At 40.4% G+C, this 72,089-nt stretch overlaps 2 pseudogenes; both read right to left on the bottom strand.

The window, feature by feature from the left end:
• The window catches only part of LOC101611805, a 6,497-nt pseudogene extending 1,146 nt beyond the window's left edge, over positions 1-5,351 (bottom strand).
• Positions 5,352-24,530: 19,179 nt separating this feature from the next.
• Positions 24,531-57,812, bottom strand: LOC123453234 (annotated as a pseudogene).
• Between the last annotated feature and the right edge of the window lie 14,277 nt (positions 57,813-72,089).

Below are 72,089 nucleotides of genomic sequence, written 5' to 3'. Positions count from 1 at the left end.
TACCAGAGCTATTTTCAAATGTGCTGTTTATAGCCCCGCTCCATTCTGCAGACTAATCTTCAATCACCAGTAAGTAGGTAGAGTCTGCTATAATTGTCATCTCCAGAACCCACAAGTTTGCTTCTCAATCTTCTCATGATGAAAACTATACCAAATCTTTGTGTTACCCATAAAACGACACCTGTGATCATATGCACTCTGACTACTATAACTTTAGCATTTCTCGGAAACTATATAGTGGAGACAGTGAGGTCACACACTTTAGGCAGCCTTACTGAAAAGAAATACATGAAAGGAAATTAAATATGATAATCCAGTAAAGTGTATAGAACCCTTACAGAAATACTGACAAGATTCCTTCATCAAATATATTTGTGGTGTTTGTGAAAAAGCATTTATATATGATTGCATATATATATTAATACAAGTTTATCAAAATGCTTTGCACAAAGAATATTAATTGTAGGTTATATCAACCGTAAGTGTTTCAAAATGTACATTCATGCAAATTTGGATTCTGCAGAAGTAAATTAAATATCATACTCTTATGAAGAGACAGACCTAATCATTAGTGCATTAATAATGGATACAGTGACTATTGCAGTCCGGTTCGCATTGCTGGTAGAAATCACCTAACCAAGAGCAGCTTCTGGGAAAAAGAGTTTTATTTTGGCTTACAGGCTCGAGGGGAAGCTTCACGATGGCAGGGAAAAATGATGGCATGAGCAGAGGGTGGACATCACCCCCTGGCCAACATAAGATGGAACACAGCAACAGGAGGGTGTGCCAAACACTGGCATGGGGAAACTGGCTATAAAGCCCTTAAGCCCGCCCCCAACAATACACTCCCTCCAGGTGGCATTAATTCCCAAATATACATCAGCTGGGAACCTAGCATTCAGAACACCTAAGTTTATGGGGGACACCTGAATCGAACCACCACAGTGACTGATATTTAAGAACAATTTTAAATGTACATACCTCTTCCCATATTCAAATGTGATTCTGCATTTAAAATTTATAAATTGGGAAACATCTATGAAACATAAGCATGTGCAGCATTTTGTCATTAGAAGAAAACTCCCTGTATTTCTGAATCTCTGCCCTTGGGTTCAGAAGGAATTGGTATTACATTCCTGCTCCCTCAGCCTTGTTGATTATAAACAGATTCCTTCTTTTATCAGCCATGTAACTGATTGATGCCACCATGCTTTGCTGAAAGTAAAAAAGGGAAAGAATAACCCTTGTTTGTGCTTTTACATCTCTGGATGTATATTGAGATATAGGCTGAAATGTAAATATAGTTTTGCTGAAAGAAAAGAAGCACTAGTTGTATTCTTTCATGTTTCTTTCTCTTGTATTTGAGAGTCATGTCTACAGAGTAAACTGCTTTTGTGGCTTCCTTATAGGAGCTCCCATTAAGTCAGGACCTCATGACTTTCCATCTGTTCTGTATTGGGTTTGAAGAATGGAGAACCATGCTCTTCCCATTTGGATTTCCACATTAATCTAGCATTTTCCTGAGCACAATGGACACACAATATATACTTGATCTCCATTGAAGGCTATTCCAGGCCTAAAATATTGTTTTATTCCCCATGGTGGCAATTGTCATTGTTATAATTTCTTTGTAATGTGGCCTTCAGGTCTCTCTATTCTGGGTGGCCATCAGCCAAGATAGTGACTTTCTAGGTGAGCACAGACTGGGACAAGTTAAGTCAGATGTGCAATGCAGACATGAAACTACAATGTTTGAAACAAAATCACACCTGTAAGGTCACAGAAAAGTTAGGGGTGCAAGATACGTCCTGGGAAGTTTGGAGGCAACAGAGATCTAAACCAGAAGAGTGAGGGAGCTGGGAGAAGAGAAAAAAAGAACTATGGGATCATAGCTTTATTATGGTCCTCAGGCACTATCCCTTGAGATTTACATAGGTGGTTGAGGGTTGACTAGTTTAAAGAAAGCATAGGTGAAGGGGAATAAATTTACAAAGATGTGTTATTGACCATTATGTCTTACCATGGTAAGCAGCTATAAATGTGTTGGGCTTGGAGTCAAGGGTGAAGAACAAATAAGCTATATCACAATCAACTCCACAAATAGGGAGAGTTTTTATTGGGCCAAAGTTGACTAATGCAATTGTTTTTCAAAACAACTCAAATCAGGCCTAAAAATTTATGTTGGGCCACAACCATATTAAACAGTCAGTGATATGCAGTATCCTCTGATTTAAACTCTGCTTTGGTGTTATTTTTCAGAAGAACTTGTTCCTATGGACACCAGGAGGGTAGTTAACATGGATGCATACAGGCTAAAAGGATTCAGGAAATTTAAAACAGGTAGCTGGTGAACAAATTTATCTAAGCTGGAAGAGATAAAGACAGTGCTGACCTGGCTTCTGTTCCTTGTACTTAATATTTTATTTTTATCTCACATCACCAGTGTATAAGCACAAAGTATCTCTTATAAAAATTACCTTTCTTTGTCTTTTATTTAGTGGTGCTATGGTCTAATTTTTGTTTTCCTCCAATTCATATAGTTAATCTTTGATCTACAACACTGCCGAGAATAACTATATTTGAACATAGACCCTTTCCTGTGCAATTTATTGAAAGTGAAGCTGTCAATGGTGAGTCTAATCTAATCTGACAGAAGTCCTTATAGAAGAGAAGAAGGGACACAAAAAGACATCCCTGTACATGCACAGAGGAAGACTATGTGAGGCTGCAGGGAGAAGATTCCATCTGTGAGTCAAAGAGAGATCTCAGGAAAAAGACACACTGTTCATGCCTGGATCTTGAACTTCAGCATCCATAAAATAATTTCCTATTGTAACATTTAGTCTGTTGTACTTCGTTATGATAACTCTATCCAATACATACATTATTCTTGTGCTAAGTTTTCCTTTTCTGTAGCTATGCCTTTTGTTTTGTGACTTTGGATCTCAGAAAGTAAACCTATTGATTAATAACAAGTTAACTTTGTGCATTGCTCCAACCACTTATCTGTGACTGAAATGACTTGTAAGACAATTCCAGGGATGACTTTACGAAGCTTTGTACACTACTCTGGAGCCCATTCTTGTGGACAGGGTAGGATAACTCACTCACTGCCAGCCTGGGTCAGCTGGTGGTCTCAAGTGTGTAAGTGAACGAGACTAGAAGGGCCTAGCTTCATCCAGCCCAAACTGGAGCCACTGCGTGTTGGAAACTGCAAATCTCTGATAACTTTTTTTTTTTTTTTAATTTTTAAAAAAATTTTTTTTATTTATTTGAGAGCGACAGACACAGAGAGAAAGACATAGAGGGAGAGAGAGAGAATGGGCGCGCCAGGGCTTCCAGCCACTGCAAACGAACTCCAGACGCGTGTGCCCCCTTGTGCATCTGGCTAACGTGGGACCTGGGGAACTGAGCCTCGAACTGGGGTCCTTAGGCTTCACAGGCAAGCGCTTAACCGCTAAGCCATCTCTCCAGCCCCTCTGATAACTTTTAATGCAGCAAAAGCAGCTGGCACCCTGTGGGTCTGATTTCATTCAGAGGAGCAGGCAGGAACAGTATGGTGGCTGGTTGGCTTGTACAGCTTGATTTTGCATTAACTAATCATCTCAAGCCCAGCCTTCCTGCTGAGTCAAGAAGGCACAGATGTAGAAAGTGAGCTACTTTAAGTTCTGCCTACTGAGGTTTGAATTTTTTTTTCTCATAATTTGATCAATATGCATAAAAGGAAAGTTGGCTTCATCTTTACACCTCTTGAAGCAAGAGTGTCCTGTAGCATCAATCAGGCAATATTCTGTGCTGGTGTTCCTTGCTCTGTCCACCCTGGTCTTTTATGAATGTAGTGAAGATCAGTTGTAGGAAAATGCTTGTCTTTCTTCTCCTTGTCTGATTTAATTCATCAGCTGCCCTCTGACCTCCCGCTTTTAAAAGGTTCCTACAACTTTGATCCACTGAAAAACAGAAAGCTCAATGTCTTGTGTATTGGGCTAGTAGAGGACCCTACCTTGGCTATCACCAGATGAAAATGTGTGCCTTTTGTTTTTGAGGAAAAACTACATCCATGTCTTAGAAGAAGAATTTAGGAAACAGGGCTAGTAGAAGTTCTCATTCATCAAAATACATCTGATAATTCTACTCCTGAGTTGGCTTCTGTATTGCTTTCAAGTCATTGCCCTTAGGATGCCAAGAGCCTCAAGCTATGCTCCTCTCCAATGCTTTGGGGAGATTTTCTCAAAAGATATTCTGCAAAAGAAAGCCAAGCTGTAAGGAGGTCCTTTGTGACAAAGACAGTTCACGGGCTCCTTGCCAGGCACAAGTATTGCTTTTCACTGCTGTAGAGCTATCATCTGTAAAGAATCTTGTACATTTTTTGAGACAGAACAGTAATGGAATCTGCCCCAGATCATTAAATTTCTGTGTGTAGGCGGTCTTTGTGGGGGAGAGAGTGTCTTTGTGGGGGAGGATGTGTTTGACAAGACTACGCCAGACCCAGATCTCTCTGAAAAGCCCAGTATATTGGATTGCAGAGATTTCTAAGTCCCCATGCACTATACATCTATCATCCGTCTATCTATTTATATTTATCTATTATCTTTGTCATATATTGAACTAAAACTAAACTACATGCAAAAGCACTCAGCATGCATGTGCACATGCACATGCACACATACACATACGCATGCATGCACACACACACAAACTCCATCCAGCTTCCCCTCCCCCACATTTGCTGTCTCAAAAAAAAAAAACACATCAAATATTTTGGATCCAGTTTCTTATTTCTGTGAGCAGTTGCTGGCATTTTTTTAAAGGAGATATTTGGCTCTAAGATGAACAAAAGCCACTAGGTCTGCTCCTGGTAGGAAGTGAGGCCATCAGGCAGCCATACTTTTTAGACGGACACCAGCTTTCTTCTTAGAGCACAGTCTAACACAGAACAGAAAGTTTTGCTCTTTTGAATTCAAACCTTATTATTTTTCTTGATTGCTATTAGAAAAAAAATTCTTGAGTAAGGATAATCTCAAAATGCCAACTAACCTCAAATGTTCCTACTCAGTTATGAAGTATGAATCATTAAAATTATCCAGGAGAAAAATGGGTAAGATTGTGTCTTCTGGATAAGCAAATGCCTCCTTCACTATGGTGGAAATGCTGAGAACAAAGGATGATACACAAATATCTTTCAGCTATTCTCACATCCAAAAGTAAGATTGTCTTCACATTTTACATACATAGCTATCTTTATGTGACATTATCTCTCACTTATCCTTTGTAACCTGGAAGTAAATACACCAATAACCTTCAGCAAGTATGCCATGATTCTGTGATGGTCTCACTTTGTCCTGCTCTATCATCTTGCTTATATTAGTTCCACTTCCATAAGATTTACTTTCACTCTACTTCTTTTGCTACAGTGTCACCTATAGCACAAGGTATTCTTGCTTAGTCATTATGAAACATTATATTGTTCTTTCTGGGTCATTGCCTATCCACCCAAAGAATGGAATGAAGTGAAGGTAAACAAGTGAGGATTTATTTACATGGGACTATAACAACTTGAACTAAAACTAGAATCTTGGTTGTCCATGGGTTAACTAACCAGAAAGGCAAAGGTGGTTATAGATGACCTTTGGATACAGTGGGTATGCTGCCTGAGAAGGCTCTAGTGTTATAGCTCTAACTCTTAGTGATAGTGGGTTTCAGACAAACGGAACAAAAAAGTGTTAAAGCTCTTACTCATTGACAGGTTTTGGGATACCAGTCATGAGGCATTAGAACAAGAACTGGGACCACGAGCCAATAGCAAGACCTAGGATCAGGAGCCAGAGGCTGCTCGAGCAGCAAGGGTTCTCTTCTAAGGAAAGAGCTGGAGATTGCCAAAACAGCAGTTTCTGTACCATGCATAAGAGAGCCCAGACATCTACAGTGTAGGTTTCCAGTAAAGGCAGATATTGGCTGAGAGCAGCTCTGGACCTGCAGAGGCAGGAATAAGTTAGGAATCCCAAAGGAGCAGCTGGGGACTCTGGAGCCCAGACCTCCCATTGAGGCTGCTTTTTGGGCTTTCACAGGCAGAAGAATATTCAGGGGTCCCAGTAAAGCAGTTCCAGTGCACCCACCAAAACTCAATGGCTGTAGAGATGGCTTAGTGGTTAAGTGCTTGCCTGTGAAGCCTAAGGACCCAGGTTAGGGGCTTGATTCCCCAGGACCCATGTTAGCCAGATGCACAAGGGGGTGCATATGTCTGGAGTTCCTTTAGTGGCTGGAAACCCTGTTGTGGCAGCCACAATTGGGAAGAAACACTCAGGTGTCAAAATGAGTTCAGGCTGACAGCCATTTGGTTTTCTGTTTGCTCTGGAGATTTTTTTTTTTTTTTTTTGTGGAGCTGCCTGCTTTGATCAGAGTGTAGGGTGGGAAGATCCCTCCTTTACCATCTTATTAGGGAGTCTATACCAGGAATCAAAAGAAAGTTCTATAATTCCAGAGATTTTATGTGAACTTACTTCTCTTTGGCCTTGACATTTGCTGCTTAAATGCCTACTCTCCCTTTGGCCTTGTCTCTTGAAAGCCTGTAGTTCCCTTGCCTCTGTGTCATGAGTAGCTCATGAGTCCTCACTCAGAGCCTTAGGTTGGAAGTGATGATTCTACATTGTCACTTTGAAGCTTGCCAACCTCTAGGGTTCAGGGATGATGGGAGTGGAGATTTCCCTGCCTCATCTTCTTAGCCAGTTAGCTCTTTCCTGTTGCTCTCTCTCTCTCCTTTTTACTATCATCTTCTCTAGAAGATGTTAGTTCTCAGAGACAGAAGGTCCAAGATACAGATCACCTTTTAGAATCATGAGCTTTACAAATACCTCAGGGGCTGAAAAGCATGGGATTGAAAACTGGAAGCTTGCTAATCTTCTGGAAAGGAAATTCAATTGAAGTTTCTGTCTCTCATTTCAACAAAATCAAAACAACATGATTGTATATCCCCACAGGTAACAAGGCTGATAAGAGCAGTATGGAAAAAACAAATGGCAACAAAATATAAAAATCCTGTCTAGTGTACTCTGGTTTTCTTAGATAAACACCTTAAGATCATGGTTGGATGGTTAGGCTTATTGCACCATTGTTGTATTTTTTTCCTCAGGTTGCTTTCCTCAGGTGAGGGAAAGTAAAGTACACTATTTGTGCTAGCAAGGAGCACTGTCAGAATTCAATATAGACATGATGCAGACTGAAATGTGCATGTGACAGTAGCTGCTCAATAGAATGTCCAGCTCAATCACTGACTGTCATCCACCTACTCATTCACTCATGCATTATATTTTTATAGCCATCAGTCCACTCATCTGTCATTTATCGATCCTTATATCAATCCCATCCTTCCATCAACCTACATATAATACATATAATAATCCTTTTATATATTCATTCACTCACTTACATTCACTTACATGCCTACACATACATGGGCCTGGAAATACAACCACCCTCTCATTTCAAACATTAATCCAATCAGAAGTTCAAGTTATTAAGACCAAAGTGCCCCCAACCATTGACAAGGCCCCAGAATGTGGAAAACTGTCAGAGGCTATTTCTAAATATTATTCCTATGGAAATAATTTACCTAGTCACAAATTCCCATGGGAAGAGCACTGCATATGTTTGGAGGAAATATTTCACTGAGGTGAGGGTAACCCACAAGTGCATATTCAAAGACAATGAATGGTTTCCAAATAGTCTGCTAAGGTATAGAGTGGTTGATGATTTGTCAAGCACTTAGCTATGCTTTAGTATCACAACTGGGGACAGAGTCAGTGGCAGAGAACAGCCGAGCTGAATAAAGTAGAAAAGGAGTGCTAGAGCATGTAGCTTTGCAGGAGGAGAAGAGAAGTGACTTCCATATCAGGAAGATGTTCCTGGTTACTAAGTATATTGTGTGCACTCTGTCTGGCTCCTCTGTGAAGGCTCAGGCTGATTGTGCATCACTCACTGATGTGCATCTTCCTGGGGAGACGAGAACAAATGTCTATTCATCATAGATAGGACACCAATGACAGACCAAAGAAATGGTTCCAACCAAGTGTAGCTTAGTGAACTAGTGACTCTATAAACTTATTTACAGGAGTGTGGATGACAGGTTACTTACAGAAGTATAGGTGACTCAAAGGCTTCACCAAAATGCCCACTCCAAGACAGGTGATAGCTCATGAAACTACATCCCTCCTTCTCCCTGCATAACTTTCAGGCAGCTCATGTTGTCAATCTCCTCCCCCTAGCAACTGCTTCTTGCTTTTATAGCCCTGTGGAAGGGTCTTACAGTTTTTAGGAGCTTTCCATGCCCTGAATACTCAGGCAGTCTTATGAACCCCCTTCCTCCAGTCTGGAGGGAATGCTCAACTCAAAGAAAATAGCTATGCAACACTAAATACCACTTCTTCCCAATGAGCTCTTTTGAAAGCTTTGGAGATCCTTCACCTGGGTCTACATTAATTGTGTAATGACAGTTGAACAGACTCTTAGACATGCAGGAAGTAGAGGTTGATTTGGGTGGATGGATCACATATGTGCTTCTGAGCTCTTTACATGGCAGGAATAGCAATATCAAGGCTCTCTGGTGTTCTGGAGGCACTACTGGCATACCTGCCTGCTACCGTGACAATAGTTTATGACTTTGACAGTAGATGAGTGATACTATGGTCTCTTGGTGGTTTTAAGAACTGTTCTCCATTATAAAAATAGTAAAAAATAAATAATTCAATCGGGTGGATTCTGTGGAATAACTAATTCTAAGGACATGGGTTGAATACAAGTTCTTTGCTCTGTGATTGTTATTTGCTTGTTTGATGCTTGAAGTGCTGGGGGATTGAAATCAGGCCTTATACTTAGGTAAGTGCTCTACCACTGAGCCACATCTCTTGTTATAGAATTCATTGAATCTTTTAGTAGGTTTTTATGACAATGTGTCCTGCGACTCTCAAAGTATGCATCATTTTCCAAGCATTTTTAACCAAGAAGGTATATATGTGTATGTAGGAAGAACAGAGGAGGGGAGAGGAGACATTCACATTTCTGGCTGGTACACTATGGAACAACTTGTATATACTGCCAAGAAATAAGGAAGAAGAAGAAAAGGGAAGGGCCCAGGAAAGACCTAGCAAATTTTGTCACCCAGAGTGAAGTACATTCTACTGCAGCCTCTGGGTTTTGACTCCACAAAGATTTGAGAGGTACAGTTCAAGTGTGAAAAACAGTGAAAGTAACAGAGCCTTAGGCTGTGAGTGGTCCTTGCATAAGTCCTCCAAGCAGAGTCAGAGGACATGTATACCTCTGTCCTATACACTGGCTTTCTAAGGGTGGTAGTGGGTCTTGTTTTTCAAGAGTTCAGAAGATGGGAAGGAAGTGCACAGGATCAACATGACATTCCCATGGCAGAAATTCTTGTGGGTCTCTGGTTTCAGGGGGCTTATGGGCCCAAACACTATGGCCAGGGTCCTCTGAAGAGAAGGAATGATGGACCTTAATGTCTTGGGTACTGTGATTTCTATGCCTGGAAACAGCTTCTGAAAGTTCTGCTTGGTGCTGGAGAGAATAAGACTAACAAATCTGTGAAAGTCATTCAGCTCTGCTTTGTTAGAACTCACACCCTCTGGGTGTTGCTATAAGAAGCCAAGCCTCCCCTCTTCCTGTTCCCCCCCCCCCCCAGCCCTGCTCCTTGGGAACAGGCATAAACAGAAAAGGCTACAAGCGGGATAAGAACACACTTAGCTAATGTGTCCCAGTCCCAGAGACAGACTCTAACACTGAGTTGTATCTCTAAACCTTATTTTATGCTTGAAATAGGGACCTAAAGTTTTTCAGGATGTCCTTAAGCTTGTTATGTAGCTCAATCTGGCTTGAATTTAAATTTTTTTGATGTAGCCTCCACAGTAGGTGGGATTATAGGCCTGTGCCCCTCAGACCCAGCTAATTTAATTTCTGTTCTGGGGCTGTAGGTGAGCCCTGGGATGTGACTTACATCCTTGCTTGGCTCTGGTTTGAAAGCACCTTACAGGTTTGCTATCTGTGAAGCCCCTTCTCAGGCTCTGATTGGCCTGTCAAATTCGGGTGGCCTCCACTTGTTGCAGTTGTGCTTGATAATTGTTTGCTGTGAAAAGGGATGCTGGCTTCTTGCCTGGCTGTTTAAAGATTCTTGTTCTAACTAACTTAGTTTTATACATAGAAGTGAGGAAGAATATCTGCCTTTGTTCATTCAAAGTTTGCTGGGTGATATGCTGGGTACCTGGGATACTGGGTTACAGAAGTATCTGGAAAGGCCTAGGAGGTTCAAGAGCTGACAGTTCTGGGGTCTGTTAGAGGTCACAAGCCAGCAATTAGTACAGAGTTACAGGGGCCCCATGGCCAGCTCTATGGGTGTCTCACCACCAGAAAGGCTTTGCAGCTCTTGAAAGGCCTGCAAGGTAAGTGGTCTCGACTTTGAGATCCCTTTTAGTGAACCAACCCCTAAGGCTTACATGGGGGCCTCCCCACAACCCATATACTGCCTAAGCTGGAAAACTGAACTGTGGTGGGCCCGCACTGACCCCTGGTGAGCCCTTTTGCCCTTTGATGTCATCATGCGAAGAACTGGGTCAGAAGCAGACCAGGGTGCAGTTAATTCTTCAGAAGTACCTCCCCTACTCTCCAGTAGCAAGCTTCTGAAGGTGTTTCCAGGCGATATTTTCATATTCAGACTAGGTGCAGTTAATTCTTCAGAAGCACCTCCCTACCCTCCCATAGCAAGCTTCTGAAGGTGTTTCCAGATGATATTTTCATATTCAATTTACAGTGTCCAAGGGATTATATCAACTGGGACTTTTCATGTTGACTATAAGTAGAGTACACCCATATTTTCAAATTTCTTTATCTTACTTCAATAAGACCATAGATACCAGCCCTCGCTTGCAAGCTCACACCTTTATCCAGTGAAAATAGTAGTGGCACTGAAGGGACCCATTCTATCAGCTCCTGTTTCAACACTGGCATTTGGAAGGATAAACATTGATATAAACAGTTGACTTAAGATAAAGGTTAAGCTGGTCAAAATAGACACTGGTGGCTGAATGAAGGTTGACCAAACCCACTATTAGGTAAATTTACCCTATAAAGAAAAAAAAAAAAAAAAGGCCTCTGAAAGAAACAAATGAAACCAAAGAGTAAAGAAAGGTGTGGGTTATTTTTCAGTGTCAAGTGGAACTAGTCTTTCTCGGTTTATTCAGATGACCATGACTTCAGCCACCCTTCTGGGCATCTAGAGTCAAAGAGTGAATGAAGCAGCTGAGATTAGAGAATTCCCAGTTCTTGTCTGTCTGCACAGTTATCTGCAGTATCCATAGCCACTGGGGAATAGTTACAGAACTGTGGATGCCAAACTTTGCAACTTATGTATGACTATGCACAACCACCTGTAGATTTTAAAATATTTTATTTATTTATTTGACAGAGAAAGAGGCAGATAGAGAGGCAGAATGGGCTCACCAGGGCCTCTAACCACTGCAAACGAATTCCAGATGCATGTTCCCCCTTGTGCATCTGGCCAACGTGGGTTCTAGGGAATCGAACCTGGGTCCTTTGGCTTTGCAGGCAAATGCCTTAACTGCTAAGCCATCCTTCCAGCCCTAGATTTTAAATCTTACTTAAAATACCTAATTCAATTTAAATATAAGGAAAATTGTTACTACACTGTATTCTTAGGGAATAATGACAAGAAAATGTCTGTACATGTTTAGTGCAGATGCAACTTTTTTCAAATATTTTAGATTCCTGGATTTTGAATCCTTACGTAAACATGACAGTCTAGGGCTAGGGAGATGACTTAGTGGTTAAGCGCTGGCCTGCAAAGCCTAAGGACCCAGGTTCGAGGCTCGATTCCCCAGGACCCACGTTAGCCAGATGCACAAGGGAGCACATGTGGCTGGAGTTCGTTTGCAGTGGCTGGAGGCCCTGGTGTGCCCATTCTCTATCTATCTCCCTCTTTCTCTCTGTCACTCTTAAATAAATAAATAAAAATCAACAACAACCAATTTTTTTTGAAAATGACAGTCCATGGCAAGATGCTTCCTAAAATGCTTTTATCTTACTCCAAATTTTTGAAGACAAGCAACAAAACAATCCTCCCATACACTGATCCCATATAGAAATAAAGGATAGTTTTACTTTTTGGATGTGATTTATTTCTCTCCTGTGGTGACTGAAATAAAGCAAATTGAGATAAGTGTATTAAGAAGGGACGGAGTGAGGGAATAAAGTGATTGACAGGAAAAGGTAAAAGTCTAAACTCAGATTTTAGGTTTGTTTGCAATTACTTATATCAAGAAAATAGGTAAATAGGCTACTTTCTAGCAGCAAATGAGCCATGAACTATGACTTCATATTTTAATTTAAGAAAAGCATACAAATATGTCAATAATTTTTAAAAAGTGCCATGTGGAACCACAGTACTTTCAAACTGAAGGTCCTCTTGAAGATATTTTGTATGCTCAGAATACTCCAATTTGGTAGATTCAAAAACTGACCTAGTGTGAATAGTTGACCTAGTATGGTAAAAGTTTCCCATCATATCCATCATTCGCAGCAAATGTTTACTGATGTCTGGGATCACTCTGGCCAGCGAAAAGGCCAGTCTGGTCACAGAGAACTGAAACCAGCCACCTTTTGTCAGCCAGACTGAAGGACTTAGTGATTGTCAATGCTGGCGATGAGTTTTTAAATTCAGAGGTTTGGCTGGGTTTGATATCACTGTTTACTGTTTTATGGACTTTGAACTAAGCTTAGATTTTTAAGATCCAATTTTATGAGCAATTAAATGAAAATTATTTTTTTAACAATGAGAGAGTTTTAAAAACTGCCCATTTAAATATAAACTATACCTTTTATTATTTAAAAGAGAAGCTGAGTAAAAAAAAAACCAAAACTGCCCATCTACTCTTATGGCTGGATTATTTGGCTCACTGGTTTCACATTTGCTTCTGTATTTAATGACATCAGCCAAACTTGACCTGGACCTTGAAATCAAAGTCTCTTACTAGTTGGCGGTTGCTTGGGAGACTAGCTGGAGCCACGTCAACTTAATCAGAACTCTGTTATGCACGCCACCATTCCCTCTGGCACTGATTGGGCCTGGTCTGGCCCTCCAGAACTCCCTGTTGGTTGTACAGCTCTTTCTTATTTGAATGAACCCCACCTCTCTGTAATTCCCTCCCACAGGCTTGGGATCTCCGAAAGCCTGCGGATTGAATGAAAAGTTTAATGTCTGGACTCAGTTTGCCACCACCTCTTCTTTCTTGTGTAGACTAGAAACACACTGTGTTTAATTGTTGCCAAGATGACCTGGTTGTGAGACCCTTTATTCCCTATGCTCCCCACCTGGAAGATCTTCAAATGTAACTCATGAAAAGCAAGGCAGAGTCCTCCCTGTACTTTTGGAACTTTAGTCTGCTGTGTGGTACTGCTCAGATATCCTCACAAAGGACCAGGGAGAAAGAATAAAAGCAGACATTTGAGATCATTCTATTGTCTAGCATTAGCTATTTCCCCACCTTCTCCATTTCATTTCATCTTTGGCACAATTCAGGTTGTACCCAGGAGCTGGTGGGGTCTGTGACCTGTTGACCTGGAATAAACTTAACCTACTTAAATATAAAGAAAATTAAGGCTGAAGAGATGGCTGAGTGGGCAAGAATGCTTGCTGTGTAGTCATGAAGGTCTGAGCTCTATCCTGGGCACCCACAGGCCTGCACATGCCTGTCACCCTAGCACTAAAGGGAATGCGGCAGCAGGATTTCTGAGGCTTGCTGGTCAGATAGCCTAATTAAAAACAATGAGATCTGGGCTGAGTGAGAGTCTCTCTCAAGGAAGTAAGGCAGAAGAGTAATAGAGGAGGGCACCCAGCGTCCTACGTATGCACTCATGTACACACGTACACACCTACACACCATAGACGACAGACGCCTCCTCAGAAGACAACAAAAATCAGAAATAAAGAGGGAAAATTGGGGCTGAGAGTGTGGCTCAGTGAGTACGGAGGCTTTCTAGTAAGAAATAAAGAGGGAAAATTGGGACTGAGAACGTGGCTCAGTGAGTACGAAGGCTTTCTAGTAAGAAATAATGAAGGAAAATTGGGACTGAGAACATGGCTCAGTGAGTACGAAGGCTTTCTAGTAAGCATGAGGACTTGAGTTTAGTTCTCAGAACCTGTGTAAAACAACAAGTCAGGCTGGAGAGATGGCTTAGCGGTTAAGCACTTGCCTGTGAAGCCTAAGGACCCCGGTTTGAGGCTCAGGTCCCAGGTCCCACGTTAGCCAGATGCACAAGGTGGTACATGCATCTGGAGTTTGTTTGCAGAGGCTGGAAGCCCTGGCGCACCCATTCTCTCTCTCTCCCTCTATCTGTCTTTCTCTCTGTGTCTGTCGCTCTCAAAATAAATAAATTTAAAAAAAAATTAAAAAAACAACAAGTCAGGAGTAACGGTTTACACTGTCATCCCACGGTTGGCTGTCTAGGATGTCTAGCCTACTTGACAATCTCTAGGCCAACAAGAAAACCTTTCTCAAAACAAAACAAAACAAAATGATGGACAGTGCCTAAGAGGTAGGGCACTTGAGGTTTTTCTCTGACTTCCATACGCATGTGCACACGCCCCCACAAACATGCATACACACTAACAAAATAAGCAAAATTACAGTTATTTGGGGCAAATTTGGATTCCAGGAAAATGCAGATTAAAGTGAATTTGAAAATATGCTTTAGAGTTCATAAATGGCAGCTCAAGAGTGTTAGAATGCATAACTTGCTGCGAATCCTGATTGGTGCTGACAATAGTTAAGCTGACTCCTAAGAAAATGTTTGGGTGTGCTCTTAGGCTCGGGATGGTTTGGGGAAGGAATTTTTTATGTAGGTCAATAGAGGTTAACAAGGTTTAAAGGTCACTGTGACCAGTCTGGAACCTAGATCAAAGGCTCATCTGCTGATAGATCTACTGCCTGACCAACACTGGCCTCCCACCTCCATTTTCCTGTTGGGATCCAATGCTATTCCCTTTCAGATTTTTCCGTGACAGACTAAAGACCACTTTAAACAGGACCCTCCTACTTTTCCCTGATTTCCTGGCACCAAAGCTCTACATTTCAGCTTTTTAACATTTTATCCTAGAATCCATAGAGCTGTAGCCCTTGAAAGCTTTACTGAAGTAAAAGTTTTCTGAAACTTCTACTAGGTTCCTTGCCCACTCTGCCTGCTTTTTCTAAGGGAAGAAGAAAGAACAGAGCACAAATAATAAATTAGTTGCAATGCTAGTTTTTGCATGTCAAAGTTTAGACTCTGGGCTGGAGAACTGGCTTAACAGCTAAGATGCTTGCCTGCAAAGCCTAATCACCCAGGTTAAATTCCCCAGAACCTAAGTAAGCCAGATGTGCGTGGTGGCACAATGCTCCTGGAATTTGTTTGCAGTGGCTAGAGGCTCTGGCACACACATCCTCTCTCTCTCTCTCCCTCTCTTTCTTTCATTTCTATCTCTCTTATAAATAAGTAAATAAATAATAAAATATTTTAAAAAGCTTAGGACTCATAAGAGATACCATAGGAGCGTCTAAAAATGATAGATCATAGGTTAGAAATTTGACCCCAAAAGAGATAGTCCTTTATCAGGGATCTGTGTTTTGCTCCTTATTCTCTGGGTTGCTACTTGTGGTGGAATGAACCCCAGTACTCCTCCATGCCTGGAAGCTTACTGATTAGAGAGCTAGTCTTGTAGTGATAAAAATGTAGGTATCTTGGGTGTAGCCAGGGCCACAGGCCAAATGTGAGGATTTTCAGAATCACTGTGAAATGCAGAAGCAACAGTCACCTGCTAGGGACAATGACTGAAGCCCAAGGTATCTAACCAGCATCAACATGGAAGGGCTAGTACTCACTCATCATGTTATGAAGTCTTCTGCCTCACCCCACATCTGATAATATCACTTCTCTCCCCTAGAATTTTGTGGATATCTTGAGGTAGTACGGTCTGTCACTCTCAAATGGAGGCTTCTGAAAGTCATTTCATTTATGGAACCATAAAGCCTATCTTCTTGCACACTCAAGTTTCATCATTAAAAATGTATTATGTAATATCTGCTATTTCAGGAAATGCAACGCTAAATAAACTAGACAAGATTGCTTGCCATAACTTGCATTGAAATCTCAACTTTTCAGTACATATCCACATCCTCAGGGAAAAGTGCACCCAAGGAGCTTGTCCATCACGCTGAAGAGAAAGTTCTGCACATTTCTTTGTATATTTGCAAATGACCTTCTCCTATGGGTGTGCCAGTCAAGTCATCTCCTTGTTTGTTTGTTTGTTTTTTCGAGGTAGGGTCTCACTTTAGCTCAGGCTGACCTGGGATTTTCTATATAGTCTCAGGGTGGCCTGGAACTCACAGCGGTCCTCCTACCTCTGCCTCTGCACCTCCACACCCAGCCTGAAGTCATCATTTTTAAGGAATGGGGTGTATCCTGAATCATACTTGATATTCTAAATATTTTTCTCTTCTGATTCCTTGGCACAGATTTCCTGGAGGGGTGTAATATTTCTAGATGATTTTGCAAAAGCATTAATGATAATTTTCTTTCCTGGGTGGGACTAAAGCAGATATTGTTACTCTTTTAAAAACTGTGGGAGTAGTAGAGTGGCATTTAAGTGAAGAATTGATATAGTAGTAGATGTGGTAGAGCACATCTTTCCTTTTCTTTAATAATAGCTTTATTGAGATTTAATCCATACATCAAATATTAACCTATGTAAAGTGCCCTATCCATTAAGTTGTATAATTAGTAAATATTGATCAGTCCTCTAAAAATCTTGCATCCTTTAGGTATTACTCTTCCTTTTCCCACCCACTTACAGTCTGACAATCACTAATCTACTCTCTATATTACTCTCTGTCAACAGAAATGCTTATAATTAATATCTCACATGAATGTAACCATGAAAAATGGATCTTTTGTATCTTTTTATATATTCAGTATATTTTCAAGATTTGAAGATATATGTTATAGTTTGTAACATTATGTCATTTTTTCATTGTCATATATGATTTTATTATATAGAAATTTATTCAGTTCATAATATTTACATTATTTCCACTTTTGAACTATTTGAAAAATTCACCTACAAGTGTTTGTGTGGACATATACTTACATTTCTTATTAGTATGTATACATACGAATTGTTTTCTGGGTTATGTAGTAACTGTATTTCAACTAAAAATTTCAACCATTTTTTAAGTGAATGGAATGGCTGGGCTATATGGTTACTCTGTCAAGGGTGTCCTGTCTGTAGTCTGTGAACCCATGTGGCCAAGATAGCAATGAATGTGAGTGAACAAAAAATCATATACTTGCTTAAAACATTAATGAGATTCTTTGTGGTTTCTCTGTATTATCTGTGAGGAGAGAAAGAGAGAGACTATGAGAGAGAGAGAGAGAGAGAGTGCATTAGCTGCACCTGGGCCTCTTGCTCTGAAAATGAATGCTAGATGCATGTGCCACTTTGTACATCTGTCTTTACATAGGTACTGAGGAAGTGAACCCAGTTCAACAAGCTTTTCAAGCAAGTGCCTTTAACTGCTAAGCCATCTCCACAGCCCCTCCTTTGTGATTTCTTTTGTAGCTTTATCATATGGTTCTCTAGCATGAACTTTGTAGAAAACTATTTTCTGTACCATAAATGTATACATGCTCTTGCTATTTGTGTACATGTACAACTTCAGTTTATGGTGGTGTGCAGCTTCCATTGTGTTGTCTTCCAAGTGCTGACAGTCCACTTGGCACCATCTGATGTTACACATCCTCATGGAGACTTGGCAAGGGAAATGCAGCAATTGTCAAGAATATTTTAACCTACAATTGCAAAGAATAACCATTTATGTTACTTAAAAGTTAATTAAGTATTCTTATTTGATTAAATACCCTTCTATATCTTGGCCATGTTTCATACACCACTCACTGTGCTTTATAGTTGGCTCTCTGCTTTGCCCTGTATCAGTAGCTAAGATGTGGAAGGGCTCAACTTTTGCTTACTATTTTCTGTTACTATTTTTTAATCTCACCATGATATCTTCAATGTCTCAAAAGAAAATAGAGCTGCACAAAAAGAAAAATTATAGATAAAAAGGAAGCTTGTTCAGCAAAAAGTAGACAGAAGAGTCCCTTTGGGTAGAGGCAAATAATAGGCAACTTGCTTAATTTGTAACAAATTTGTGCAAGTTTTCAAAGACTATAATTTGAAACAGCATTATATGTACAAACATGCAGCCAAATTCAGTGCATATAAAGACAAAACAGCAAAAAGTCTGTGCTCTTAGCAATGTTTTTAGTTTTACACAATAAAATTTATTATATCTTATAACTTTTATATTTGAGTAAAGGAATTAACTTTTTTATTTTATTTTTTATTATTATTAAGAACATATTTTGTATGGATACATCCTCCCTGCCTCCATTCTGCTGGGGGCCCTCCTCAATGGGGTTGCTGGTATTTCCCATGCAGGTGTGGGTTATTCATCATGGAAGCAGCTGTCAGTTATTGTGGGGAAGACAGTGCCTCTGGGCATGACACCCCAACCTGTGACTTTTGCAATCTTTTGGCACTCTCTTCCGCAAAATACCCTGAGTCATGTTGAGTGAGTTTTAAGTCTACTTCAGTGATGAGTTCTTAGGAGCCTCTGGATCTCTGCTTTGGTGTAAGTTGAGTATCCTCAGTGTCTGCCTCCATCACCCTGGCACTGCTTGTCAGGCTCACCATGGAAGCTGCACTATTGCTCATCTTCCCATTCCTCTGTAGTTTTGCCTGGGCCTTGGCTGAGATGTGACTGATGGTTTATCTTCTAAGGTCTTGCTACCTTCTGAAAAAGAAAAAAAAAAAAAACAAAAACAAAACAGATTCTCCCATGGAGAGTAAGGTCTGGGTTTAATCTGTTGAGACATATGGGGCATTTGAGGTAAATGCCCAATAAGGGAACAACAAGGTCTACACTAGTAGTTCTAGATTCATCTATTTTAGGAATTTCCATATTGCTTTCCATAGTGATTGTACAACTTGCATTCCCACCAACAGTGACAATATTTGTTGTTATTTAATATTTTAATGATTGATTACTAGAGTAAGGTGGAATCTCATAGTTGTTTTAATTTTCATTTCCCCAATGGTTAGGGATAGTAAACATTTTCTTAAGTGTGTGTTAGTCATTTGTATTTCTTCCTCTGAGAAACCCCTATTCAGTTATTTACCCCACATTTTTCCAATGGATTATTTGAATTTTTATTGTTCAGTTTTTTTGAGTTCTTTGTAGATCCTAGATATTAGGCTTCTATCAGTGGTATAGCTGGTGAAAATTTTCTCCCATTCTGTGGGTAATATATTGGCTCTGATTATGGTATTTTTGTCTGTGCAAAAGTTTTTCAGCTTCATGGGAGCCCAGTGGCTGAGAAATTGTTTAATTTCCTGGGCTACTAGGGTATTGTTCAGGAAGTCCTTCTCCAATCCTAAATTGTGGAGAGTTCCTCCTATTTTTTCTTCCAGTAGTTGAAGAGTTTTAGGTCTTATACTGAGGTCTTTAAAGTTTTTTTTTTTTTTTTTTTTTTTTAATTTGAGAGCGACAGACATAGAGAGAAAGACAGATAGAGGGAGAGAGAATGGGCGCGCCAGGGCTTCCAGCCTCTGCAAACGAACTCCAGACACATGCGCCCCCTTGTGCATCTGGCTAACATGGGACCTGGGGAACCGAGCCTCGAACCGGGGTCCTTAGGCTTCATAGGCAAGCGCTTAACCGCTAAGCCATCTCTCCAGCCCAGGTCTTTAATCAATTTGGAGTTGACTTTTGTGTATGGTGAAATGAGAAGGTATAGTTTCATTTTTCTACATGTAGTTATTCAATTTGTCCAGAACCATTTATTGAACATGCTATCTTTTCTCCAGTCTACATTATTGGCACCATTGTCGAAGATCAAGTAGCCATAGCTACTTGACCTAAGGTTTGTGTCTTTAATTCTGACCCATTGACCTATGTTTCCATTATTTTATTCCTTTTTTTGCCAGCACCAAGCTTTTGTTGTTGTTGTTGTTATTAGTATGGCTTTGTAATATAGCTTTAGGTCGAGTATGGTGATATCTCAAGAAATGTTTTTTGGGCTGGAGAAAATGGCTTAGCGGTTAAGCGCTTGCCTGTGAAGCCTAAGGACACCGGTTTGAGGCTTGATTCCCCAGGACCCATGTTAGCCAGATGCACATGGGGCGCATGTGTCTGGAGTTCATTTTCAGTGGCTGGAGGCCCTGGCGTGCCCATTCTCCCCCCTCCCCCGCCTTTCTCTCTGTGTCTGTTGCTCTCAAATAAATAAATAAATAATGAAAAAAAATAAAAAAAAAGAAATGTTTCTTTTGCTGAGGACATGTTTGATGTCCAAGGCCTTCTGCCATTCCATATGAATTTTGAGATCACTTTTTTGCTGGAATTTTCATTAGTATTGCATTAAATCTGTATATTGTTTTTGGTAAAATTGTCATTTTCACAATATTAATTTTACCTATCCAGGAGTCTTTCCATTTTCTTAAGTGTCCCTCAATTACTTTCTTGAGTGTTCTCATTATATAGGGCTTTCACATCCTTGGTTAGTGTTATACCAAGGTACTTTTTTGTAGCTATTGAAAATGGTACAACCTTACTGATTTTTTTTTCTCTGTATATTTGTCCTTTGTACATAAAAAAACTACTGATTTTTGTGTGTTGATTTTGTATCCTGTCAATTTTCAGAAAAAAATTAATCACATTTAGAATTTTGACATGGAGACATTTGGGTCAAGTATGTATAGGATCATGTCATCTGAAAATAGGGACAATTTTGCTTCTTCCTTTCCAATTTGTATCTGTTTTATTTCTTTCTCCTATTCTGTTGTTTGGGCTAGGACTTCTAGTACTATGGTGAAGAAGCAATGGTAAGAGTGGTCACTCCTGTCTTGTTGCCTATCTCAATGGTAACTCCTTGAGTTGTTCCCTCTTAAGTATTATTTGGGGCTTAAGTGCTTTATATATAGCTTTTATTGTATTGTGATATAAGCCATCCATACCACTTTCTCTTTCTCACTTACTCAAATAAATAAAAATAAAATATTTAAAAATAAATTACTTTTGTAGTGCTATCAAGAGACATAAATGAAGATATTTATAGAGAGTAGTAAAACCATGTTGAGGTTTTCTTTGTCCATAGTCAACATATCTGGTATTGTTACTGATGATGTCCCAGTGATAGCAGATCAAAAAGAGAAAGTTGTGAAATTAGTAAAGACCAGGCCATTGTTGCCCAAAATTCAAGTTAAATGAAGTATGCGTGTATAGGACATCAAGAAAGTTCATGCAGAACAGCATTAAAAATAGAAAACATGGGCTGGAGACATGGCGTAGCGGTTAAGCGCTTGCCTGTGAAGCCTAAGGACCCCGGTTTGAAGCTCGGTTCCCCAGGTCCCACGTTAGCCAGATACACAAGGGGGCTCACGCGTCTGGAGTTCGTTTGCAGAGGCTGGAAGCCCTGGCGTGCCCATCCTTTCTCTCTCCCTCTATCTGTCTTTCTCTCTATGTCTGTTGCTCTCAAATAAATAAATTAAAAATTAAAAAAAATAGAAAACATGCAAATTTTTACCAAGGCTGAGTTTCATAAGGACCAATGTATTATCGCCAATGCCAGGAATTCCTTGAAAGTGTTGATGTTAATTATGGTGATATCATTCACTTCTTGGAAATAAAATGGTTAAATAAAGGCCAGATGTTGAAAAGATTTTATGATTGCAACATGAATCAAGTCATTTTATCGTATCAGAAACAAACTCTTATGCCAGAAATTGATGATGAAAACTGGCCTACAAATTTAGCACATTTAGTAGATTTAACCATTCATTTAAATGTGTCTTTAAGGCTCAAACCAACTTTATCAATACAATATTTCATAACATTCATCCAAATGAATTAAAATTATAGTAAATTCAAACAAGGCAAACAACTTTGTGCATTTGACACATTGGTTAAACAGTACCATGAATAGTAAAAAATATGATATTTGATCTGATACAAAAAGTTGAAAACTAATTTCAAGATTTCTGAGAAAATAATATTTTGGTATATTTGAGACTCCATTTTCTGTAAGCATAATTATGTTACCTGCCAGTTTCCAAGTGGAATGCATACAGCTGCAATCTGACATTCAACTTAAAGAAAAATTTGACCATTTCTCTTAAGTAGACTTTTCTAAGTCCTTTCTTCACAGAAACAAATATCCCTCACTTCACAATTACATTTTATTTATGTCACCCCTTTTTGGCAGCACTTATGTTTACATTTGGGAGCAAATGTTTTCAAGAATGAAGCACACTAAGAGTACAGTTAGAACAACAGTGTCCAATGAGTATCTTGAGAACTCACTGAGAATTGCAACTACTTCCATCAAACCAGACATTGATGCATTAGTTTCTCAAATGTAATGTCAATTACCCACTACTTTTGTGGCGTCCTCTTTACCTTTATAATAAAATCATCAAAAATACATTGGTGGGTTTTTAAATTTTAATGTGCTCATTCTTTTTATTAGTGTTTGCACTAATCACTACTCAGTGATTTTAAGACTCTATGAGGGTTGGAGAGATGGTGCTTGCCTGCAAAGCTAAAGGACACAGGTTCATGTCCCCACTTTGTAGGCAAGTGCCTTAACTACTGCTGCTGAGCTATCTTTCTAGCCAGATTCTTCTTCTTCCTTCTCTCTCTCTCTCTCTTTTTTTTTTTTTTTAACGGAGTTGGATACGAGATTGTCTGACAGAAAAATGAACATTTTGCTGAATGAAAGTCCTGAGTTAGCATATATATAGCAGACATGGGGCCTTCGACTTTCTGAACATTTGTACAATGAAAGAAGAAATCTTTTTAAAGTCTCTAACAGCAGATATAAGTAAAAGTTTCAGCAACAACACCAATCGTCATGGTGGAAAAGGAAGCAGAGCCTTTTTGTGAGCCTCCTTAGCCTTGGGACAGGCTCTGCAGTTGAAGAACCCATCTGTTTCTGTGAACTTCAGCATTTAGATGGGCTATAAGTCTCATGTCAAATCCCATCCTAATCTCTCTGATAAGGGTCACAACAGAATCAGTAGTCCTTTCTCCCAGGGACCTACACAGAAAACTCCAGTTCTTCTATAATTGGCAATCTAAGCCAAGACCCCTAATTTTCATCTGGCATCATAAGTAACCTGCTCTCATCCCTCCATCTGGAAAGAGAGCAGGCCTGAGCAAACAAATCACCACCTTCCAGACAAAAGCCTATAGTAGTTGTCAGCCTTGATAACTGCTTTGCCTTTAAGATTTGGAAAACCCACACTCAAGCTACTAGCTCCATTTCAACTTCTGGGGACAATGCTTATGTTCCATGGGAAACAAAGACTGTTCAATAACCCTGGAGAGGACAACAACTCTTGCCCCTGAGCCCCTTTGGACAGCTCAGCATGCTTAGGAAAGATAAGAGACTGTGTGGTCTATTTGTGCCTCTGTCCTAGGGGCAGCACTACATTGGATGGGAGAATGCAGTGTGAGAGGGAAGTGGGGATATGCTTCTCTGCCATGCAGAAGAACCTAGAACATGACCCACTCTCACCATTTGGGGAGACAGCTGGCAGAGGTGACTTGCCTCATTCCTCAAGCCAGAAAACCCACAAAGCTGAGCAATAAAGTAGTAAGGGCTTTAGGAGGGAGAACTGCTGGCCCATACTGACTCATTAGTTGTCAAAATACACAACCGAAGTAGGACACCACAGGAAGAAGCTTAGCAACAGGACCTCCCTGACTACTAATAGCATTTTTCTGACTTTGCAGCTGCCATGATGGGCCTAGAAAACCCATACATCCTGCTCCACATAAAAAAAAGCTTAGACTCTAGGAGGATTACTGCCATTAAAAGCTACTAGGAAGAGAGAAATAAATATAAGAAAACATGGACATAACTGGCATCATACCTCAAAACAAAAACAAGAACTTTAGGATTTCTACTATCTTCCCCAAAAGAAAAATGTTCATGCAAGTAAGAAAGGCAGAGAATTTCCCTGCTCAGGGTTCCTGATTTAAAAAAGATAAGAAAAGTCCCCTGGACTTGCAGCATCAGTATGTAACCAAGTGCCTTCTGGTATGAGTAAATGCCCAAGAAATTGACTACTAATCCAAACCCTTCCCCCTACTCCAACACCCAAGCAAAGGAAATCTGTCCTTGGTTTCCTACCTTTCTCCAAATAAGAGGATCCTAGTACAGTATCCACATGGTATGGTCTGGTATCCTAGCAGAGTACCATGTGGTATGGTCTGATATTAAGATCTGGTATTATCACAGTGTCAAACAGTCTATCAGGTCAGAAGATGAGTAGCTGATCTGAGAGAGAGAGAAAGAGAGGCCCAGTGTAAGATATAAATGTCATTTCAGCAGGAAAGCTAGAGGTCCAGTAGTGAGAGGGTCTCCTACTGGTTCACCTTACTGGAGAAGTAGTTCCTGTCAGTTGCCCCCTCTTGCAGGAACATGTGTAGGCAGTGTTCATTCTGAGACAGTTGGTGTCCTGCAATTTCATTAATAAACTGCTTAAGGCCCCTCCTTCCTTCAATGAAAGACTCCTTAACAGAGAGACCTTAAATGTCCCTTCACTTCCTCAAAAGGGGAGTTTTCCCAGGCAGTGGTGGTTTGCAATCTACTATCTCTCTCCAGCTCATTTTCAGCCAAAGTCACTATATCACCCTGTATACAGTATTCTTTCAGCTTGTAGACCGGTTTGTCCACATTTGAACTTAGGTGGTACACTGTGCACATCTTGTGGCTAATGTAAAGATGTTTACCTCCAAGAAGGCACTTGGAAGCCCATAAACATCGGCTAGATCCTGAGGCTTCGAGTTAAGTGTCAGCTACCATGGTGTCTGGATGGCATCTTTCAAAGGGAGAGACCAGGGCCAGGCAAAGGTGAACAGAGACCAGAAGCAAGAGGGAGCTTCTAGGTTCTTTTGAGTAACTTTCAGACAAAATTTAAAGACAGATTAATAATTTTATGTTTTTACCAGTATTTATGGGTGTCCCGATTTTTCCCAACATGGTATTACCTCTTTCTGATCATAGCTATTCTAAATAGTTAGACAGTGATATGATAACTTATTGTGGTTTTATTTCATATTTTCCTGATGGCTAATGACATTAAGCATGTTTTCATGCATTTATCACATAACCATATATCTTCTTTAAAAAAAGCCACCCTACTTGTATCCTTTATTTATTTATTTATTTATTTGATTTTCAAGGTAGGGTCTCACTCTAGTTCCAGCTGACCTGGCATTAATCCCAAGCTGGCCTCAAACTCACAGCCATCCTCATATCTCTGCCTCCCAAGTGCTGGAATTAAAGGCATGTGCCACCACATTTGGCACCTTTAATATTTTTTAAATTGTTATTTATTTATTTGAGAGAGAGGTGCAAATGGGGGGGGGGGAGGGAATGGGTGACAAGGGCCTCCAGCTGCTGCAAATGAACTCCAGACACATGTGCCACATTGTGCATCTGGCTTACATGGGGCTTGGGGAATCAAACTGTGGTCCTTTGGTTTTGCAAGCAAGAACCTTAACTGCTAAGCCCACCTTTACTATTTTTATACTGGGTTAATCTTGTTTTTGTTATTGAGTCTGTGTGTTTAAATGCATGCCTTGCCAGTATTTGCTTTTTTTTTTTTTTTTAAACAAAATTTTACAGTTTGGAGACTATTTGTAGAGTTAGCTTTCATTTTATGAATTGACCAAACTCTGGAAATCTCAGGAGGAAACAAAGTCAGTGAGTCTGTCAGCTGGCTTGACAAGAGCTCTGCAGAGTGGAGAAGCAGCTTGGCAAGGGCAGAGCTCAGCACTCCTGGAACTGTGTAGGGCTGAGGTGCTTCTGTCCTGTGAAACCAAAGGTGCCAACATTGGTAAGTGTAGCCATAGATCAGGCTATAGAAGAAATCATGCCAGGTCCATGTTTCAGACTTTCTAGCACCAGAGACTGCTCTTTGGCTGGAGTTGACTACTGAAATTAAAGACTACAAAAAGCAAATGAAAGGGAGTGTAGATGCTGTTCTACCAAGGGGTGAATTGTGTCCACTGCCCAAGTTCCTTAGAATGTGACTGATTTTGTAAATAGAGTTTTTAAAAGAGTAAAGGTAAAATGAAGTCAGTAGACTGGGCTCTAACATAATGTGACTGATGTCCTTACAAGAAGAAATTGAAATGATCATGCACAGAGGATGGAGAACCCCATGCTATGGTTTGGATAGTGAATGTCCCCCATAGGCCCATGTGTCCAAGCTTGGCTTCCAGAATGGTGCTATTGGGAGGTGGTGGAGCTTTTAGGATGTGGGGCCTAGTGGCAGGTACTTAGGTCATTAGAGGTATTCCCCCAGGGGGGTTCATGAAACTCTAACCAGTCTTCTTTCTGTCTTTTTCCACTGGTTGTTGGTATATCTTGGGTTTGCTATATACTCCTGATGTAAAGGACTGGAACCTCCAAAACTGAAACAAAATAAACATTTCTATTTATAAGTTAATCATCTCCAATATTTTATTTTATTAAAATACCATGTGAGGACATAAAAGGGGACATAAACTAGCTAAGAATTGAGGTCTTAAGAATAATAAGCCCTTCACACCTGGATCTTGGACGTCAGCCTCTAGAACTGTAAGAAAATCAATCACCATTGCCTAAGCTGCCCAGGCTGTGGTATTTTGTATGGCACCCCTGCCTCAAAAACAAATAGATCATGTATTCTTACCCTTTTTTATATAGAAATGGAAAGGTAAATGGGAAATAGAATGTTGACTACTCCAAGAAACAATGCTTATCTTCTATTTGACACTTGTGAAGCATTTATAAATTGCTTTCATATGTATTTCAATAGTTCATTATTAAAAACAAGCCAATAAAGTCAGTATTATTAGCTGAAATTTACACAATATGAAGCTGAGCAACTTCCCTGAGAAATCCACTGGTAAGTAACAAAGAAGGGGCTTGAATCCAGGTCTTCAACTTTGAGCTTCCTCCTCCCTTAGGTCAAAGCTGTTTTCCTGGAAGCTGTAGCTGGTATGCTTCTGGGAAAGGCACTAAGTTGAAATGATGTAAGTTTAATCTATTTTACTAATAGAAAAAGTTTATGATGGAGGTTATAATGTAGACCAGGTACTTGATTTCCATATGTGATCAAGTTGAAGTTATGCATCTATATAGCACACAGTGAAAATTGGCAATATAATACCTGCTGTTGTAAAATTTAATTTCATTTTTAATATAATTCTCAGGAGAGGGTCTGGTAGAATAGGATGAAGGGATAGAAGTTTTGTAAAAACAGCTGGAAGGTTTCTGGTTTTCACAGGTTTTACCTAAGGTGAAGGCTGAAGTGATACAGGAGAGGGATACTATGAGGGGAGAGGAAGGCCATTGGAGTCCACAAAATGAGGCACTGTATTTTCACCAGGGCTCATGGGGTGGGTGTAACTGGGCTGTACAATGGCTCTGTTAGCACTGTGATAACATAGAGCAGGGCCATATCCCAGCTTCCCAGCTTGGGATTGTAGAAGTTACTTCCCCCACAGAAAGCCAATGGCAGATCACTTACCCACCAATGGGGGAACTTAGTAATAGGAGTAGGATTGGGTGTGCTAGGAGCAAGAAAAACATATCCAGCTCTGCTTGAAGCTTCTTCAGAGACCTTGATCCTGCTCGTGGTCTAAGCAGGCCAGTAGGCTAGTAAGCTGCTTTCCTGCCGTTGATGGTTGCAGCCCTGATGTACCACCATTTCCTGATTATCTTAACCAGGGTGACAGCAGCTTTTTTTCCTTTTCATGATCATCTTGGTCACGCTAGATCTGAAACACAACATCTGTGTGGGGAGTCCTTGGCCAGCTGTGTCTAGTTCTAGTAAAACAGGAAGACATGCTTTTTCTTTCATTTTTTCCTCCTCTTTCTTTCTTTCTTTCTTTCTTTCTTTCTTTCTTTCTTTCTTTCTTTCTTTCTTTCTTTCTTTCTTTCTTTCTTTCTTTCTTTCTTCTTATTTATTTATTTATTTTTAAAGTTTCTGTCCCAAGCCTGCAGCTGGAAGCAAGACAGGCATGGTTGGGGTTATTTCTGGATTGCCGATGAGTGTGTGGGTGGATGGTTGACCTAGCCCAGCTGGGAGCTGCTTTCACCACCAGGAGTGAGTTTTCTACTTTGCCTCTTGTTTCTGCTGAGGAATATCACATTGAAGCCCATTAAGGAATTTGATCTGGTGGAGAGGTGACTTGTTTGCTGCCTCCAATGTCCTGGTGGGAAATTATCTTAACAGTGGAGCTAGAAGAAGGCTTTGTGACAAGAGTTTACTAAGACACAATAGTATTAAGGCTTTGCATTTTCGTTACTTTATTTATATTTTCTATATTATATTTCATTTAAATATAAGTAATGCCAAAATACAAGCCCACAAATATGAAGCTTCAAAACTAGAATAGAGTACTTAGTTGTTTTTCTCATTTCCTCTTCCTTTCTCTTTTATATTTATCATTGCCTATCTATTTCTTTGACTTGCTTTCAATCTACAGCCAGCTATCTATCTATCTATCTATCTATCTATCTATCTATCTATCTATCTATCTATCTATCTATCTATCATATGTATGTCTATATAAATTTGCAGGAGAAAAACGGGGATCACATATGCTTCAAACCCCCACATATTCAGTGGGAACACCAGTCTTTTCCTAGCTGTGAAAATATTGCTCCAGTGACCTTTTGACTTATCTTTGGACCTCAGACAGATTACACAGTTGTGTTCTATTTTCTATAACCCTGATGGAAAAGGGAGATGGATTCTAGAGAGGAAGAAAGAGCATCAAGCTGGATTTTTCAGTTCAACTAACTTCCTTGTAAAAATGTAGAAAAACTACTCCATTAATGAGAATTTTCTTACCAATTTTTTCCAGAAACAGCGATCTTCTGTAGTGGTGGCTCATTACTGTATTTTTTGGTGTTGAAATTTAGCGGATCTATGTTTACTCAGGTGCCAGACTGACTTAACTCCGAGTACAATGCAGGTTTAAGACCCCATCTGAAATGTGTGAGACCAGACCTTCAGATTTTGGGGTTTTCTGACATGGGACTTTTGGATTGGGATGATCAGCATATGCTAGATGACCAGACTGCCTTCTTGCTTTAAGGTTTCTCCCTGGTCCAGATAAGATGCTTTAGGGAACATTCAGCCTGGCCAGGAGAGTAGGGAAAGGCCCGTGTTAGGTTTCTTCACCTTCCTGATGTGATGCAGGTAAAGTTATCTTTCCCTGCCCCTTATTCCCAGCTGACAGCCTGGTGGCCCTAACTAACAAACCCAACAGGCAGGCTGTCTAAGTTTACATTCTCATGAGAAAAGACAGGAGGAAAGGCAGGAAATTGAACCCCAGGAGTCTGTTCTCATGACATGCTCTCAGTGGAAACAATGGGACAGGCCCATTCTTTCAATTTTCAGCTGATTCTCTTCTTTGATGAACTTCTTTTCCTGACCCTTCCACCCACTCTGTCCTCTCCCAGTGGTGGGAAGCAGGATATTTTTCATGCAGCCCCTTTTCTTGGGTAAAGCCAGACTTCTTTAGCCAGTCTCTTCGCATTCTTGTGACTCAGGGGTCTGTGACTTTGTGGAGGGCCATCTCTGAGTACCAGAGGCTTTCCTGCTCATATTTTTTAAAGTTTTATTTTTTTAAGTTTTATTTATTTGAGAGAGAAAGAGAGAGAGAGAGAAGAGACAGACAGAGAGAATGGGCATTCCAGGGCCTATAGCCATTGCAAACGAACTCCAGACACATGCAACACTTTGTGCATCTGGCTTACGTGGGTCCTGGGGAATCAAACCTGGGTCCTTTGGCTTTGCAGGCAAATGCCTTAGCCATTAAGCCATCTTACCAGCCCTCCTGCTCATTTGCAAAGATGGAGAAGGCACTTCTCAGATTTATATAAAGCACCTAATTTCTTTTTATTGTATTAAATTTATGTATTTGTTATGTATGACATGTGTGTTCATGTGTGTAAGTGCAGGTGTGCACATGTGGAGCTTAGAAGACTGCTTTTTTCCCTAGTATTTATTTATTTATTTTTTGGTTTTTTGAGGTAGGGTCTCACTGTAGCTCAGGCTGACCTGGAATTCACTATGTAGTCTCAGGGTGGCCCTGAACTCATGATAATCCTCCTACCTCTGCCTCCCGAGTGCTGGTATTAAAGGTATGCGCCACCATGCCCAGCTACTTTTTTTTTTTAAGAGAGAGAATGGGTGCACCAGGATCTTCAGCTTCTACAAATGACCTCCAGATGTATGTGCCCCTTGTGCACATGTGCGACATTGCACACTTGCATCCCCATGCATCTGGCAATGTGGAACCTGGAGATTTGAACATAAGCTCTTAGGCTTTGCAGGCAAGTGCCTTAACCTCTATGCAATCTCTCCCTCCCCCAAAGACTGCTTTCCATCAGTTCTTGTTAGATTCATGTCTCAGTCTCCCTTCTCATCTTAGGTACACTGAGATTACAGAAACTTGCCACAACAACTTTCTATTATTTACATGAGGTCTTGGGGCTTGAACTCAGGTACTTAGAGCCATCTTCCCAGCCTTTTAAAGCACTATAAATTTCTCTAAGACATTATGACACCAAATAAAATAATTTTCTCTAAAATGTGAGGATGACTTAAATCTACACTGCTCAGGGAAAGCACCATGTTGATCCTGAGAGTATTAGACAGGAGTTGTAATATGAGCTAGTGGGGACTCCCAGATGAATCTGAGAATTCAAGGTGAGGTAAGAACTGCTCCCACTCCCAATTTGCAAAGCATCTGGCTCAAGGAAGTGATTATTGCTAACACTGTTGAAGGGTTTCTGCTGCTGAAAGAGGTTTCCATGCATTCTCATATTGCTTTTCCAAGCTCCAAATGGTGGCTGAAGACACACAGAGACCACAGGGTAATCTATTCCACAATTCTTGAATAGGCAAAGGAGCTTCCAAGGATCCTTTCTTCACTCAGCTTCTAATTGTTGGTGTAATTGTCCTAAGCTAAAAGTATTCTGCAGTAGAAGAATTCCACTTTCCTCCTATCCCATTCCTTGCTTTTCCCTATTCCTTTTTTTTTTAAATTTTTATTTATTTATTTATTTGAGAGCGACAGACACAGAGAGAAAGACAGATAGAGGGAGAGAGAGAATGGGCGTGCCAGGGCTTCCAGCTTCTGCAGTCGAACTCCAGATGCATGCGCCCCCTTGTGCATCTGGCTAACGTGGGACCTGGGGAACCGAGCCTCGAACCGGGGTCCTTAGGCTTCACAGGCAAGCGCCTAACTGCTAAGCCATCTCTCCAGCCTTCCCTATTCCTTTTAAAACCCTTCTTATAGCACTCAATACCTTGAAGAAGCCAACAGATCCTCAGAATGAATCCTCTTTTCGGGGATGGCTCTGCAGCATGCAGCAAGTTATAGCAGTATAATAAAGTCACACTGCAGTGTTACTATCATGCTTTTCTGAGCTGACATTACCATACCATTACCATGCTTGGTATAAACAACTTCTAACTTAATTTTACTGATTTAGACACAGGGAAGTACATCACCCTTATTCCTCAACTTAGAATGGAATTATGAAGGCTTAAAGTGGAAACTGCTTTTCCCTAACCTGGGAGTGAACCTTCTCTTTCAAATCAGCTGTTTGCAATAAGCTCCTACAAAGTAGAACAGAATTAGGAGTGTTGAGAATTGGCAAATCTATGAAGGAAGATTTACAAAACATGATTAACCTTGGATTTATCAGATCCCAAGAACTATGCACATGGCTTATCCTGTCCTGGTGATACAAGAATTTTAGGTTGCTCGCATGCCAATGCACAGATACTTTGTCACTCCAAGATCCTTGTCCTATGAAATACATGGACCAGAGGATAAGGGTCATAAATAATTTTAAGTATTTATTTTACGAGAGAGAATGGACATGCCAGGGCCGTCAGTGCAAATGATCTCCAGACACATGTGCCACCTTGTGCATCTGGCTTATGTAGGTCCTGAGGAACTGAACTTGGATCCTTTGGCTTTGGAGGCAAGTGCTTTAACTGCTAAGCCATTTCTCCAGACCCAGAAATATTTTATTACAGCTTAAAGCTTTATGAAGATAAAGACAAGGGGATTTAAACCTAGAACATGAGAAGGAAGCAAGGCAGAGCTCTTGCCCAGAGAGGTAAGGGGTGCCGGGTTGAGAAGCCCACCTCAAGACTCAGATCTGGGTTTTTAATGGAAAGTGGCTATGTGAAGAAGACCAGGCCAGCAGGTTATTATGGACAAAGAACAGATTTTACAGCTTTTTCAGTAATCTTAGATAAGGATCAAAGTTTCTGGGGTGCAAGCTTAATCTAGAAATCTTTCCTGGATTGTATAACATCCAGGTTTCTGCAAGATTAGTGACATTTCCTGCTTTTAGTCAAGGAATTCACTTTGGGGTCCTCTTACCCTGACTGCCTAGCCATTTCTGTCTCCTATCACTGGCTACACCAGTCTTCCCTTTAATTTTTTCTCCCAGCTTTATGTGGGGAGGCATTTCTCAGTTATAGGTGATTCTACATGTCACAATTAGGTTCCACAAGCTTTATATTTTTTGGCTTAAGCCTGACCACAAGAACATCCATATTCTAGTACAATGTCAAAATTCAATATAAAGCTTTAAAAACACATTCATTTTCATCATCATCAAATCTTGATGGAAAAACTAAGTAAATGGAGGTACATTTCTTCTGCCCAAATGCTCCATGTCCCACTGGGAAAGAGGTAAAACAGGCATTTTTGGGTTCCTTGCCAATATACCAATGCATTAACAAATTTAAGGTACCCTGGATTCTTGTCTTATGAATTTAAAGAATTAATATCCATAGACCAGAGAGTAAGGTTCAGAGAGGCTTTATTATATTAAGAGAAGGAAAGAGAAGAAAGTGCCATGTGCATGAAATGGGGTGTTAGGTGTTCAGGAATAGAGCCCTTGTACCCCAAACCCTAGGTTCATATCTACTTTAAACCAAAGAATTGGATAAAATAAGACTGAGAAAGATAATTATTAAATTATTATATTTATTTAGGAAAGTACAAAACCAAGGGAAGAAAAATGAATACATTCAGGTGGTCTGAGAGCCCATGTGGGCCTAAAAGAAACATGGAAAGAGATTTAGAGAGAAAAGAAGAGAAAGTATAGGGTTCCTGCCATGTGGAAGCCAGGAGTGGGTAGAAAGCCCCATGTGGAAGTAAGAGGGAGGGTCTCTCCTCATCTCAGCCATGCTGGGCTAAGACAAGGGACACTTACCAGAATTCAGAGTTCAGGAGCCAGCCAAGAGAGCTTGTCCCCTGGTACTCATCTGTTTATAATTTTACTGTGGTGGGTTTCACCCTTAGGTTCAGCTGATTGGTCTGGGCTAGAGGCTGGCTCAAGAAGGGACCAGCTATGATGATAAGTTCTGGGGGCTAAACTTGACCAACCACAATGTAAGGATTAGATTTAAATTCTAGGAAAGGGGACCTGCTTGGGTGGGAGGGGTTGTCTGTGGAAAAATAGATCTAAGGAACTCCTGTAGGCAAGAGATAAGAAATCAGATCACAGTTTTATACTAGTAGTGGAAGAAGAATGTACCATTTGCAAAAAAACAAAATAAGGATTATGTAATCCAAGTTGACAAAAAGTCTATCTTTCTGAAACCATCCCAGTGTATAAGTTCTTTTGGTGGCTAATGAAGCTAATTCCTTTAGTACTTTGATGTTAGACATTTATTCAAAAATGTGGAATTCAGGTATATGTTATAGAAGACATTTTTTTCCTATTTGAGTTGTTTTAAAATAAAAATGTAAAGTCAAAAAAATAAAATAAAAAAAGACGTCAGATCATCCTTTGATCTCCAGAAAAGTAGAAATTTCAGACAGACTTATGGACATTCCTCCCTTTACTTTCAGGGGTTCAGTCACCCTAAATGCCACAATTTGGAATCCCATGTACTTAGTACTGCCTGCTAATCCCAACTTGGATCTATTGAATCATGTGGGAAGAAGGTGCTGACTTGATTTCATGAGCATTGTTGAAGTATATATTCAACAAAGTGCTCAACTATATAAACTGGTTGATTGCAGAATAGGATACCTGCTCATTTGTTTTAGGTTCATAACTGTGTTTATAACTTTCATTACTGCTCTAGGAATTTCACTAATGGTTATGAGTGGCTTTCTTACCAGTGGCACATTATCAATGGAACTGAAGGACATATGTAAACTGGACTGGCAGGGCCCTAGGCAAAAGATGAGTTGTGAAGATATGATCAATTGAAATAAGAATCTCTAAAACAAGTTTCTTCTTTGCATCCTCAGAAATATGTCAGAAATACTTCACACCTTTTTAAAAAATATACTTTATTTATTTATTTATTTATGAGAGAGAGAGAGAGAGAGAGAACAAGGGAGAGAGAGAGAATGGGCGTGCCAGGGCCTACAGCCACTGCAAATGAACTCCAGATGCGTGCTCCCCCTTGTGCACCTGGCTAACATGGGTCCTGGGAAATTGAACCTGGGTCCTTTGGCTTCGCAGGCAAACACATTAACCAGTAAGCCATCTCTCCAGCCCATATTTCTTCACACCTTTCCCATACCCATAAAATAGAAGGAGAAGAAAGATGGTATCCCAAACCATGCTCAGTGTGAAATTTTGCAAAAGCAGAAGTGCTTCACTTTCCAGCAAGGAAAGTGTACAAGATTACAAAGCTCAATAAAAAGTTCAATAGGAACTTAACACAGACATTGCTTTGAATACTTTCTTCCAAACCAAGGAGGGATTTAAAGAAAGATTTTTTTTTCATTTTTCCTCATGACCCAAACCTGCATTTCCAGAAGAATAGATACTATGTATGAGGTGACTGGTAGGATTTGTGACAAGAATGAGTCACATCATAGACAGGCTTGGGAGGATGATGAACTATCCCTCAGATGCATTTGTTAAACAAGCTGTTGAAATAGTCTTTTGTGGTAACATGGTGGGGTGGGGATGGAAATGAGAGTAAATAGCAAATTCAGGCTTAGAAGTGAGTTCTGATTATTCATTTTTAGGGGGTACTGAAAGATGGGGGTCCAAGGTCCTAATCCTGAATATAAGGGTTGTATAGTAGAGTCTACATGAAACAAAAGTTTTATGTGGCAAAGATTTAGGATATTGGGTGGAGTGTATTTGAAGATTTTAGACGCTGAGTCTAAGTGTTTTATATTGTATCCAGAGATTCTATGGGAAATTTATTTGGTACCTTTATTCATATAAAAAAATAAAATTTCTGCCTTGCATGAAGTCTTATAGACATTCAATGTTCCTTAGATATAACATTTCATATTTAGGCACTTCAGAAACAGATATCCAACCTCTGATATTGATGCAGTAATGGAGTCTGGGGGTGGGGAATTAAATCATAAAGACACAGTAGGAGATCCCAGGCCAGTGAATTATGATTTCAGTTCTTTGTCCAAGCTAGTCAAAGAATAAAAAATGCAGACTCACAGAAGTGTAAATTATGAAGTATGAAATTTGTTTTATGAAAAATTGGATTTAGAAGGAAGGAACCAGGAAAGCCCAAGCCAAAAAACATTCTTTTGCTTTCCTGCTAGTCTGGAAGTAGAGGGCTAAACAGAGAAAGTCTCCTTCACATAGAGAAAGGTCTGGGCACACACAGGTGGAAAGCAAAGCAGGAGAGCCCAAATCAAAAGAATCCTTTTCTATAGAGCACATAAGAATCTCAGAGCTCAAAGAGAGATCATATACATAGCGAAGCAGGGAAGCACCCAAAACAAAGCAGGGAACCCCAGACAAAAAGAAATCCTCCCTCCTCCCAGCCTGGCTGTGAAGGCTGAGAGGAGACCTAAATAACCACTCTAGCAGAGGCAGTCAATCCAGAGAGTCAGAGGAGCCAAGAGCTTACAAAAGGGATCAAGAGCCAAGAGAGATCAAGTGCTCATACATGTGGTTTACACCCATTCATATGAATCAAACATCCAGTTCGAATGAGCTTTCTCATCATATTTAGGTGTGTAAGAGAGGTACCTGATTGGCTGGTGGGTTCAAGAGTACGCCCCCAGGTATGCTAAGCCCGTCCCCACGTAGCTGTTGCTGAGGAGTTGTTACTTGCAGCTATATTATATAAGACTGGATCAGACACAGTGTCTGGTCCTGCCAGGGCAGGCAAGATGGTATCTATGTTTCTGTGGACCCCAGCTAAGTACCTACCAGAAAAAGGCTACCTTGCTCCTGAAATGTATCAATATCAAATTTAAATATTACTCATGGTCCCACAGATCTTGAGATTGGGATCCACTTCTGTTCTTCAGATGTCATCCTTGTGGAAGAAGAAGGTATAACAAAATTATTGAGAAGCTATCATGTATTAAACTCTCTCTTAAATATCTTACATGGATTATAGTGAAATTTTGCATACATTGTCATGTAGTATAAATATAGTATAAATAACAAAAACCTAGATTTAAGGAAAGATATGTAGGAATGGTGTTCTTATCAAAATCATACTCAGAAGGTATCACCTTTGTTATCCAGTGGTGAGACGAAGCCAAAGAGCTCTCATTTCCACGTGCCACATGGCTGTGGGCAGATGGATGTTGGTCACATTAGAGTCCAGGTGTTGATGATCTATCTGTTCAGGGTGCTAAAATGTACTAGAGGGCCAAGAGGCTGGATTATGGAAGGTATGCTTGGGATCAGGAGGAAAGAACTATATCAGATTTTAAGGTAGGAGGTGAGAAGGGCTATAACTCAGACTTCAGGCTTCATCAAAGCAAGAAGTTGAACTTAGGTAGTCTGTATTTGAAAACAGGTTGAGAATCCTCCATTTGCTTGGTGTATGAGGTATGTGAAGGTATGAGATAATGTCCTGAAAGCTTGCTTAGACAAAAATCATTGACCCAGCAAACTCAGTGCAATGGAGTGTTCATTGAGGTTTACAGAGGGTACTGGTGTGGTTTGTCAAGAGGTAGGAACCAAACTGCCTGCCTCCAGCTTCATTACCATCTTTCACCTAGTACTGTGCCTTTTAGAGGCAAAAACAAGTGATCTCTGTGGTTTTTTTAAACATTTTCTTAGCTTAGAAAACTACAGTCAGAGCCTAATGAGGGAACTTTAAATGACCACATAATCTTAAACATAGACACATAGTGAAGGTGTGGATTATTGAAACAGCATCTGGTGCTAAGGAAACCGTCTAGATTTATAGTTTGCTCAGTACTGAGGATTTCCTGTGCGAAACACAGTCTTAGTGTAACCATGATGAGCTGATTCACTGAAAGACCACTATGACTAAGTACAACACACTTTTAAAGAAAAAAATATTTTTAAATGTTTTAATTTTTTATGTGGAGTATGTGTAGTATGATGTGTGATGTGATGTATGTAGCATATGCATATGTGTGTGTATGTGCATGTGTGTGTGATGACACATGTGCTTCATGTGTGTGAGCACATGTGAAGGCCAGAGGAGAATGTCAGGTGCTTTCAGCTATTACTCACCCATGTGTTTCTTTGAGAAGGAGATGTTCCCTCAGTATGGAGCTGCTGTTTCCGGTCAGCAAACTGCTGTGATTCTCTCATCTCCACATCCTCACAGAACTGTGGCCACATTCAGCTTTTTACATGGTTGCTGGGGAATCAATCTCTGGAGCAGGAGTCTTTGGGCTTCTCAGGCTCTTTTGATTAAATGGCAAACATTCTTACTTGATGACCCATTTTTTCAGTCCCAATAAATGTTTTAGATAATAAAAAGAAAGGATTCTTGTCAAAAATTCTGAGTGAACTTGTAAACACCAATGATAAGTCTGTGAGTAACACTGGTCCTGACTACTGTTTTTTGACAAGAGAGAGAGAGAGAGAGAGAGAGAGAGAGAGAGAGAGAGAGAGAGGGAGAGAGAATTGGTACTCAGGCCCTGCAGTCCATGCAGTGGTACTCTGGGCATGTGCCACCTTATGCACTTGCATCACCTTGTGTGTCTGACTTATGTGGGACCTGGAGAGTTGAACATGCGTGCTTCACAGGCAAGTTCCTTAAGTGTTAAGCCATCTCTCAAGCCCTACTTTTTAAAGTAAATATTCTTACTATTATGTCATTCATTCATTTATTCACCCATCTACCTAGCCCATCAATTCATCCCAGCATGTCATTTCACTTCCCCCGAAGATTGGTTGTTTTGATATATTCTGGATCAGGAGCCATGAACAGAGCTGACTAGACTAATACCATAGCTCTGCAGGGCTCCTATACTTAGCCTGGGGGGAAGGGGCCACTATCCTGATCCTAGTTTTTTTTTTTTTTTTTTATTAGATGTGGACATATTTAGTGTTTAAACAACACATGTTGGTACCATCCTCTCCCTCCTCCCTGCCCCTTTTCTGAAGAGGCCTTCATCATTGGGGATTCAGGTCAATCCCATGGGGACTGTGGGTCATGCATTATGTGGGGAGAGGGGCAGTGTCTCTGTGCAAAATGTCCCAACTTGTGGCTCTCACAATCTTTCTATCTCCCTCTTCTGCAAAATTCCCTGAGCCATGCTGGGAGCATTTTAAGTCTACTTCAGTGATGGGCTCTTAGGAGCCTCTGGATCTCTGCTTTGGTAGGTGTTCAGTATCCTCAGTGTCTAGCTCCATCACCCGTGTGCTGATATCAGATTCACTAAAAAAGCAGAAGTCTTGCTCATTTCCCCAATCCCTCTGTAGTTTCAGCTGGGGCCAGATGGAGTGCACCAGGTCATTTATCTCCTTTGGTCCAGCTTCCGTCTGAAAAAGAGAAGCAGATTCTCCAACAGAGAATGAAGTCAGTACCAGTTAAATGGGATAAACATTATTAGTTTAGAGAGCACTTAATGGATGTAAACCCTCTTTTAGCCCAAAGTTAGTGGGAGCTTGACAACGGAAAGCAGAATCATTATCTGGATGTGATTCTGACTTGTTTCCCAGTTCCAGATATGGTTTCCTTTCCACTGAGCAGATTCGTTAGCCAATCCAAGGGCAGTTGGTTACTCACCATGGCTGTGTGCCACTATTGCACTTGTATGAGCATCACATCAGGTTGTTTTCTTCTGAGTAGCTTAGACTTTGAGTTGCTTGAACACATGTGGCCACTTTTCTCTGGTAGCTCATATAGCACCTTCCAGTACTAGATGGGCTAATTGTCTGAAGACTGGCTCTCCTCACAATTCCAGCCAAGTCTCTCCATGGTCCATGCTGACAGCATATGGTGTCTTCAGCAGTAGTGTCTTACCATTAACCTCTGTTGGGTTAATCAAGTGCTCTGACAGAAGTCTGTCTTGTTTGTTTTGGGAGATCTAGTGGGTCTCTCTGATCACAGCTCTTTGTGGATATAGACCACATCCTGGTACAGGGAATTATAGGTTAGCACCAAGGGAAAAGAAAAAAGAAAAAGTCAGAGAAGTAAGAGAAACAGGAGAAATTTGAGTTTAGGTTTCATCTCGCCCTCTCCAGGGCCCTTCAATTCAGGTGTTTCCCCTAAGGTCCTCTTGAGGGTTTCACCTTTTAGTCTGACTTCCAGGATATAGGATTCTGTGGTACCAGTTCAATTTGGGTCCAGGTGTGTGTTTTTTTTTTTTTTTAAATCACATAAAACTTTTTAAAGTAAGCAATTTGCACATAGTTTTAATTATATTTGTTAGTTTGCTGGACTGTTTTAAAAATTTTTTGGTTTATTTTTATTTATTTATTTGAGAGCGACAAACAGAGAAAGAGGAAGAGAGAGAGAGAGAGAGAGAGAGAGAGAGAGAGAGAGGGAGAGAGAATGGGTACGCCAGGGCTTCCAGCCACTGTAGATGAATTCCAGATGAATGCGTCCCCTTATGCATCTGGCTAACGTGGGTCTTGGGGAATTGAGCCTTGAACTGGGGTCCTTAGGCTTCACAGGCAAGCGCTTAACTGCTAAGCTATCTCTCCAGCCCTTGCTGGACTGTTTATATGAGGGAAATATTCACTCTGCTAAAGCTTATCAAGGAAGGCATCCATTACCTGTCCTGGCTAGACATTGAAAGGGAATGGGCTCTACCTGCTTCGTGAACATCATGTTAACTCCTCTGAATCCTTTGTCCTTTGGGCAACATGGAGGAAGAAACTGTGTCTTCTTGTCTTCTACGCAGAAGGTGGAGGGTAATGAAGGTGCTATATGTAAAATTGCCTCATAGTTTATATGAATGCTCTCTGTACATGTACAAGTCATTAAGATGTTAAAGAATATGTAAGATTTTTAAAGAAAGATTTTTTCTTTTTAAAATTTTGTTTATTTTTATTTACTTATTAGAGAGCAACAGAGAGAGAAAGAGACAGAGAGAGAGAGAGAGAGAGAGAGAGAGAGAGAGAGAAATGGGCACGGCCAGGCCTCCAGCCGCTGCAAATGAACTCGACATGTGCGCCCCCTTGTGCATCTGACTAACATGGGTCCTGGGGAATAGAGCCTTGAATGGGGGGTTCTTACGCTTCTCAGGCAAGCACTTAACTGCTAAGCTATCTCTCCAGCCCAGATTTTTCTTATTAAAAATTGTATTTATGAAGTTTTTATAATATTGGAATATAGGAATTCAAAGGTATAGTTCACATTTTTCTGTTTACTTTTCATATTTGAAAACCCCATTTTGATTTCAAGTAATATCTAAGATTTGATTATTTTTCTATAAGAATTTTGGAGGGCATTTTTTGGAAGTTAAAGAAATACAAAGTTAAAATGGTCTTGCTGGAAAATACACCAGTGTGAAAAGTTTTTTTGTTTATTTGTTTGTTTGTTTTAACTAGTCTTACTCTTAGGAAGCCTGGGCCACTGTACACAATGAATGCACAGGGGAGTGGCCTCTACTTTTTGCCAGCCTCATATATGTCCCATACCTCCATGTGGCCTTCCTGCTCTTTGTGTTTACACTTCTGGGCTGCAGAGAGAGCCAACAAGAGACAAGTAAGTTGCCTCAAGAGTCAGGAAGTTGAGTGAAGAGCTCACAACATCTGGGCCCTGGTGGGGATAGCTTCTTTTGCCTTCACCAAGGTTAATGAGAGTCATAGGCATCAGGCAGGGCCTCTTTCTAGCTTAAAGGCTTTGCTCAGGCACCATTAATCTTTCCTTTTATGAACATTTGTGGATATACTCGGCAAATGAAAAACAAAGAGAAATCATCTTGTAATGAAGTAGTCATCTTTCATATGGTCAAAACAATTGCTACCCTAGCTCCAACAGACATTCAAGCCCTGGAAAGCACGTTCTTGAAAGAGAAAGGAAGTATTTTATTGAAGTAATTACACACACATAGAGGAAGCAGAGACCAGCAACAACACTGCTTTGAAGTCCAGGTGGTGGCAATCCACCAACCACTGCCTTTCCTTGGAAGATCGGGATGATGGCCCTGCACCAGGAGCCTATGAGGGTAAGGAGCCCTGGGGGTGAAAAGCATGTCCTCTACTCACATGCTCTGCTTGAGCAGGTGGAATCTGCTACCAGTTTTGCTACTGCACCTGACAGCATTTGTACTGTAATTTTGATATTGAGACTTTCATTTGAAGTTTGCTTTTGGCATCTAAAATTATGGAAGACTCTATCTTTATTTCCTTGTGCCCCAACAGAAATATTTCTTTCAGGTAGTAAGTTTCTGTATGACTTTCAAGCACCCAACAAGCACTAAAAGACATACAAATTAAGATTAATCCCATGCTTGAAGAAATGTTTTCAGAGAAGTTGGATGCTTCAACAAGTTTTGAATACAAAGCCAGACAGTGGTGAAATAACAGTAGGGGCTTAATTCCTGCTCCAGATTCTGTTCTCTGAGCAGTGGTCTACACAGAACCTCTGGAGACTATGTTGCAGTGTGCTGGGACAAGACTTCTCTGATTCAATTTGATAAAAGTGTGCTAGGTGTCAGGGAAGTTGAGGTTAGAGTACTTACAGCCCTCTTCTGTAGTTTGCATCTTATCGTCTGCTGGCTACTAAAGCTGGAAACCAGCAGAAGAATGGCACGTTGGACTCTGAATGGAGTGTGGTAATGGAGAGAGGCTGAAGGTAGCTAGGCAACCAAGTGGATTATTCTAGGAGCTCTGAGTGACCAGGGAGACATATCTCAGCTCAAAGAGAATGATAAAATGGAAAGAATATACAGGGATTTAAAACAACAACAACAACGTTCTTGGTTCTAAGATTTAGAAGCTAAGAAACAGAAGTCAGGACAGAAAGATACTTCAATCTTTGATAACTTGGAAGAAGTGATAGTAAGAACAGGAAAGGTGAGGGATAGAGATGCTGGCAGGGGCTCTGGCCACCTGTATTTGTAGGCTGAACAGGGATCCACAGGAAGATGGTTAGTACAAAGCTAACAATGGCATGCTGGGACCTTAGGGTGCAGGCCTAGAAGAAGTCTACAGACAGGCATCTGATTATGGGTCCTAAGTCTAATTGTTAGGAATAGACACTAGAAAGGAATTCTAGACTCTTTTTTTTTTAAAGAAATTATTTTTATTTATTTATTTGAGAGAGAAAGATGCATAGAGAGGGGGAGAGAGAATGGGCGCGCCAGGTCCTCCAGCCACCGCAAACGAACTCCAGACACGTGCGCCCCCTTGTGCATCTGGCTTATGTGGGTCCTAGGGAATTGAACCGGGGTCCTTTAGCTTTGCAAGCAAATGCCTTAACCGCTAAGCCATCCCTCCAACCCACTTGTCTGTGTGTGTTTTTTAAATTATTGCTAGAGTTCCTGAGAAATGACCTTCAGGAAATCTCTCACCATGCCCTGGACATTCTTTCTTTTCTTTTCTTTTTTTTAAATTTTTATTAACATTTTCCATGATTACAAAATATGTCCCATGGTAATTCCCTCCCTCCCCACCCCCACACTTTCCCATTTGAAATTCCATTCTCCATCATATTACCTCCCCATTACAATCATTGTAATTACATATATACAATATCAACCTATTAAGTATCCTCCTCCCTTCCTTTCTCTTCCCTTTATGTCTCCTTTTCAACTTACTGGCCTCTGCTACTAAGTATTTTCATTCTCACGCAGAAGCCCAATCATCTGTAGCTAGGATCAACATATGAGGGAGAACATGTGGCACTTGGCTTTCTGGGCCTGGGTTACCTCACTTAGTATAATCCATTCCAGGTCCATCCATTTTTCTGCAAATTTCATAACTTCATTTTTCTTTACTGCTGAGTAGAACTCCATTGCATAAATGTGCCACATCTTCATTATCCACTCATCAGTTGAGGGACATCTAGGCTGGTTCCATTTCCCGGCTATTATAAATTAAGCAGCTATAAACATGGTTGAGCATGTACTTCTAAGGAAGTGAGATGAGTGCTTTGGATATATGCCTAGGAGTGCTATAGCTGGGTCATATGGTAGATCAATCTTTAGCTGTTTTAGGAACCTCCACACTGTTTTCCACAATGGCTGGACCAGATTGCATTCCCACCAACAGTGTAGAAGGGTTCCTTTTTTTCCACATCCCCTCCAACATTTATGATCTTTTGTTTTCATGATGGTGGCCAATCTGACAGGAGTGAGATGGAATCTCAATGTAGTTTTAATCTGTATTTCCCTGATGACTAGTGACGTAGAACAATTTTTTAGATGCTTATATGCTATTCATATTTCTTCCTTTGAGAATGCTATATTTAGCTCCATAGCCCATTTTTTGATTGGCTTGTTTGATTCCTTATTATTTAACTTTATGAGTTTTGTGTATATCCTAGATATTAATCCTCTATCAGATATACAGCTGGCAAAGAATTTTTCCCATTCTGTAGGTTGCCTCTTTGCTTTTTTCACTGTGTCCTTTGCAGTGAAAAATCTTTGAAATTTCATGAGGTCCCAGTGATTAATCTGTGGTTTTATTGCCTGAGCAATTGGGGTTGTATTCAGAAAGTCTTTGCCAAGACCAATATGTTGAAGGGTTTCCCCTACTTTTTCCTCTAGCAGTTTCAGAGTTTCAGGTCTGATGTTAAGGTCTTTAATCCATTTGGACTTAATTCTTGTGCATGGCGAGAGAGAAGAATCTATTTTCATCCTTCTGCAGACATATATCCAGTTTTCAAAACACCATTTGCCGAAGAGGCTGTCTCTTCTTCAATGAGTATTTTTGGCATTTTTATCGAATCTCAGGTGACTATAGCTACTTGGGCTTACCTCTAGGTCCTCTACTCTGTTCCATTGATCTACATGTCTGTTTGTGTGCCAGTACCATGCTGTTTTTGTTACTATGGCTCTGTAGTATAGGTTAAATTCAGATATGGTGATGCCACCAGCCTCATTTTTGTTGCTCAGTATTATTTTAGATGTTAGGGTTTTTTTTGTGATTCCAAATGAATTTTTGGATTGCTTTTTCTATTTCCATGAAGAATGCTTTTGGAATTTTGATAGGGATTGCATTAAATGTGTAGATTGCTTTTAGTAAGATTGCCATTTTCACAATATTGATTCTTCCAATCCAGGAACAAGGGATGTTTCTCCATTTTCTAGTGTCTTCTGCAATTTCTCACTTGAGTGTTTTAAAGTTCTCATTGTAGAGATTCTTTACTTCCTTGATTAGGTTTATTCTAAGGTACTTTATTTTATTTTATTTTTTTTGATGCAAGTGTGAATAGGAGTGATTCTCTCATTTCATCCTCTGTGTATTTGTTGTTAGCATATATGAAGGCTACTGATTTCTGTGTATTTATTTTGTATCCTGCTACATTGCTGTAGGTTTTGATCAGCTCTAACAGTTTGCTAGTAGAGTCTTTAGGGTCCTTTATGTATAGAATCATGTCATCTGCAAATAATGATAAATTGATATCTTCCTTTCCAATTTGTAACCCTTTTATGTGTGTCTCTTGTCTTATTGCTATGGCTAAGACTTCCAAACCTATATTGAATAAAAGTGGGGACAGTGGACACCCTTTTCTTGTTCCTGATTTTAGTGGGAAAGCTTCCAGTTTTTCCCCATTTGGTAATATGTTGGCTGTAGGCTTGTCATAAATAGCCTTTATTATATTGAGATATGTTCCTTCTATTCCCAGTCTCTGTAGGACTTTTATCATGAAGGGATGTTGGATTTTGTCAAATGCTTTCTCTTCGTCTAATGAGATGATCATGTGATTTTTGTCGTTCAACCCGTTTATGTAATGTATTACATTTATAGATTTGCGTATGTTGAACTGTCCCTGCATCTCTGGGATAAAGCCTACTTGGTCAGGGTGAATGATCTTTTTGATATACTCTTGTATTCTGTTTGCCAATATTTTGTTGAGAATTTTTGCATCTATGTTTATGAGGGAGATTGGTCTGTAATTTTCTTTTTTTGTTCTATCTTTGCCTGGTTTTGGTATCAGGGTGATGCTGGCCTCATAGAAGGAGTTTGGTAGAATTCCTTCTTTTTCTATTTCCTGGAAAAGCTTAAGAAGCAATGGTGTTAGCTCTTCCTTAAAAGTCTGGTAAAATTCAGCAGTGAATCCATCCGGGCCTGGGCTTTTTTTAGTTGGGAGATTATTGATAACTGCTCGGATCTCCATTTTTGTTATAGGTCTATTTAAGTGATTAATCTCATTTTGATTTAATTTAGGTAGGTCATATAGATCAAGGAAATCATCCATTTCTTTCAGATTTTCATACTTTGTGGACTATATGCTTTTATATTATGTCCCAATGATTTTTTGAATTTCTCTGGAATCTGTTGTGATGTTACCTTGTTCATCTCTGATTTTATTAATTTGTGTCTCTTCTCTCTTTCTTTTGGTCAGATTTGCCATGGGTTTATCAATCTTGTTTATCCTTTCAAAGAACCAACTCTTTGTTTCATTAATTCTTTGGATTATTCTTTTTGTTTCTATTTCATTAATTTCTGCCCTAATCTTTATTATTTCTTCCCATCTACTGATTTTTGGTTTGCTTTGTTCTTCTTTTTCCAAGGCTTTAAGGCAAAGCATTAGGTCGTTTACTTGTGACCTTTCTAATTTCTTAATATAGGCACTTAAGGCTATAAATTTCCCTCTTAGAACTGCCTTCATTGTGTCCCAGAGATTTTGGTATGTTGTGTTCTCCTTATCATTTGACTCTATAAATTTTTCGATTTCCTTCTTGATTTCTTCATTGACTCATTCATCATTTAGTAGTGTACTGTTTAGTTTCCATGATTTTATGAATGCTCTATAGCCTTTCTTGCTACTGATTTGTAGTTTAATTCCATTGTGGTCAGATAGAATGCAAGGAATTATTTCAATTTTCCTGAATTTGTTAAGATTTGCTTTGTGTCCTAACATATGGTCTATTTTAGAGAATGTTCCATGTGCTGCTGAAAAGAATGTATATTCTGCAGCTTTTGGATGAAATGTCCTGTATATGTCTGTTAAGTCCATTCCTTCTATGACCTCATTTAGTCCAGTTGCTTCTCTGTTTATTTTTTCCCGGCATGACCTGTCAATTGATGAGAGTGGGGTGTTAAAGTCACCCACCACCATTGTGTTTGATGTTATCTGTGACCTTAGATCTAATAGTGTTTGTTTGACGAATTTGGGAACCCCCATGTTAGGTGCATATATGCTTAGGATTGTAATGTCCTCCTGTTGGAGTGTGCCCTTAATCAATATAAAGTGACCTTCCTTATCTTTCTTGACTGACGTTGGACTTAAGTCTACCTTGTCTGATATTATGATAGCAACACTTGCTTGTTTTCTAGGCCCATTTGCTTGAAACACCGTCTTCCAACCTTTCACCCTAAGATAATGTCTATCTAGAAAGGTGAGTTTCTTGGAGACAACAAATTGTAGGATCCTGCTTTTTAACCCAGTCTGCAAATCTATGTCTTTTTGTTGGGGCATTGAGGCCGTTGATTTAAAAGATATTATTGAAAGGTTTGTATTTATGTTTGCCATTTTTTTTTGTGTTTCCGGTTCTACCTGTGCTCTCTTGTGTTAACTAGTATTTGAGTATTGCTTGTTTTTTCTAGGTTCGTTATATGTATGCTTTTCCTTTTCTTCAGCATGGAGGATTCTCTCAAGTATTTTCTGTAGAGCTGGTTTTGTCTTCAAATACTCCTTTAACCTGCTTTTGTCATGGAATGTCCTTATTTCTCCGTCTATTTGAATGGATAACTTTGCAGGATAAAGTAGCCCTGGTTGACAGTTGTTATCTTTCAGAACTTGGAATATATCACTCCAAGCCCTTCTGGCTTTAAAAGTTTGTGTTGAATAATCTGCTGTAAGCCTGATGGGCTTGCTTTTGTAGGTAACTTGATTTTTCTCTCTAACTGCTTTCAATATTTTTTCTTTGGTGTGTGTGTTTGGAAGTTTGATTATAATATGGCGAGGAGAGATTCTTTCCAGGTTTTGTCTGGCTGGGGTTCTAAAGGCTTCCTGTATCTGCATTGGCATCTCTTTCCCAATTTGGGGGAAATTTTCTTCAATGATTTTGTTGAAGATGCCTACTATGCCTTTGGAGTGGATTTCTTCTCCTTCTACTATGCCCTGAATTCTTATATTGGATCTTTTCATAGTGTCCTGAATATCTTGAAATTCCCACTCATACTTTTCTATAAGTTGTCTTTCTCTTTGTAGGACTGTATTAGATCTGCCACCTGGTCTTCTAGCTTAGATATTCTGTCCTCTACCTCATCCATCCTACTGGTGAGATTTTCTACAGTTTTTTATTTTGTTAACTGTGTTCTTCATTGCTAGTAATTCTGACTGGTTTTTCTTTATTATTTCTATTTCCTTTTTTATGTCTTGTATTGTCTTCTTTATTTCATGAAACTGGTGTCCTGCATCTTCTTTGATTCCTTTGATTTCCTCTTTGATTTCTTCTTTGTGTCTTTTGATTTGTTATTTGACCTCTTTGAACATATTTATAATCATTCTTTTGAAATCTTTCTCAGGCATTTCCTCTAACTCATTCTCGCTGGAGGACATTTCTGATGCACTAATACTTTTAGGTAGATTTATATCGTCTTGCTTTTAGTGTTTCTTGTGTTATAATGTATACATTTTTGCATCTTGGATTAAGTTAATGCTTGGATTTTCTAGCTAGCTGGGTATTCTTAGCTGTATCAATTGATTTGATGTAATATATTTTCAGTGTAGGAGCTTAAGGTGTTAGGTGTGGCTCTTAAGACTCTCAGAGTATCTACAAAGATGTTCTTAGGGGTTGAGTTTCCCTGTTATAGGAGTATGCAAGCAGGTTGAGTGGAATAAAAAACAGGTATTTTCTAAAGTTTAACTAAACACTGTACACATTCAATCAAAAACAGCCCCGAGTATGTATGCAAGAGTAGTTATTATAACAACCAGATCCTCTATCAACAAAGAGGTTAAGATTTCTGGTCTGTTGAGGGATCCAAGTCAGCTTGCGACCAAGTGAGACCCTTCCCTGGTGCAATCCCAGTTACCTTGGATGATTTTGGTCTCACTCAAGTTGCTGCCTGGGTCGTTGGGCTGCTGTTCTGATTTCTGGAGCTGGGCACTGGCTTTTCCTGCGGGGCAAACCGAGCCTGGCAAGTGTGGCCCTGCAGATCAGCACCCCCACTGCTGGATCTGCTGCTCAAGCTGCCGCTGCTGGGTCTGTAGCCACTGCTGCTGAAGCTGCTGCTGCTGGACCCACCGCTGCTGCTGCCTCTGCTGCTTCTGTAGCTGCCACTGCTGGAGCCACCACTGCTGCTGAAGCTGCTGCTGCTGTGTCCACTGCCGCTGCTCCCGAAGAAGCTGCTGTTGCTGGGTCTGCAGCTGCTGCTGCTCCTGGGTCTGCTGCTGCTGGGTCTGCTGCTGCTGCCTCTCCTGTGTCTGCTGCTGCTGGGTCTGCTGCTGCTGTGACTGGAGCTGTTACTGCTGGGGCCGCTGTTGCTGGTGCCGGAGCCACTGATGTTGCTGCCGATCTCTCTCCTGCTTGAGTCCTGCTGTCGTCTCAAGTTGGCGTGGCTGGGTCCCGGGACACTGCTCTGTTGGCCGGAGCTGGGCTCAGACAGAGGGGGAGGGGAGGGAGCCACAGCTGCTCTGGTTCTCTCACTGCTCCATGTGTTCTTCTACCTTGCAGTCTGCTCCTCCGTTGCTCACTGCCGCTCTCCCTTCACATTTCCTGAGTTGCGGAGAGCGCCGGTGTGAGGGAAAGCTCCCGCACCTGGCTTTTCCTGCAGCTGAAGCCGAGCCTGGAGGCTTTCTGTTGTGCTGCCGCCGCCGCCATTTGCCAAGCTGCTGGAGCCGCTTTTGCTGGCCTGTGCGGGCTCTGGATGCTCTGGATCTCTTCTACTTCTCCGCTGCCGCTTCAATTTCCTATACACCTCACTTTTTAGTAAAAGTGTATATTTTGCTGAGTTTTTTTGGTCTTTTTTCCCCCCTATGCTGCTTTGGCATGGTATCTACACCACCATCTTAACCGGTAGTGAATTCTAGACTCTTAATAGAAGTTGCTGCAGTGTCCTCTGAGCTCTGGCTTTCTTTCGTACCAAAGTTCATTTCTACATTTGCGTTTATTGCAGGCTTACTTAGAAAAAAGGATTAGGAAGTCATCACTGTACTTATGTTGGCATTTGGGTAGTAAGTAGTCATCACATGGGGCTTCACTGTATAAAATTCCATTTTGGTGAAAGAATAAAAGCAGTAAACAAAATTTTTACCTTTTCAATTAAGGAAGTTTTGGCCTTTACCAATGAGAAAGAGTGATTATCTCTCCTTGTTATCAGTGGTCTCTTTCTGAATGTTTCCAGGTTTTGGTATCTTACTCAAAGAATTGAAGAAAGGGACACACAAATAGTGAAATAGCAAGAATCCATATAAGAGCAAAATGATGAAAAAGGTTTGAAATAAACTTTCAAGAGAGGAAGTGGGCCACTTGCGTGGATAGTATTCATGGGCCCCAGGAAGTGGCTTGGGGTTTCTTTTTATAGGATTTTTAGGAGAGGATATGCTGGTTGCTAGGGGTATAGTTTTGGTGGTGCTCTACTTTGACTGATAGGTTTGCATTAAATAACATTTTCTCTACTGTTCCTGCCATGATGCATCTTACTTAAGCTCCATCAAATTATACATAGGCATCAGATGGTAAATAGGAATTTTTTCCCTAAAAGTTTACCTAGAGAATCTAGTTTGTGTTATTATGCATGTACCCAAAGCAAATCCAGCTGGATGGACCCCTGTGTTTGAATCTCAAATATATCAGAACATATTTGAATAGGAACAATAATGAACAAATATTGGAACAAATATTGGAAAAAAGGAACAAAATTGAACAAATAATGGCTGATCGTGGGAGAGAAACTTAGTTCATTATTAGGTGTGGGTGTCTGTGTACTTGGTATAGACAGGGGTCCTGTGTTGCCAACATGTTGCTCAAATGCATTGTAAGGAAAGTGGTGTATTTGCTGTATCCCAGGTGTCTAAATTATTTCCCAGGCTGGCTTACCTCCCTTCCAAGTGCATCCATTATGTTTTGTTGTTGTTTTTTTTTTTTTTTTTCCAGCCCAGGATGACTTTGAATTCACTATGTCTCAGGCTGCAGGCTGTCCTGGAACTCACAGTGATACTCTACTGCCCAAGCAGAAAACATGCAGCTCCCTAATCCTAAATCAAAACCAAATTCATGTTAAAATGAGAAAAAAAAAAAAAAAAAAAAAAGCTCAGAGGACGGTGACATACCCTCCCTTCTGAAGATCAAACAGGATAATGCGACTTACAGTATTTCTGAACTCCTGGCCATAATCATGCTGAAAGTAGAGGCAGCTGATATTAGTCATGTCTAATTAAAATTGTTCTGGGCCATTTGGTTTCTAATGACAGCCACTGTGTGTTTCTTGCATAGTGGTTGGTCCATTTGTCTCCATCTATCATGTAGCTTTCTCAATTAGTAGCAGTAATTATAACTCTAAAGTCAATAGCAGTATCAAAGCAAGGTTATGTAAACATCATAAAGTTATTAGTGATAGAAATAACTGCAGCCTTGGTGGTATTACTCACAGGAGAATCAGAGTGCAGCATGAACCATTTAAGATAATAAGATTTGCGAACTTAGGGCAACTAAGTAGCTGTGTTGAAGGCCCAAGGAAAAGATGACAAAGTGGGGCCATCTATGGGCTCTTAGTCCTTTGCCTGGAAGTCATAAATTCAAACCAGCCCAAGAAGTGGTGATGGAAAAATTCTAGAAGGTTCTAACATGCCAATGAACAGCTTATAGCACTGTTCTATAGAAAGCATAAAAAAGAAATACAATAGAAGATTACAAGCAAAAAATCTAAACAATATTTTCTAATGAGTTTATGTAAGGAGAGGAAATGAGATTACATTGACTTAGCCAGCCCCTGCCCTTTACTTGCGGGTGTTTCTTAACCAAATCAAACTTCATCCCACACCCTAGAAGGGCAAAGAAAAGGTATCATTGTTGAGACACTCCCTGCTTTGTTCTTTCACAAGTTGGCAGAGAGTTTCCTGTTCTAGGCTTGTAAGTCTCTATTCCACCAAAGCCCTTAAAATCAACATAGGGGCTTTGGGTTTGATAACTGCCCCCTCCACCCCACATATAGACATCTATACCAACTCTCAGTACCATCTGGTGATAGAGTGCTTTTGTGTATACATACATGTCTGATGCAGAGTTGATTGTGTCTTTGTGCAATACATACATATCTTAGCCCAGGCTGCCATATTAAAATGACACAAAGAGCATGACTTAAGCAACACACTCTCATTTCTCACAGTTCTAGAGACTGGGAATCCCAAGACCAAAGTGCTGGCAGTGTGAGATTCTGGTGAGGCTTCTGTCCTTAAGGCTGAATTTGAGCTCTTTTGTTACTATACCTTCATAAGGGGAGAAAGATAGAGGGAGGGAGGAAGGAAGAGAGAAAAGGAAGACAACTTTTCTCTGGTACTTCTTATGAAGATACTAATTCTATCAAGAGGACTCCATTGTCCTCACCTTATCTAAGTCCAGTTACTGCTATGGTCTCATGTCTAAATACTGGCACATGAAGTTTATGGCTTTAACATATGAAAAATTAGCACAAAATTAACCTACATCAATAACTAATTGAGAAAATTCATCTAAACATTATAGATTCACACAACAGGTTATCTGAACCATATACAGAGGTTTGGCCTTTAACAAGAAGAAAAACTAGCTATGCAGATTTATTACACTCCTTCCTGGGGAAATATTGGTAGGCAATGAGAATAATGTATGTTTTCAAACAAGCTTAGAATGGACTACTCTTACAAATGAAATAATCTTCATTCTCTCCCAAATGGTTTTCTTTTAAAGCTTATTCTTCTTGTATATTTGCCAAGCATGAAATATGTACAAAGCAGACCAAAGCAAAGGCACCTTTGGGCAGCCACTACCCTTCATAAACATGGATGATGGCTGTGCTCACTCAGTCACCCTAGGCATAACCCCATGTGCCTGAGTCTGTACTGCAGAGTCTTCATGGAATGATGGTAATTTTGCTGCTGTACGCCCTAGTGCGCAGTGCCAAAAAGAAGAGAGAAGAGTCATAGTTCTCTTATCAAATTTAAAAAGCAAAAAAATTTCACTTTAGCCAATTAGTTTCCAGAATTGACTGCATCCCATAAATAATGTATAACATCTAAGTAAGCTACTTTCCTGGAGGAATGCAGTTTTATGTGTCATTGGGTTCTAGAAGGCTCAGGTGTCTTACTCATTTGTGTGATTGGAAGGAGACACTATCTTTTTATCTTATGCTCAACTTAATGAGCTAGATGAGAAGTCATCAAGCTATGACTTTTAGGTTGCATCCACCATTTTACCTGTTTTGTAAATAAAGATTTTTAGGGACTCAGCTAAGCTCATTTATTTGTTATAGATGGCACTCTCCATGTACGCTGAAAGACTTGTATAATTATAACCCACACAGTCAAAAATATTTACAGAAAAGTGTGTTGACGCTTGAGCCAAGCGAATGCTGTAGTGTATCCTAGGTTCATTTACTCACATTCATACACAGGGGTCACAGTTTCCTTGTATCCAATTCCTATGGAATAGTCACTACTACCAGTGAGTGCATGGGGAAGAAAATACTAATGCAGTGCATATAAAAGGAAATTTATCATGCCCCATGTTTTCTTTAAATTTTTTTTTAATTTTTAAAATTTTTATTAGCATTTTCCATGATTATAAAAAAAAATTATGTGAAATAGAGAGAGGACTTCTGGTCAAGATGGCATCTGCCTAACCATGCCACACCTTCCAGGGAAGGAAAGGCAAGACATTTGGGGCTCATTTGGTCTTCTAGGGGTAAGCTGACTCTAATAGACCTCCAGTGGAAAGGCATGTAGGAGCAAAGTAGCCCACCAGTCCCCCAATCCCCTCAAGCAGGCATCCTAGCCATAGTCCCAGCTGCAGGTTCCTCCTGCACCAACTGCAGGCAAGGAGCCCATGCAATAATGCTAGCATAGTGCCAGGCATGCCTTCAAGCTTGCAAACATCAGCCCACTCACCACCGCTCCCACCCTAGTGTGCTGACCCAGACTAGCAGGCTAGTGTTTCCCTATGAGACCTCCATGTGTGAACACTGTCCCACTTGATGCCACCCCCACCTCCATATACAGACCCAGGCCAGTAGGATACAGTTATCTCTACCTAGACTCCCCTACCACAGGAGACCTCCACCGCCCCATGTGTGCCCGGATCCACAGCATATTCCCACCCTGCACTGTCACAGGACCCTGAACTCCTATCAACCTCCTGATACAGGAACCCGAGGACCCACTGTCCCACCCTTTCATCTTTCAGCATCAGTGAACCACCATGCATCCCCCCCCCCCCGCCTGCCACAGCCCAGCCACAACACCAGTCTGCTTTGTCCCATTCCCCCCTACCCCTGTCTCCTCGGGCCACCTGACCAGGCAGTCCAATACCCCAAATCATGGAACAACAAGCCCTTTCATCAGGTCCCTGGGGCCCCCACCAGAGCCTCACCAGCTCATTTCCTCTGAACAAGCAGGCCCCATTGCCATAAGAAGCCTAGTGGAAGCAAACATTAAAGGAAATTACCACTGAAGTTACTTCAAGGGTAGACTACAACTTCTTCTTAAATTAAATAAGATTCCTACACTGTGATGGACAGACCACAGTGCAAAGGGAATAAAATGAAAAATCAAATGCATGGATGTCTCTAATCAAAACATAGAAGAGACAATAGGATCAGAACTCCAAAATGAAGATTCAAGCTATGCAACCCTGACCAAGCAAATGGCATAACTTGCAGAAAAGCAACAAAAGGTCAATAATTGTATGAATGCTGTTCTTACTAGATTAGACCTAATAGAAAAGAACCAAGAAAAGTTCAAAAGACAGTTAAATGATCTGAAGGAGAGCAAAACATGAGAGGACCTCAATAACCAGCTGGCTAAGCTCAACAAAGACATCAATAAATGCAAGGATGAATTCCAAGAAGCATTAAGAAAATCAGAAAATCATATGAAAAGGGAAATCAAGAGAGGGATGGAAACTATACATAGAAAAGGAGTAGGAAATACAAACAAATTTGAACAAGCCCAAAACTCTATAGAAGCTCTCAAGAATAGAGTCAGCCATGTGGAGGATAGAAACTCAGAACTGGAAGACAAAACAGAAGAAACAGTTTGAGAGTCCCATCAGAAGCCTAACCAAGGCAAACATAAAAGGGAATAATCACTGAAGACACTTTAAGGGTAGACTACAGCTTCTGCCTAAATTAAATAAGATTTCCACATTGTGATGGGCAGACCACAGTGCAAAAAGAATAACATGAAAAATCAAATGGAAGTAAATCCAACAAGGTTGCCCAGTCCCACAATGGAAGTCTCTAATCAAAACATAGAAAAGATAACAGGATCAGAAACCCAAAATAAAAGACAAGCTATGCAGCCCTTGCCAAGCAATTAGCAGAACTTGCAGAAAATCAACAAAGAGTCAATAATGGCATGAATGCTTTCCTCACTAGATTAGACCTAATAGGAAAGAAACAGGAAAGTTTCCAAAGACAGTTAATGATCTCAAGTAGAAAGAAAAAAAGAGGACCTTAGTAATAAGCTAAGCTCAATAAAGACATAAATAAATGCAAGGATGAATTCCAAGAAGCATTAAGAAACTCAGAAAATGATGTAAAAAGGGAATTCGACACATGAGTGGATACTATACATTAAAAAGCAGTAGAAAAATACAAACCAAATCCTGAATTCTATAGAAGCTCTCAAAAATAGTGTCAGTCATGTGAAGGATAGAAACTCAGAACTGGAAGACAAAGCAGAAGAAATAATTCATGAGTCCAAAAGTTTGAATAAGTTCAAAACATTTTGTGAACACAACATGAGGGGACTGTTGGAAACCCTTAAATGTCCCAACATTTGGATCATGGGAATACCAGAAGGAGAAGAAATTCAGACCAAAGGCATGGAGAACTTTTGCAACAAAGTTATCAAGGACATCTTTCCCATCCTCTCAAAAGAAAGTCCCATTAAGTTACAAGAAGTTAAGAGAACTCCAAACAGACAGGACCAAAGGAGAAACTCTCCAAGACATATTATCATTAAGACTCTAAACATTGGTAACAAAGAGAAAGTCCTAAAAGCAGCTAGGGAGAAACAACACATTACATATGAAGGTAACCCCATCAGAGTTATTTCAGACTTCTCAATGGAAACACTGAAAGCCAGAAGGGCCTGGAATAGAACACTGCAAAGTCTAAGAACCTATGTCTTCCAACCCAAACTACTCTACTGAGCAAAAATATTCCTCATAATAGATAGTGAAAGAAAAACTTTCCAGGATAAAACTCAACTTTACAACTATATGAACACAAAGTCAACCTTACAGAGAGTACTTCAGTGAATTCTCCACACAGAAGAGTCAAATAACCAATCTCAAATGCCCACAAGAAGCAGATCACAATAACCGAACTCAGAGAAGGTTCAAAAACCTACAAAGTCCAAGAAAACACCAAACCACATAAACTGCCACAATATGGCAGGGATTATATCAACCTTCATAGTTATTACCCTAAACATTAATGGCCTTAATTCACCCATCAACTGACAAAAGCTAACAGGGTGGATCAGAAAATGAGACCCCTCAATCTTCTGTCTTTAAGAAATCCACCTCACCTCTAAAGACAGACACCTCCTCAGGGTGAAAGGGTAGAAAATTATATTCCAAGAAAACAGAAATAAGAAACAAGCAGGTATAGCTTTATTAATGTAAGATAAAATAGACTTCAAACCAAAAGTAATCAAAAAAGACAAAGAAAGCCACTTCTTACTTATCAAGGGAATGGTCCAACAAGAGGACATCACAATCACCAATCTTTATGCACCAAACACAGGTGCACCACAATTCATAAAGCAAAATCTACTTGAAGAGAAATCTACATGTAGAGAAAATGGGTGCTTAAACCACTGAACCATCTCTCCAGCACATATTCTGTGTTTTCTAATCTCTTTCCATAAATGCTATTATCAGTATTCTTTCAGTCTAGATATAACATCAATTAAAAGGAGCCTTATAAGAACTTGAGAACTTTTCCAAATCACTAAAATGTTTAGTCTGTTTCCTTTAAGACTTTTGTTTTTATTGACATTTGTTTCTTGCTTTTTGTTTTCTTCTCCCCATTTTCTACTTTCCTTGCTTACTTTTTCTCATTAGCATATGCTGGCACTGACAAAGCAGACTCTGGTGGCCACTAAGAGAAAATATTGCTTACAGAAACCTGAGCCTGAATTTGAGGTATTTTGTTTACAGAACATTTGACTCTGAATTAGGAAAGCTGCATGAGGGTTCCAATTCAGTCATGAGCTAGCTGCATGAGAAAGCATAAGATTTTTGGTTATGGCTTTAAATAAATGTTCTCAAGTAAGAGACATGTACTGTGTTTGGATCATTTCACAATAAGATTTTTGTTATTGTTGTTTAGAAAACTATACAACATCCACTGTGTGTGTAGAATAAGTTGCTACAAACTGTAACAAATACATCTCAATATTTCTGTAGCTACCAACTCATTTGCTTGGAGCAGGGTGTAAGAGAAGGCAGAAACTTACAGAAAATATGGAGAGGAGGGAGGGAGGAAGGAAGGGAGATGGAAAGTGCTTAACAAATACAAACTTTAAGAGAAAATTACAAAATTAACTAGGCATTGGAGAAGTTATGGAAAAGGACTTGCAGAGAACAAGTCATACACTCTGCAAATACTCTTTTTTTTTTTTTTTCTTTTTAAGACTCTAGGGCCATGATCAGACAACAGAAATTACATCCTGCATCCTGTCATAATTTGTTTCTTGACCTCAAGGAAACTAATAATTTTGAAGCTTCCTGTTGGGAAAGTAGCCTTGTTGCAGTGAAATGGGTATCATTCTCTTTAGTTAATTTTGATGGGAACTTTATGTTGAATCATTGTATGCTTAAGTACTTGTCTTCTTTCTGCTTCCCTTCCTCCTATTTTCCTTTGCATTTTCTTTGTGGTTCTGGCTATAGAACCCAAGGCCTCGTGCATGTACCATGGAGCTCTTGTCTTTTCACTTCAAATCCACCCTGCTGTACCTTGCTTTGCAATAATTGGATTAGGACTATATCTTCATTTACCTGAAAGTTCCCTGCTAGAGTTTGGCATCAAGTGGTATGGAGGGGGAGCCAAGGGTCTGAAAGACAGAGGAGCTGTCTCACCTTTGCCTCAGTTCCTTCTTTTGCAGCCATGTTCTAGAGCCTGATAGGTGCCTGGGTGCCTCCTGTAGTTTTTCTTCTAATTCTGTGACCTGCCTCAGGTCTCCTTAGAGGCACCTGCACTGTCCAGATCGCATCCTTCCCCTCAGGTCTGAGCCCTGGTTCTGTAAGGCCTGCCACTTGAGCTCGGAAATACTGATGACACCAGTTCCTTTTCTCTGTATCCACAGCCTGTACGTAATAGCTACTCCCCACAGCTCTTCCAGGTCAACTGGACCTAAACCAGAATCTGAAATGCTTCAAAGTTTAGAAGTTTTTGTGTGCTAATATAACATCACAAGTGAAAAATTTTACACCTGATCTTGTGATGGGGCCCACTCAAAATGTGAGTGTACTAACAATACTGTATAAAATGATCTTTGGATTATATGTAGAAAGTGTAGAAGAAACACAAATGAAGCTCAACTTCAGACTCGAGTTCTACCCCCAAGATCTCTCACAATGCATATGAAAATATCCCTAATGCCAGCAGTGTTATATTAATGGCCTTTATTAATCTAATGAGATTTTAATGTAAGCTCATAAAATTTAAATAGATATTAATGACTCTCCTCTGTTTATTTCGTATCATTTAAATAGTGTAAGCATTTTCAGTATGGGATTGCTCCTTTGTTCACCTGTGGGTATATAAGCATACAGGGTGTTCCACAAATAGTGAATCCCACACATGTAGGGTGATCCCACAGTACTCTTTTATTCCATCCCTACCTGCAGTGGCAAAGCCCGTTTTGGGGCCAGGTGCCTTTCATATTCCCATGCTTATGCTCTTCATACCTGCAAAAGTATTTACCCTGCTATACTGGGGTCATCTGTTAATATAGCCATGGAAACGTTAGGTCACAGTCAAATTCAACCATCCTTATAAACTGAGATCTTGGCATGCTACCATTTAATGAATTACTGGAAGATAAGCATTTAGCCATGTACCTTATTACACAAAGAGAATAATACCCTTAACTTAGTGCTACTGAGCCCATTAGCTAAGTGGGCATGCTCCTATGCACACCTAAAAAGTTGCAAGTCTTCTTGAGTTGCCTAGAGGATGCATGTGCACCTGGATCCTTGCAATATTCTGTGGATGAGCTAAAGGCAACCACCAGTTACTAACACACCAGTGGTCCATGCATACTCCCTGTTGGGATCTGAGTGTAGATGGATGTTAATGGATGGTGACTGTATGTTAAGAATGTGCTGGATGGGCACACCATCTTATGTCACCAAACCCAAAAGACCTAAAGGCCTCTTTGTGTGTGCCTGACAACTATATCATGCCATATTTTGAGTTCCTGAAGATGCACTAGGAATCAACACAGTGATGAAGGACAGAACTAGAAGAAAGGATGCTTTGGGCTGACATGGCCTATTATGGGAGAGGCCAGGCTTGCTTCCACTCTGTCTTTGCATCTAAGTGCTGGCTGAGTTCCTTGAATAATGACTTTCATTGTTGCTCCATGCAAGTGATGTGGGTTGTTTCCAGACAGCTGCTTAGAGTGGCACAGCACTGGCTTTAAAGCTGGTTAGGGTAAGGGTTAGGTTAGATTACTGTGACTGATAGTTCTACTAATGTTAGGATTTAATTGAAAATACTTACTTTATTGGAACTAGTTAATCCAATCTATTTTTTCCTAGTTAAGGAACATTCCAAAAGCTGTAATTTGATCAGTTTTATAAGAACCAAAATAGATTTTGGCTTCAGGATAGAAGGAGGGACAAAGCTTTTACTCCCTTTCAAAATTGGCCTGACAGTTTAACTGGCAACATTAATAGGAATGAAAAGAAGGAAACTTCATAGGAAAATTTTGAAAAAGCTCTGGAAATCCTGAGATGCTTTCACAGAGACCCATCTGGAATGGCTCTGTGTTGTGTCCTTCAGCTCCAGTAGAGGCACTTGGGCTGCAGCTCTACCTAGCACAGTGAAAGTATGGAAGGTGGATGGTTACTGGGCCATACTAAAGACAAAGTGTGTCAGTCTCTTCTCCCCCTGACCTCACAGTCAGTCTGGAAGCTGTGGTGTCTCATGATTTCTGACGGTCCCTAGCACACTCTAGGAAGGGGCCTGCTCCATACTAGAGTTGCCAGCTTACTAGCCTAGTCGTTGCTCTTTCCTTTGTGCGGGCACCTGCCACTCAACCACAGGGTAAACCAGTTGTCTCTCACCAATGCTTCTTTAGAAAGCTTTTCTATCTCTGTAACAAATTCTTGTAGTAATCACATTAGAAATGGTAAAGGTATACTTAGTTCAGGGTAGGAGGGCTTAGCCGTAGAAGTATTGGCCTTGTAGCTTTGTCCTGTGGTATGTGGTAAGGCAACACACAGTGGCAGTGTCTGACAAAACCTCTCACCTCATGACTAGGCTGTCCATGCTGGACAGGTGGGGAGGAGATGCAGGGCCTGGGGTTCTCACATCTGCTTTAATAGTATACCCATATTAGGAAGACATTCTGCTAGGCTACACCTCTTAAAGTTTCTGCCACCTTTCAATAGCATATGCGCTGGAGTTCAGGTCTTTGATGTATGGACCTTTGGGACATTTCTTATCCAAACTAAATCACTTCATCCAGTCACAATTCATTGCTAAAAGACCAGACTCTGACAAGGGCCAAGAGGTCATGAGTGGTGAAAAAAGACTCATCCTTGCCTCACAAAACATCCTATGGAGTTGAATATCTACTAATATGGTAGTTTGAGAATAATGTGTCCTCCATAGCTTCATACTTAACCCCCAGGTTGTGGGGTCTTTGGCAGGTGGAGCCTTGCTAGGGAGGCTAATACTGGGGCAGGCCTTGAGACTTATTTGCCCAGCCCCACTGGGAGGACATTCAGAACTAAATCACTGTTGCTGCTTCCTCCCAGTTGATGAAAAAGTGTGATGGCCAGCAATCTGGTCCTGACATGCTTTTCCCACCATGAAAACTTTAAGCCAAAAATAAACCCTTTCCCTCTATGAACTTTTTTTTTCTGTCAGGTGTCTTGTCCCAGCAATGAGAAGGTAACTACTACAAATGCATACATTAACATTTAAAATTCATCAAGAGTTAAATAGTTAACCAAGACTACCTTGCAAAGGATGTCACTGAGAATTATATCACCAGCCATTGGATAAATGGCAAAGATGCAAATGAAGGACAGGACAGTGACCTATAGGAGGCTGCTACTGGCTCCATCATGTTTTTCTGCTTTCAATGATTCTTATACTTGGTCATCCAATGCAAGTACCTCCACACCAAATGCACTTATTATCTTTGTTATCAACTGGTGGGCATTTGTAGATTGGTATGCCTGCAGTCTACTTGAACATCTGTCAACATAATCATAATCACTATTAAAGCTACCTCCCTATAACCTGTGCATCTTGTGGACAGTTTTAATTGTTGTATGCATCAAGGTTATAACCCTCAGCTTTCCTGTTCTTTGCTGCAGTGGTGCCTTTTGAAGAAGAGATTGGGATAACACAGCATAATTGTCTGAATACATTACTTGATTGGTTAAGTTTCACTTATATTTTATCTTTCTCTATTCCCAGAGATACAACAGATATTAATTATTAATGAAACAAAATGCTAAAGGGCTTGGGGTTTCTTCCGCTAAGGGGAGAACACTTCACAAACAAATGGCCACATGATTGTTGTGAATTCTGGGAGTTCATGCCTTTTAGTTTTCCTTTTACACGGAAGACTACAGATACTTTAATCAAAATCCTCTTATACCAATGAAAAGAACTTAAAACCTATCCACAACAGAGTGCTACATTTGTAGTGAACATGCCTGTACTAGGAAGTGATGTTAGCACAGAATGGGTGGTCCACTCAGTGGGTTGTCCCTCTTTAACTGTACAAAGGACTAAAGTTTGCTCTGGGTCTTGGCTGAGGTTATGAAGGAAGTTTTGAGGGTTCCGGAAGAGGGCAGTTAGCTCTGTATCAACCTGTCTTCCACCCTGCATGGTGTTTGAGTCCCTACCCTACTGTCTAGATAGCCTTGTAGGTAATGCCCTTTCATGGCTAGTGGTTGGCTTCACCTTATAGAAAGACACAAAGGATAGAGTATTTCTACTCTCCTAATTTCCCTTTTGATACAGACACTTGGGGGCAAGCAGTCTAGCTGCAAATGTTTCTGGAAGGCTATATTTTGGAATTTTCTGCAAAGATGTTTGGAGGTGTTTATAGTGAGTTGTCTGAAGAAAGTACTTGGAGGCAGCATTACCAGAATCTGGTGTTGTTTTACCCTAATGTGGGTCCTGGCAAAGGATCCAGTGATGTGAGCTGGCCTCAGCCTACCTCATTTCCTCTTGGACCATATGATTTTTAGCATCTTCTCCTCCCCCTTCTCTGCATCTCATAATACAGTTATTTTGGTGGAAGTTCATGGATCATGAACAGATACCACTTCTGCCTCTGCCTTATGCTTCATGTCCCCCTCTCCCCTGCCTTGTTGTGCTGTGTGCTGGGAATTGCTCTGCCTAGGTCAATTTGTTCTCAGGCTGCCAAGTAGATGACCATTCTATGGTAGAATAACAAAACTAGGATGTGGATGTGTCTCCTTAAGGTAGAGAGCCTCATTTTCTGGAGTCTGGCAGTCAGTTATTCCTCTAGTCCCACAGCTGGTGGAAGCTTCCTGCTTTTACTAGCCTCATGACTGCTTTGCTTGCTCTAGTTTAGCCTTTCTATCATTGTGCCCCAACTCCCTGCTCTTCTAGATCACAGCCTCTTGGCCAGGGTTTTACTGGCTTCCTCTTCTGTAGTATCACCTGCATTTGAGATTCTTACCCACAGTACAGCTCTATTATCTGTCTCTTTCTTGATGCCCAGCTGGTGCTACCTAGGCTGTTACATAGTGCCTTTCAATACATCTAGGGCCAGGTGCAGGTGGTATAAAAATATTGAAGTCAAATGAGATGGTATGTTTATTTTGTGCTTGGTCATTGGATTTCCTCCCACACCTGCCCCTGAACTACATGAGTATTGAACTAACTGTTCTTTTTATTCCTCACCCACATGGACAAAACTACAGAGAAGAACATAGGGAAGATTAAGCTGGCCACAAATGTGTAGGGATGAGACTTAGATCCTGCAGAGTGCAGAAGCACAAGGGACCAAGGGCATGAGTCTAAGAATTGATGGCCAGAGCAATAAAGGTAGCTTATATTATCTGAAGAATACAAAGACCCACAGAAGAGGTTTTTTTTTTTTTTTTTCTGTTGAGGATACAGTTTATTCCTTTTTTCACCATTTCAATTTATTTATAGCCATATATATTTTTATTTTAAGGATACTTATTTTATAGACACATATTTTTCCTAAAATATTGTCATGAAATCAGTGGTATGACTTATAATTAATGCCATTTAGATTCAAGGACATCTTCTCTCCTGTTGTTCAAGCAGATAGTGTATGCCTGGAATATGTTAATGTTTCACCTAGCCACCTTGTTTTCTCACATAAAGATGAAGGCTAAGATGCAAGGGACATGGCTCAGCAGTGAAAAGCATTCGCCACCTAAGCATGAGGGCCTTGGAGGGCCTGAGACCTCCAGAATATGGCTCCCCTGGGCATGGGCACATACATCTGTGTTCTGTCTGCAAGGGGTTTGAGGTGGTAGAAGCAAAGCTGAGGAATCACTGGGGTTCATTGACTAAAAGTAGCAGTTCTAAGTTGAGTGGTAGACCTCAAGAAATTACATGAGAGAGTAACAGAGAAGAGCACCAAAAGTTCTCCTCTTTCCTCACACACATGCACATGAGGTATACATCTGCACACACACACACACATGCATACACACACACACACATATGAAAAAGAAAAAGATAAAGATCGAGCAGTGGGTCAGTACATCGAGTTTCATGAAGTCATGTCACATGTGGAAAAGCATTTTTGCTGTGCTCTCAGGAAGCAAAGCCAGATGCTTTTAGGAGGTATCCTGGGCCCATTAGCTGGAGGATGACCCTTTAATGACTCCAGGACTGCTGGGCTCTCTAGAAGGTAGGGCTATAAGAGAGCCCGGTCCTGCTGGTCTGTCCTTGGGGCTGAGCAGGATGGTGAGTGTCGACGACCCAGACCCCCTTCTAGTCACCGGAGAGAAACACACTGAGTCGGAGACTTGTCGAAGCAAGATCTCACTTTATTGTAACAGGCAGGTGCTTACATAGCATTGAGAACAAAGACAGGGATCTCAGGAAAGGATGAGGTATAAGGGCCAATAGCATATCATGACTTTTGAAATGATTGGTTCTAAGTGCATGTGGGAACTCTAACATTTTTTTGCAGAAGTAGGAGGCCAGAGGCAATTTGGCACCCTGCTGAGTCATAGCTGGTCAGAGACAGGTCACCAAACTTTAGCTAGGCTCAGGAAGTTCCACTAGGCCTCACGTCCGGGCCTCTCAAGGCCCAACACAGGAAAATGTTGTTTTTTTTTTTAAAAAAATTTTTATTTATTTATTTATTTGAGAGCGACAGACTCAGAGAGAAAGACAGATAGAGGGAGAGAGAGAGAATGGGCACGCCAGGGCTTCCAGCCTCTGCAAACGAACTCCAGACGCATGCGCCCCCTTGTGCATCTGGCTAACGTGGGACCTGGGGAACCGAGCCTTGAACTGGGGTCCTTAGGCTTCACAGGCAAGCGCTTAACCGCTAAGCCATCTCTCCAGCCCAAGGCTTTTTTTTGTATTCTAGCCAAACTTATTATTTTAACTGTATTAATAACTTTAATATATGAACAGACTGCAAATTGGTTTTATTCCCATCAGATTATACTTTTATGTCTTCTCTCCCCTAACACCATTCTATAGAGGTTCCTACTCAGAGAGTTTATAGGTAATCACTGTGGAGTCATGAGTGAACTAGCCAATCTCTGTTGGGGGGCAATATCTCAGAGTATACCCTCCCACTCTGTGGTTCTTACATTATTTCTGTCCCATCTTCCTCAATGTTCCCTGAGCCTTGAAAGGTTTGTTATATGTCATCTTTAGTGTTGGGTTCTTACCAGACTCTGAGTTTTGAGTCTCATTAGTGTCTACTACCTTCTATCTAGAGGAGGTTCTCCGGCTATCTTTGAGAGCAACACTGATGTCTATCTGCCATTTTTCTGTAATGTCTCCTGGGCCCAGGCAGATGTGACAGACATGATGCATTTCATTCTAGGCAGTCAGTTTTCTTTTCTTGTCATCCGGATAGGTCTTGGGTCTCCCTGGTATTCACTGCCATCTATGTAAAGCAGATACTATAGCCAAGAGTGAGAGTAGCATAGATCAAAAGAGATAAACATTGACATTTAGAAGATTTTTGAAGGGTGTGACCTGTACTTTTAGCTAAAGAACAGTGGAAACATTCCTCTAGGGTCTATGACCTTCCAAGGCACAGGATTTTGACTTGGTTCTCAGTACCAGGCATGAATTCCTTCCCACTGAGCAGGCCTCATACCCAGTAACAGAATAGTTGATTACCTTCTATGTGCTATTATTGTACTGGTAGGCACATCTTGCTCGGCTGTTTGTTTTTGTAGCTTGTAGAATCTACTGCTTGTTCACACTCTTGATGGTTTTTATCTTCCAGCAGCTGACATAGTGATTTTCAGCATCAGGAGAGCTAGCCAGAAGGGAGCTGACTTTCATCTCAGTTCTAGTCTGATCTCTCAATAGCACAAGGCATTTTAAGGTATCAGCCTTAGCTCAGATTCAAATAGTTATTTGGATCATGAGACTCTTATGACAACTATGTACATCAACACACATATGAAAGTACAAGTCCTTCACCAGTGTTTAGTTTTTCATTTCCAGGGACTTTGGAAAGATAATGTTCTTTATATTAATGTCACTAAACTTAAGCTGCAGAGATGGAGGCCTGGCTCAAACAAGAATTGAGCCTTAAGTTGGAAGCATGATGGATGGACTGACCCTACTTTAGAGGTAGTATGGAGAATGGGAGAGGAACCAATTTAGGCACTTAATAGAGCTGGAATACCATTCTGGTTCTGGCTCTGGCATGATGTTAAAGCTGGCACCTATCACATCCAGCATTGTTAGTGAACCTGTGTTGGTTTTCTTTCTGTTCCTGTGATAAGTACCTGAAAAATAAACTTGTAGGAAGAAAAAAAGAAGTTTATTTTGGCTCACAGATTTGGAGATTGTTCAGCCCATTGGCTTTTGGGCCTATGGGATTCTCATGTAAGGGTGCATAGTAGAAAAAGGACACCCCCTTCATGACAAAAGGACAAGATAAATTTCCTACCCATTCCCTTTGAAGCTATGATTCTAAAGACCCCAAACTTCCAACCAGGCCCTATTTCTTAAAGATTCCAGAACCTTTCAGAAGCACCATTGCTGCAAACCAGATCTTCAACACATGGGCATTTGGAGCACATTCTAGAGCCACACTATAACAAACCACAAGGCATTTTCTCTTGTTGGATTTCAATAAATATTAAATGAATAACTTCTATGCACCCAGCAATTTACCAGGTACTTGAGATATTGGTGGGAAAATTAATAAGGTATCTTCCCTCCTACTTTATGTTTTAGCACAGAGAGGAAGGGGGAGGATCAGAGGGAGAAGGAGAATGTAACAGTGCACATATTGTGTATATGAGAAAAGAAAAAATATTAAAAATCTGTAAATGAGGGCTGGAGAGATGACTTAGTGGTTAAGTGCTTGCCTGTGAAGCCTAAGGACCCCAGTTCAAGGCTCGGTTCCCCAGGTCCCACGTTAGCCAGATGCACAAGGGGGCGCACGCGTCTGGAGTTTGTTTGCAGAGGCTGGAAGCCCTGGTGCGCCCATTCTCTCTCTCCCTCTATCTGTCTTTCTCTCTGTGTCTGTCACTCTCAAGTAAACAAATAATTTTAAAAAATCTGTAAATGATACAATACTAGATCTGGAGACCATAGACCTTTCCATTAAAGCAGAATAGGTAAAGACTTTAGCCCTAGCATGCCTTACAATTGGCATGTATCCCTCTTCCTTGTAGCCAAAGCTGCATGAACATCTGTTGTTGGTACCCAGCTGACCTTTGCCAGCACTGAATAAGATAGTGATGTGATTATATTATTGATTTCAGAAAACCTTCAGTGATGGGCTAATGTGGGACTTTTATTTTAAAAACCTTGACAGGCTGCTTTAGAAAATATATGTTGCAGTCAGGTTCACATTGCTGGCAGACATCACCCAACCAAGAGCAGCTTTTGGGGAGAAAGGAGATTTAATTTGGCTTATAGACTCAGGGGGAAGCTCCATAATAGCAGGGGAAAACAATAGCATTATCAGTGGGTAGATATCAGCCCCTGCCCAATAAGGTGGGCAATAGCAGCAGCAGAGTATGCCAAACACTAGCAAGGGGGAGTTGGCTATAACACCCATAAGCCTGCCCCCCCCAAACAATACACTGCCTCCAGGAGGTGTTAATTCCCAAATATCCATCAGCTGAGAATCTAGCATTCACATTCATGATGTAAAATGCAGTGCATTCAGTCCAACTTTAAAAGTCCCCATAGATTTTATCATTCCTAATGATCTTCAAACATTCCCATAGTCCAAGATCTTTTAACTGGGCCATAATTCCAAAAAATCTGCCCAAAACCCACAATGGCACAGATTAAACACTTGAACTGCAAATGATGGCATTAGGCATAGCAAAGAAATAGTCAACCAATACAAGATTTAAACAGGGCAGACATCAAACTGTAGTTCCAAGTCCAACAATTCTAGTCAGTGACAAGTCTACAAGTCTGATAATTTTAACCAGCAACAAGACTGGAGTTCCAATTCTGCCCTTCCAGCTATGCTACTCACAGTCCTGGAAAACTTCTTTTGGGGCTGACAGCTCTCTTTAGCAGCTATCTCCCAGATGGGTCTCCACTGCAATGCATAGTTCATCCTCATGGCTTGATCGGGTCTCCATGCAGGCATCCAGCAAACCTGCTTCACATTGCCCATGGCTATTTCCAAAACACAATCGCATGTTGCAAACTCAATAACCCTCTTTTTCCTGCATTTCCTATACTCCATAGTTCCAGGTAGGCTGCCAATTTGTTAATCCATGGGAGAATAAAGCAGACTTTGAAGAATAGGACACTCCTTCAGCATTCAGACCCCTTCAAAAGACTGCATTCTTTATGTTGCCCCAATTCAAGTCAGCTAGCCTAATCTCAATGGTTATAATCTCTTCTACAATTACAGCTGAATGGCAAAAGTTTCAGCCCAAAGATCTTATTTCTGTGCCATATACCTCTGCTCACAAGAGTCCATTTCTACACAAAGCAACCCAGCATAAATTCTCAGGACAGGGGCATAACAGCAAGTCTGTTACACAAACTGTTTCTAGCCCAGTCCAAGCAAAGGTCTTTCTCACCCTGATAAAACAAACTTTACAGTCCATAGTTATTACTGCATTTAGATTTATTTATTTATTTATTTATTTATTTATTTATTTATTTATTTTGTTTAATGCTGACCAGAACAGCCTGTCAAGCTGTTCTCACAGCACTGCAGGGCGTCTCTTAGGCAAAGGTTTCAAATCCTCCCAGATTCTTCTTGAAAATCAGCTCCAAAAGGCCAAAGCCACACAGTCAGGTGTCTAGCAACAACGCTGCTCTCAGTACCAACTTTACTGTTGCAGTAAGATTCGCATTGCTGGCAGAAATCACCTGACCAAAAGCAGCTTTTGGGAAAAAGGGGTTTAGTTTGTATTAAAGATTCTAGGGGAAGCTCCATGGTGGCAGGGAAAACGATGACCTGAGCAGACAGTGGACATCACCCCCTCACCAACATTAGGTGGGCAGCAGCAATAGGAGACTGTGCCAAACACTGGCAAGGGGAAACTGGCTATTATGCCCATAAGCCCAACCCCAACAATATACTGCCTCCAGGGGGCATTACTTCCCAAATACCCATCAGCTGGGAATTTAGCATTCAGAACATTTAAGTGTAGGGGTGACACCTGAATCAAGTCTCAACAATATAGTAAAATGAATTACTAGAAGAAATGAAGATACATATTGCATAAATATTATTATTTTATCATTGGATCTAAGGCATAAAGTGAGTATATCAAACCACTATGCAAAAGTAGCTCCTTCCTTCTTGTTCTTTCATCTCCCATCTTTATCCTTCTCTTCCTCTTCCTCCCTTTCCCCTGACCTCTCTGTAGGACAGCACTGGGTTAGGAATAGTCTGCTGGCATGTAGACCCAGCTTTATTCAACAGGCTAAAGGTTCTGCAGGCAAAATGGAGCCTGTAAATATTGCCATCAGATTTGCGATTGTGTTTTACAATGTTGGGGAAGGAAGTTACATGCATGGAAAGAAGGTGGTTAAAGATAAATTGTATATCGTGGAATTGAATCTTTCTGAAACAGTGACAACGGTTGGGGACAAAATAGTCAAACACATGAGTCTTTGAGGAACATTTTATATTCAACAAGATCAAGATCATGAAAGGCTGAGGAACTGTTTCAGACAGAAGGAGACTGTGAAACTATAGGCAATGTGTGATTCAGAAATGGACCATATGAAGGGCATTGCTGTGGCTTTCAGAATAGAGTAGGGGATTTGGTGGTATGAAGAGCTCAAGATATCCTGAAATTGATGGTTGTACTTTGGTTATGTCAACATACATTTATGTTCGTAGGAGAGGTCATGGGAGCACTGCAACTTGTTATTCAATGGTTCAGGAACACACGCCACATGTACATATGCCACACATATATACACAGCACACACAGCACACATACATATATGGTGTGCAACATTCATGACATATCACACACACTCACCAACTACACCTTTACCATATACCATATACATGTATACTACATACAACACAATACCATTGACCCACACACATCACAAACACACAATGTTTGCATGCTGTGATATAATGTTAGTAACTGGGAGTCTTGGTGAGAAGTGTATAAGAGGAAGCTTCTTGAACCCTTCTGGTAAATTTTCTGTAATTTTGCAATTGTTTTGAAATATAAAAAGTCAAAAAATGTACAAGCTGAATTTCTACTTATCTATGTTATATTTCTTCTCAAACTCTGTTGTGGGGGTGACTCATGGTCTGTGTAGATGAATTCTCAGTAACACTGATCCAGCTATATAACAAAGAAAATGGCATTGGACTGTTTTTCACACACTGCTTAGTCTAGCCAGGTGCTAAAGCTATTGGTCTCCGAGATGGAGTAGTATCTGAAGTGGGAGAAGAACTTTCTCTGTAATGTCAGTCTTGCAGCTGGGGAAACCCCATGACACACTTAATCAAGGGGAATGAAAGTCACAGATATCACCACCCAAGCAATGCCTTGTCTCACTCCTAAGGTAAATGTGGACAGGAGGTGTTTTCATGGTGAGAGCCCAGCCTCACAGGTGGAGGTGGAGAAATCTGACTAACTGAGAGAGGATTCCCTGGGTGGTGAGGCTCAACAACATCAGGTACCTGCTCATAAAAAACAAAAGCCAAATTGGCAAAAAAGTAGCCTATTGTTCAAGTTGTCCAGGCGTTTCTTTTGTTTCATTACATGCATTTAATTTCAACTGTTTTATGGAGTTCAGTGCACAATCCCTCTTATTACATTCTTTAGAAGGCAGCTTTGCTTTATGCAGGGACACCTGTCCATATGAAAGTCTAAAACTCCCTTTTAAAAGGCCTTCAAACAACCTGGGGCACACAGCTGGCAGAGCCTGACTGAAGGGCAGCTGTTTGGCTGACAGAACTGGAACCAGCACAGGACATGTGCCACGATTGTAAACAGGAATGAATTTCCCCTAACCTTTATGAGTCAAATATTTATTTTTGGAATATTAACAAAATCAAAAGAATTGTTGAGTTCTTTTAAATTTAAGTTAAAACACACTGGAATGCAGCTTTTAAGACATTTTATTTAAAAAGGTAATCTTAAATTTAAGCTGAAACATATTCAGAAACACTGGGGACTTTTGCCCAGTACATATAGCACTGAAGCAACAATCTTCAATGCTTTATAGAAGAAATAATGAAATCCCTCTTTCCATAAACTGTCCCCGATATTGATGAGCCCAGGAAAAACTGCCAAGTGTATTGTGTATAGAAAACTCCTGGGTGTGACATCTTTGCATGTATATGTGTGTGCATGCACATATGCGTGCAAGCATGTATGTATAATCCTACTCCCTCACCTTCTCTTCTGGTCTCTCTCCCTTCTTTTCCCTTTTCCTTCTTGTGGGTAGAAGGATATAAAAACTACTTTTAAAGAATCAAAAGCTTCTGTTCTAAACAATATAAGAACTCTCCCTCTGAGCTGGGGTGACTAGAGAAGAAACATTTTCTCAAGCTTTGCAAAGAAGCATTTCTGCATGGAGATTATAATTAAAGAAAAGATAAAAAGAAAGAATACAACTATTGCTCATTTGCTTATGTTTGATTTTTTTTTATTTACAAGACTGACATATTACCTACAAGTTCAAGTTTTTAGGACCTATTTCACAGTCATAAATTAGAAATGTGGTAGGTGGGCGTGGTGGCACACACCTTTAATACCAGCACTTGGGAGGCTGAGGTAATAGGATTGCTGTGAGTTCTAGGCCAGGCTGAGACTAATTCCAGGTTATCCTAGACATGAGTGAGACCCTCCCTAAACAATAAGAATATGACAATGCCATGTTCTTATTAGCATTTTATTCCTCGTGTAATTTTGTCATAAATTGTGATTGTATTCAGTAGAAACTTCTACAAGTGGTATAAATAAAAGTAATACTTAGGCTTCTCTCACAAATGAGGTATGAACAGATACCAGAAAGGGCTATAGTTCATTCTAAGTCTCCACTTTACCTCCTAAATTGGGTGGGTTCTTTTGTCACAATCACAAGATAGTTTTTGGAATTCATGGCATTATTTCTATGTCTTCTGCTCAAAGAAAGTATGAGACTAAAAGCAAAAGGGTCAATCTAGCCAAATCTCTTAGCTTTTAAGTAGCTTTCCTATGTGGTTTTTGTTTATACCTCCTTCTCTGGAACTATGGCAACTGCTCACTTTGAGCTACAAGAGAGGTTGGGAAGTTTGGAAAGTATATAATTGACTTAAGCAAAATTAGGTTCTTATTAGTAAGGAAAGTCAGATTACAGACAATTGAACGTGTTGTCATGCTAATTTATTACACCTCAATAAGAATGCTGAAATGTGGGCTTGAGAGATGGTTTAGGGTTAAGCACTTACCTGTGAAGCCTAAGGACCCTGGTGGGAGGCTCGACTCCCCAGGACCCATGATAGTCAGATGCACAAGGGGGCTCATGCA

Source organism: Jaculus jaculus, chromosome 17, assembly GCF_020740685.1.
Source record: "Jaculus jaculus isolate mJacJac1 chromosome 17, mJacJac1.mat.Y.cur, whole genome shotgun sequence".
Taxonomy (NCBI): Eukaryota; Metazoa; Chordata; class Mammalia; order Rodentia; family Dipodidae; genus Jaculus; species Jaculus jaculus.
This window is presented reverse-complemented; position numbering and strand designations above follow the sequence as displayed.